Raw genomic sequence first — 72,089 nt, 5'->3', positions numbered from 1 at the left:
CGAATTTTTTATCGGAAGCTCCCTCTCAAATAATTGTGGGTAAGTGACATCGTCTTCCCGAAAATTAGTTTGTTTTTAATAAATAGTGATATTTCCATCTAGGATCTTTATTTTATCAGTTTTATGTGTAAGTGACATCGTCTTCCTAAAAAATAGTCTATTTTTAATAAATAGTGATATTTCTATCTAGAATCTTTATTTTATCAGTTTTATGTGTAAGTGACCTCATTGTCTCGAAAAATAATCCATTCTTTTTAAAAATAAAATGAAATAATTATTTCTGCTTATTAGCATGAATTTTAGGCGCGATAAATAATAACAGTACTGTAAATTCTTGGGGTGTGACAATTATGTTTTGTCTGTCACATCTCAAAAATAACAGTACTGTAAATTCTTGGGGTGTGGCAGTTAACAAAAACATTTCGTAGGTGTCTACTGATTCTCGACAATCTCAGTTGCTTTCAAATCTTTATGCTCATTAACAGGCATACCTCTGGCATGTTATTATCACTAACTGCGAGATTGTAAACCTCTGTGTATGGAATCAAATGTGACGTTATTGGCCTCATTTAATATTGACAAGACCTGTCCATGAACAATCAACAAATCAAGGTCAGCAGTAAAAAATGTAAAATACATTTTGCGTTTAAAGAACAACCTTTACTGCTGCAGCTACATCCCCTGACATTCCTCCCTGTGTACTCAACAAATGCTTCCTACAAGGGAACAAAAACCAACGCCTTAAATCAATATGTCCCAAAAGGATTCAAAATAACAATCTCATAAAGGAAATTACCAGATATTAGGGTACCTCAGGTCAGTAGGTTACGTGCTAGAGATATATTTCCGCACGCCACGAGCAAGTCGTCCACCAAGAACTCCTTTTGGGTAAGTTTTAAATCACTGGACCATTGTCTGCACCAAGTGTCAATTGAAGGTTGAGTGCTCTTGTATTGATTAATCTATTCGGATCTGATTCCCATCAAAGTAATTCAATTTCATTAATTTTATTTTACTTGGTTTTTAGAATGTTTATTTGAATTTTTATTAATCTTATGATATTTTAATTTTGTCATTTGGATTTATAAATCAAGCGAAATTCATTTTTAAAGTTTTAAATAAACTAAGAAGTTTTAAAAAATCTAAAAATCAATTTTTATTGTTTCTAAAATGTGTGGGACCCTCCATAAATCACATGGGACAATTGGGTGGGGCCAATGAGTAGCCACCAAAGGGTGGCATACCCCACTTATAGGGGATTGCCTTTTCTTACTAAATATTGTGAGAGGCATCTCATGCTAGTTGACTTTCCATTTTGGAGAGAAGCCTACTTGCATTAAGGAATGACAATATTGATTTATAGAATATCTTGTTAATCTAAAAGGTTTGATTTGAAAAATAAGGAATGAATATTTATTAATAAAGAAAGTAAAGAGATAATTTCTTTATTTAACTTATTTGATGGGAATAGGTTTAGAAAGGGGAGGATAAGGTTCTAATATCTTCCTTAGCATCTTGATGGTGGATTTAGAGAATGGATGACTCATTTTTCACCCCACAAGTCTCCTTAAATCGGTGGTCAAGATTTACTCCTATGATTTTATGGTTTATCATTATCATCCCTTTCCTCTACATCTCTTACTCTCTCTTCTCTCTCTAAAAAGAATCTCTCTCTAGCCTCTCTAAGGGGCACGCCCCACATAAGTTACTCTCTCTCTCCAATAAACTTAAGGGGCCACGCCCCACTTTAGCCTACCTCTCTCTCTCACTCACTCACTCACTCTCTCTCTCTCTCTCTCTCTCTCTCTCTCTCTCTCTCTCTCTCTCTCTCTCAAACTATCCTAAGGGAGGCATGCCCAAGCTAGGCAAGGTTAAACTTGAATCTCTCTATTGGGTTCTAAATCAAGCTAGGTTTTGGTTATGTGATTTTGTGGGCAACAAACGGATCATCCCTAACCTGTAGTTTTCTCCCTCATTTTTTGATTTCTCTCTCACATAAGCATCAAGCTAAGGGTCTTGAATTAGACCTAAATATTGAGACTTTAGGTGGGTGGTTCTAAATTGGGATCCATGTGCATTGTTTGGGTTTTGCCATAAGAATTAGAAATCAAGAGACCGATCAAAGATCTTAAGCATCATCGGAAGAATGAGACTCGACGTGGGATGTACGAAGCTCTCTGACACCCTCTTTTGTTTCTTCCATATTTATTTATTGTGTATTTTATTCCCAAGCATAGGTTGTGTCTTTTCTTTATTATTGAAATAAGGGTTTTGAATGGATTCAAGTTCTTGGGATTCTATCGTATTCTTTTATTTTATTTTATTTGAAGTTATTACATTATAAAACGACTACTTGTAAGTGATCTAGAACGTGAAGAAAAGAAAAATAATTGAAAAAGAAAGAAAAATTTTTATTATATACTCCAGCTAGATCGCACGAGTTCTTTATTTACAAATAAATCTAAAAAGACATGCCTTTTCATGGATGCAATAAGCCTTTGGACCTATATCCTCTCCTTATATCTCTTTCTCTCTCTAACTCCACTCTAAACTGTCAGTATCTTCTCTCTACAACTCCCCCTTGTCCTACTCTCTCTCTCTCTTTGTTTTTTGCAATTGAAAAAGCTTTGGGCATGATGCCTCGCGGTGGACTTTCACCCGAGCCCATCATCACTATCCTCATTGTCACCATCACTGATGGATTATACTGCTCTTTTCTCTCTATCTTTCTCTTTCTCTCTCTATTGTTGGTTAGCGTTAACTCATCTCCGCTAGCCTGCTGTCTACATTGAAATCATATTTGTCCTTCTATCTCTCTCTCTGTAAGCAAACATCTCTTTCTCGCTTCTTACCATTCCCAATCACCATTTCCCTTTCATCTACAGCAACCTAACTATGTTTCTCTCTCTCTATCTCAAGATAATCTCTATCTATGATGAGATTATAACCTCAACAACCCGAGAGAATTGTGCATGAGATCTCCCAATTAGCTTATCTAAAAAATGGGCAATAATGGAAGCCGTAGGCATCGTCACGCCCACCAACACCATGCTCAAACCCCAAACTGTTCTACCCCTAGTATTTCATCCCAAGAACCACATTGACAGCAACAACAACAACATATAAACCGCTATGTCTTCGAGGCTGTGATCCCTTGCGTGTGTTGAATAACCTTTAGAGACATGGCTAAAAACCTCATCGTTATATCATCACGTGGCATATACATAGATGGTCATATTGAGATTTACCAATGAAGGTGAAGCGTGTACATATGCAAGAGATTACCCCTATGCATCATAGAGTCATGGTTGCATCATGGTCTGGAGGACTATGATTTTTATTCTCTAGAAGAGAACATGAATTCCATAAACTGTGATTGTATCCCTTAGTCTATTGGCCGACTTTTATGGTCTAATCATGAGCTCTTGTAGTAGACTATGGGTCATGGGAACTGCTGGATCAGTTTGAGAAAGCTAGTGTGGATCATGGTCCACAGTTGACAGTGGAGTGCTTCTATGCATTGATTAAATCCTAGACCTATTCGGATCTACTTCACATCAAAATAATTTCATTTAATTAATTTTATGTTATTTGATTCTAAGAATATTTATTTGAATTTTTGTGAATCTTCTGATATCTTTTTCATTTGGATTTATAATTTAAAATAAATAAATTTTCGATGTTTTAAATAAAACATAAGATTTCAAAATTCTAAATATAAAATAAATTATTTTTTAAAATTATATGGGACCCTTCATAAATATGGGGGCCCACTTTAGAACATGTGGGATCGGGTGGGGCCCACAAGTAGCCTCTAAAGGGTGGCACACCCCACTTATATGGACTAACTTGTTCTTCAAGATTGGGTGATAATTATCCCATTATTTGTTGGCTTATCTTTTGGGTATAATCAACTTACGTGATAAGACTGAATATTTGAAATATTTGGTAAATCTTTGAATCAAGATTGTTTGTTCTAAGAAATAAAGATTGAATATACTAAAATTGAAAGAAAAATATATATTTTCTTTATTTAAATATTTGATGGGAATAGATCTAGAAAAGAGAGGATAAGGCTCTAGCTCATCTATTTGAATCTTGATGGTGGATCAAAGAGATGGATGACTCAAATATCTTACCCCACAAGTCTTTTTAGATCGACGGTCAAGATCATGCGAATTGAGGCTCTCCCACCTCATAAAATCTCTACATCTATTTTCTCTTCTCTCTCTAAAGGTTTATCTCTCTCTAGATGGCACGCCCTATATAGGGCTTCAAGATCTCTCCCAAGTTTTTCTAAAGGGGCATGCTCCAATCAAAATCCCTCTCAAGCCAAGTGGGCGTGACCAAATCATCTCTCTCTCTCAAAGATCTCTCTATAGGTGGCACGCCCCCACCTAGGGTTTCAAGATCTCTCCCAAGTTTTTTTAAAAGGAGCATGCTCCAACCAAAATCTCTTTCAAGCCAAGGGAGGCAAGCCTAAGTAATCTCTCTCAAGCCAACGGGACGTGCCCAAGTCATCTATCTCAAGCCAAGGGGGGCATGCCCAAGTCATCTATCTCTATCGTTTCTAAGTGATACGCCCAAGTTAAGGTTAGCTTGTGGTGATTTGATTTTTGGATAGTAAAGCGAATGATTCCCTCGCTAGTAGATATCTCTCTCTCTTTGATATATCTCTCATCTCTCCAATGATCAATCTAAAGGGGTTGAGCAAGACTAGGGTATTGAAGCTTTAGATAGTTGGTTCTAAATTGAGATCTATATGTCATTGAGACAGTTTTGTCATATATAAGAGAATCAAGAAACCGATCATAAATCTTGAGCATCATTGGGTGTACCAAGCCCAGCTGAGGTAATCTGCATCAATTTTACTTCTTTAAATATTCATTTGTAATTTGATATTTTCTTCCTATAAAGCAATGTGTTAAGGTTTTGAGTTAAGAAATTGTATTCAATAGTTGTAGCAAGTGAGAATCATGTTTATTTTCTTTTATTTATTTGTTTTAATAGTTATTTGTTTCTAATTGGATATTGTGAGTAGTCTTGTATGTGTAAGAATAAGAAAATAAGAAATTTTTTAATTTATATACGCCGTGCTTGATCACATAGTCTAACTCTCAATAGGCCTCCTACCCGTTTTATTAAAAGATATAAAAATATGTTGTAAAGACAATCATTTCATAACCCTCGGGAAGGGAACATAGGAAATATCAGAGAAAAGAAAAGGCATTAAAAAATCTAGGGGTTGAGCATGCCACACTAATGCTTCCTCTTTAAAAACTACATAGTTGGCCAAGAGATCGCAGCCATATGAGCTTCTTTGTAAGTGTGTAGAATCCGCCATTGATGGGCTACAAAAGATGTGAGCTTAAATTTGCAGTTTGCCTAGATAGTATGTAGTCTCTACAAATGCCTACAACGTTGATTTAGGGAATGAACCAAAAGCTTGGGATCACTTTCAATCAATGGTTTAAAAAACAGATCGATACCCCGGATCGGGCACCCCAAAAACCCATCCGGATCGGTGAATTTGTGATCCGGATAGATAATCGGCCGAATCAATCGGATTAAACTTTAAAAAAATCCAAAAAAATTATTAAAATTCATTATAAATATTCTTTTTTAGGAATCTAATAAGAAATGGGGGTACCACATTATTCATTTTTATTTTTTTCATCAATATGCGAATATTGAGATATTTTTTCTTTATATGAACTTATGTTAACAATTAAAATTACATCACATAAAAGAAAAATCATAGAATTATCATGGATGAAGTATATAATCATACATAGACTACAATAAAGAATGGATTAAATCGATAAAAAAAAATGACCATCAAAATCTTTTATTTTTTGTCAAGGTAACTTTTATAAAAAATTGATGACCAAAATCTTTCGCCAATGTAACTTTTATTTTTTTGTCAATATAACTTTTACTTTTTTGTTATAACTTTTATTTTTTTGTCAATGTAAGGTTTATTTTTTTTGTTATAACTTTTATGTTTTTGTCAATGTAACTTTTTTTGTCAAAATAACTTTTATTTTTTGTCAAGATAACTTTTCTTTTTTTGATAAAAAACATTTTTTTGATAAAAAATATTTTTTTGTTAGAGTAATTTTTATTTATTTTTCATAACTTTTATTTTTTTCAATATAAATTTTTTTTATCATACTTTTTATTTTTTGTCAAGATACCTTTTTTTATATTTCTATAACTTCTTCCTTTTTTTTAACTTTTTTTTATTTTAATTTTTTATTTTGGAAAAAAAGTGGAATGCCGCCTGGAGGATTTGAACTCATAACCTTTAACGAGTGAAACAAAAGTCATATCGACTTAACCACAATACACTACTTGTCTTGTTTTATATAATATATATATATATATATATATATATATATATATATATATATATATATATATATATATATATATATATATATATATATATATATATATATATATATATATATATATATATATATATATATATATATATATATATAATCGTACGTTCTCAAGACTACTAGCTCAATATCCCACATCGAACATTTTGAGAAAGATTAACAACTATAAATTAGTTACGAATAATTACAAATATCGCGATCGTGAAAAGTTCATGCTTCAAGCTTAAGCGCGCTCATGCGCACGAGTGCATGACACACGCGATGACACACGCGTATGTCCGACTCACTTGATTCTGTCGTGTTTGTGACGTCAAAAACCAAGTCTGTAACGTCAAAATCGTCAGACTTGCCCGGTTCTTTCTAGACACGGGCGATTCTCCGTGTTTTGCTGGAACTGGCATGGGGGTGTCAATTCCCGTATCAAACCGGGCGATTCTTGCCCGGTTCTTTCTAGACATGGGCGATTCTCCGTATTTTGTTTGAACCAGTATGGGGGTGCCGATTCTCGTATCGAACCGAGCGAGTCTGGTTCAATTCGATGACTTTTCAAACATTGCTTTTAATAGAGGTATGCAGTGCAACTCCTTTGCCAAATTGATCCCCTTATCCAATGCATGGAGCTCAACAATATTGTTTTAATTGTTCCCTAAAGGGGTTGCAAGTGCTACAATAGGGTTGCAAGTGCTACAATGAAACCACCGGTATCATTCCTGATGAAACACAGTAGTCAAATGTGGAAATATTGTCCAACATTGGCATGGGCAAAATAAAAATTAAGGCATTATGTCTTATCTTGCGCCATTAAGCTCATATCCCAAATGGATCCACTCAAGCACCTACTTGAAAAGCCAGCTCTTAATAAGCAACTAGCCAAGTGGATGATGCTCTTAGTGAGTTTATATCGAATACATAACTCAAAATCTATTAAGGGGCAAGCACTTGCCAATCACTTTGCCGAGCATGCCTTACCTGATCGTATACCTACCAACATTGATCTCCTTGATGAGGATCTCTTTGCTGTTGAAGATCCTACATGGGAACTATACTTTGACAGGGCTAGGAATAAATATGGCACTGGTGACAGAGTAATTCTATGCTCCCCAAAGAGAGTGATCCTTCCAACTGCTATAAGACACAACTTTCTCTGTACAAATAATATTGCAAGTATGAAGCCTTGATAGTTGGTTTTGAGAATGCCTATGAACTCCAAATTGATCAATTACGGTCATTGGCGATTCTCTCCTTGTGATAAATCAAACGAATGGAGATTGGAAGGTCAGATATAAAAAGCTCCGACCTTACCAAGAAAAGGTCGAAAGGTTAATAAAATGCTTCCAACAATAACAATCCAGCACGTGACTAGGGAAAACAACCAGGTTGGCGATACCCTAGCCACCCTTGCATCCATGGTGGACATTCTCTTAGAAATGAGTGTCCAACTATCCTACATAAGGTATCAGAGCGATCCTTCTCCTCCTAAAATGGAATTAGAAGAAGAAAACCAATAAGAAGAACGGAGGAAAAAGCATTAAAGCCCTCGAGCCCAACCAAATAGTCATGGTACGTCAGGATGTATTAGTCCTACAAAAAGATGGAATGGTTGTCGATGGTATGTCAAAAAGAGATGGGGACATAGTAAGAAGATTTTCAATCAACTTCCTACTAAAAGATGACCTCCTCTACAAGAAGTCCTTGGAAGGAATTCACCTAAAGTGCATTAATCAACCACATGTTGATGTCATTCTCAAAGAACTACATGACAAAGGAGGCCATGCAGCGGCAGCACTCCAAGTGCAGAAGACAAGAAGAGAGGGATATTACTGAACCACCATGGCTGAAGATTGTTGGAAGTACGTGAAGAGATGCCCTAAATGTCAAATTTATAAGGATCTAATATATGCTTCATCGATGCCATTTAATTCAACACCTCCAGTTTCGCCTTCTCCGTGTGGGCCTTAGATGTAATTGGAATGATTACTCCAAGGGCCTCCAATGGGCAAAGCTATTTGCTCATTGCTACCGAATATTTGGGTCGAGGTCTCTTTATTCACAAAAATAGAAGGATAAAATGTGGCCTGATTCATCACCAACAATATCATTTACAAACTTGGAGTCCTCAAAATAATAGTAACTGATAATGGGACAAATTTAAAAAATGAAAAGGTAGCAAAATTGTGCAAAAGGTTCGGGATAAAGCAGGAATTCTCTTCACCATACTATCATTAAGGAAATGGTCAAGCTGAGGCAACTTACAAAGCACTCTTGAAAATCATTGACCGAACTATAGAAAGTGGCAAGGATTGACATGAAAAGTTGCAAGCTGCACTTTGGGCCTATAAAACCACTAAGAAAATAGCTTCATGGATGACTCCTTACTCATTGGTCCATGCCATGAAGGTGGCTCTCCTATTAAAAGTAGAAATACTTTATCTTAGGATTCTCGCTCACAAAGAATCAGATTACAAACAACAAGCTGATGCTCGATTAGCTGCTCTCTAAACCTTGGATGAGAGGTGGCTATGAGCACATGAAAAAATGATTACTTACCATCATAGAATTGAGCGAGCATGCTGAAAGAAGGTAGTTTTCCAAGAATCCAAGAGCGAGCATGCTGAAAGAATGTATAGTTCTCCGAGAATTCAAAGTAGGGGAGTTGGTCATAAAGAAGATTTTTCACTTGGCAATGAGCCCTTACCCATTCGGAAAATTCAAACATAATTGGGAAGGGCCATATGTCGTAGTCCAAACACACCTAGGCAACACTTACAAACTCAAAAATCTAGAAGGAAAATAATTAAATGACCCCATCAATACCATGTACCTCAATATATTTTACTCTTAAAAGGAAAAAATTATGAAATAAATAGGTCCCAAGTTTGCTTAGGGACCCAAAAAATAAAATAAATAAATATAAAATTTGGGATTAGCCCACTAGCTCATATGAACATATGAACCCAACGGGCCAGATTGAATCTGGGCCGATTTGACGATCACGGATGTTCAGTAATGTTTGAATTTTATTTATTTTTTACAAATCCAAATCATTTGAAATTTTAGGCCTATATTTATAAAAAATAAGTGAATCTTTGAAAAATATCAAAAAAATATTTTACATAAAATAAATGAAATTCTCCCAAAATGTTTCGAGGGATTTTGGTCATTTTACTTTACGAATAATTTTTTTTTATACTTTTATTAGGCGGGCCTTGATAAGAAAAACACACACCTAAAATTTTAAGTTATTTGGGTTTGTAGAAAAAAACAATAAAATTCAAACACTACTAGACATCCGTGATCGTCAGATCGACCCATATTCAATCTGGACCGTTGAACTCATATATTCATATGAGCTAGTGGGTTAATCTTAGCTTTTTCTTATATATATATATATATATATATATATATATATATATATATATATATATATATATATATATATATATATATATATATATATATATATATATATATATATATATATATATATATGAGTGTGGATTGTATAGAGCCGATGCTCTAAACAACCAAAGTAAAGCACACCTTCAAATAGTGTCGAGAAATATGCTCTTAATATAGGAAATCTTTGTGATAGTATTAAAATATAGTTTCATCTTTAATTATAAAATTTAAAGCATAAAAAATAGTATAGATTGAGCAACTAAATGAAAACTTGAAAATCTTAAAAATTAACAGTCTAAAAATGCATTACATAATGTACCATTTCCAAAACTTGAAATCCATTTTTTTCTCATGTTCATACATCTTGATGTCGAGATGATTAATTTGAGGATATTTGGCCATCAAAACAACATCTTATAGTGAAATTTTTGAGGTAGGCTCTAATTTGATTGTTTAGAGTCTAGGCTCTATATAAACTTTTTCTTATATATATATATATATATATATATATATATATATATATATATATATATATATCAAAGAGAAAAATAGAATTGGTCCCAACTCTGCTTAGGGACTTAAAAAAGCAAAAGGAAAGAAAATTGGTCTCAATTGAACAAAAAAAATGTAAATTGAGCATGACAAAATGACATTATTGTGGGGAAGTTTAGATTTGAGATAATTTCTCTTTAAAAGTTTTGCGATAGTTTCTTTGTCTAAAATTTTTTATGTGTTTTCTCTCTCTAAAATTTGATATAGTTACTCTCTTAAATTTTAAAGTGCGTTCTCTATCTAAAACTTCAAGGTTGAGATAGTTTCTCTCTCTAAAATTTTGAAATAGTTTCTTTCTTTAAAATTTGATGTAGTGTCTCTCTAAACTTTGATATCCTTTCTCTCTCGAAAGTTTAAAATTTGAGATACTTTCTCCCTCTAAAACTTAAATTTTGAGATAGTTTCTCTCTATAAATTTTTTTGAGATAGTTTTACTCTCTAAAAATTTCATGTACTCTCTATTTAAAAATTGATATAGTTTGTCTCTCGAAAATTTTAATATACTTTTTCTCTCTAAAACATAAATTTCGCGATAGTTTCTCTCTAAAATTTAATATACTATTTTTCTCTAAAACATTAATTTTGTGATGGTTTCTCTCTCAAAAAAATTTGAGATAGTTTCTCTCTAAAACTCAAAATTCAAGATAGTTTCTCTCTTAAAAGCAAGATATTTCTCTTTCTAAATTTTTCTTTTTGGCCATTTCACTTTCTAAAATTTATAATAGTTTTTCTCTAAAATTTTAAGAATACTTTTTCTCTTTACAATTTAAGAATACTTTCTCTCTCTAAAACTTACGATTTGATATAGTTTCTCTCTCTAAATTTTTTTGAAACAGTTTCTATTCTAAAACTTTTTAGGCACTCTCTCTAAAATTTGATATAGTTTCTCTCTCTAAAAATTAAAATATCAGATTGTTTCTCTCTCTGAATTTTTTGAAATAGTTTCTCTCTAAAAAAATGAGATATCTTCTATCTCTAAAACTTTGCATGTACTTTCTCTCTCTAAAATATGATAGTTTCTCTCTAAAACTTAAAATTTGCGATAGTTTCTCTCTCTAAAATTTTGATATAGTTTATCTCTTTAAAAAATTTTGGTACTCTCTCTCCAAAAGTTTAACATACTTTCTCTGTTTGAAAGTTAAAATTTGAGATAGTTTTTCTCTCTAAAATTTTGAGATAGTTCATCTCTTTAAAAAAATTTGGTTCTTTTTCTCTCTAAAATTTTAACATACTTTCCCTCTCTAAAATTTTAATCGACTTTCTCTTTCTGAAAGTTAAAATTTGGGATAGTTTTTCTCTTCAAAATTTTTGAAATAGTTTCTCTCTTTAAAAAATTTAGGTACTTTCTCTCTCTAAATTTTCATTCCTACCAAATGCTCCCTATGTTTCGAGTTAAGGGAGCCAATGAGTGAAATCCATGGGCTTTGGAAATGTAGAAAAACAGGTTTTGGTGTGGAAATGAAATCATAGAAAAGTAGGTCTTATTTCTATGATTTTGATTTTCCTGATTTTAAGTATCCCCTTCATTAAACAATCCAAACGGTTGATTTTGATAATATTCAACATATTAGGAATCAATGCCTTAAAATCCATGTACCCAAACAGGTCTTGAGTGTGGCTGAAGTAATGAACATCTGCATAAATGCTATTATCAGTGACTCCTACTATAGCTTGAGACCAGTGTTAGAAAATGCGACTCAAGCCAAGCCGAGTACAATAGCAACCAAAAAGAGGTTAAAAAATTGTAAAATATATAAAAAAAGGAAATATATATTTAAAGTAAGATCAAGTAAAACACTTCAAAATAATGTTAAAAAAGTAGTAATAAAATAGATTTTAAAAAATCAATTTGTGACTGGTGGTATTTTTGAAATAATAAAAAAAAATGAAAAATGTAAAAATAAATAGTTATAGCTCAAATACTTTCTAATCTTTATCAAAATGATAAAAAAACATAAACAAATATATCCAAGTAATATTTTTAATTTTTTATTATCTTTTTTAATATCCCAGAGTTAGACACCCAACTCGGGAGCACTCGGAGTAGGCAAAGGCTTGACCCAAGTAACTCAACCGAGTAGAAACTACTCGGCCAATTTTTCAATTACTGATTGAGACTTATTTTCACCTTAAATTATGAAATTTGAACTTTCATAAAGAAGTTATCAAATCTACAAGCAATTGAAAATGAATAGCCCAAATAATGTCTTATTAAATATATTAATTTAAGAACTAAAATCCACTTTTTTTTTACTATATTAAAGTCAAGATGATCGGATTTTCCAGCACGAAATTTGCATTTTCGATCAAAGTTTTGAATGGGATGCTTTTTTTTTTATGGATGAAGTTTCTATAAGGCCTAGGCTTTATGAAAGCAAAATAAAGTCCACCTCAAACCTCGTCCAGAAAGCACTTTCCGTGACAAAAATCTCCACGATGGATCTAAAATCAATTTCCAACACTAACAATAGAATTTGAAACTCGAAAAATGGTACGGATCTTGTGGAACTATGAAAACTTATTTTTAAGGTGTAATTGATGGTTTTGATAATTTGTTCCAATATACACTCTTTTAGATTTAAAATCTTAACTTTTTTACAATCATAACGTTCAGGGTAAGCTTTCTATGCATCCTCTACAACATAAAACTTATATACTTCCCCTTATCCAATCATCCATTCTGAATGGAAGGCTAATATTGCCCCAATCACAATGTCACGTCTCTACACTATTTTATTTTTAATTTTTTTCTATAAACTATTTTGATACTAAAATTTGGACGTCATTTCTCTTTTAAACTTGCACTAGCGAAAATATTAAAAAAATAGTTTCAATAAAATAAAATAACCAAAATACCCTTGAAAGTTTCAAAGGGTATTTTGATCATTATATTTTATCAAAAAATTATGTTTAATATTTTCTATAGGTGCGCCCCAATGAGAAGATGGCCCGTACCAAATTTCATATTCATATAATTTTTATAAAAAAAATAAAAAAATACAATGCTTTGAGACGCTGGATTTAAGATCAAATGGTGAGTGGCTCTCTTGATCAAAATTAGATGGCTGGATGGCAAGGGAAGGATAGACCTTCTATATTGTAAGGGAAGTATAGAAACCTTTCCCTAATATTCAAGCAGAGGTATGTAAAGGTTTTCCTTGAATAGCAGTTTTCAATGACCTATGAGGTGAGGCTTCACTTGTGTTATCAAATTATTTCCTTGTTTTTGTCATAAATCCTAGTAACATATGAGGTGAGGCTTCACTTGTGTTATCAAATTATTTCCTTGTTTTTGTCATAAATCCTAGTAACAGTCTATAATTTAAATTGATAAAATCGCCAAATTTGGACATTTTCTAAACCAAACAAATGGGCCGACGAAGGATAGAACAGTATTTCAAAACCCTGATTGGTGGGACAGATTGATCACCCACAATTCTGTGTTAAATTGTTATGTAGGCGATCTGAAACAGTTTGATCTAGGAAAATGTTGCAAAACAAAACAAATAAAATGAAAATCAAAATATGACTTTATAGGGTTGGAATATAGGGAGAACCTCAAAAACATTAAATAAGGTTAATATATATATATATATATATATATATATATATATATATATATATATATATATATATATATATATATATATATATATATTAGGGGGAATCGGGCTGGGACCTAGTGGCAATGAGTCAGGTCGGATCCGGCTTGATTGAACCCAAACCTAAAATATATTATAGGACAAGACCCAAACCCATCCGGGTCCAAAGCCCCCGGATCCAGATCTAGATTCAAATCGATCATGGGGAATCGGGCCCAACCCAATCCCAACCAGAAAATCAATTTTCACATTTAAAAAAATATATATTTCAAGTTCAACCCGACCCGTTAGGTCCAACCCCCATACCCATACCAAAACTCAGAGTCGGGTCTACCTTCAAGTCTCGGTCCATGGGTCCCAATTGCCACTCCTACTCGGACCCATCAATCTAGGAATCTGCTCGATCATAACCATAGTTAGCAAGTCGGGGAGTAATAAGATATCGACGTATCAAAACATTGGTAACAAATCGATTCTATTCCAAAAAGTTGGATAAAAAATACGAATCGCCAAAAAATAAGATAAGCTATAGGACCGTGAATATTTCAGATTTGGTTAAAAAAAACATACATTAAACAATAATTTTATAGCCTTAATAGTGTCATTAGAATAATACTTAACTATTTGTTGTTGGAACTTTCAATAATTCAACAGCAATACTTACTCTGTTTTCACATCACAAAATATATTGTAGATTTATTGGGAACACAAAATGAAATAGCAACAATACTAAACACAATAGTTAATTTGCAAATAACAAGAATTATGAATCAAGGTATATGATTATTTTTTAAAGAAAAAAACAAAAAACACCCTCAATGTAGAATTACAATTAATCAAAAGAAAACGCAGAGACCCAAATATATAATATAATGGTCCATCCAAAATGCTATGTTGTATATACCAATAACTTACAAAAATAAAAAATGGAATAAATCAAACTATTCTATGCATAAAAAAAACAACAAAATGCTTAAGAAAATTTGAATCTCGCACTGAATTCCTAATGACTAAAATCTTTAGTATTATTGAATCTCTCTCTTGCTCTTTACAAGGACACAATGGGTTTAAAGAAAAAAAATAGATTTTTCATTAGGTTACTTTTCTTCTAATTCTGCTTATTATTTTAAAATATACAATTGTTTAAATTACTTTTGTTGAGGAATATATTGCTTGTAGTTTTTCGAATACGTTTTCTAAAGGAACTCACTAGTCAACTTTTTTATGGAATTTTTTGTTAAATCAAGATTCTTAATTTACTCCTATTGTTAATGTATCTTTAAATGAAAATTCAATAATGTCAAGTTAATGAAGAAATAAAGCTATTAGGGAAGAAGTTTTTTTGAAAAGTTTTTATAAAAAAATAAATTATGAATTTATATACATTAAGAAAAGGGATGGTATACAATGAGACCATACCTTTGATACAAGGTGATCACAATTCCTTACAACCATTTGATGTGAAATTTGATAGTTTGGATGTCACAAAGTTCGAAAAAATTTCTTTTGAAATTTGAGTTTGGTCAATAAAATAATTGCAGCCACCCAATTTCACATCCAATGGTCAAGATTAATGTGACCACCTTGTATAAAAAGTAAGTGGTCGCATTCTATATTTTCCCTTCTTTTTTTTTTAAATATCTTTTGAAAAATTCAAAGTTCATCCAATAAAAAAAATTTGGATTTTTAAACACCGGAAGGAAGCATAGACACTCCCGTGGGCTTAATTGAATATATAGATGGTGCAGTTGGCATATGGATGCATCCGTAGGTGTAGAGGTAAATGTTGGAAATATGGCCTATCAAGGCATAAATTTCAGTAGTATCTCGTTCAGTAGGAGCGATTGAGATATTAAAATCTTGGTGTCTTGCGAAATGGAGCCCAGATTCTTTTACCCCTAGTATGCTTTAGACATTGAGAGTTCATGTATTGAGAAAGCAATTTCTCAATGAGGTGTGAGGGTCACCTCCTAGTCAGGATTTTATAAGTTAGCTTCATGTTTAGCTGCAATCGGTCAGAACTTGGAGAATCCAAATGAGAAAAATAAAACCTTAGTATTTATTGAGTATTCGCCCGATATGGAATGGTCAAGACTTAAGGGTTATAAGTCCGTATCTTGGCACAAGACCATTGCATGACATGTGCATTTTCATTTCGTACGGGAAGTCACTCTTCCAAATGCATTATCCGAGTTTGGAAGAGCCAGTGCGCATGTGCTTTGAGAGGACTTATATAATTGAGTTGAATCATGTCCTACAGGGGGTACACCTGTAATCCATTGAGAGCCGAATCATTGGAAGTTCTGGCTCAGCGGCTTTGATAAACCAATTATGTGTTCCTGCTTTATATTGCGGAACATAGGTCTATTGAGTCGATCTAAGACTCGACGGAACATCATTCGGGACTAGCCCAATGGAGTACTCTGATTCTTATAGTTATTAGACTGAGATCTCATTATAACTTTTGTCTGATTTTATAATGATGAGAAAACCTAATAATTGTTAAAAAAATACTTTAAATATTTATGGTAAATTTTAGAAAATTTTTTAGAATTTTATTTGCTAAAAGAATGAGGGTTTTCATATTGTTTGACTCAAATTCCACTTTAGTCCTAACTTGGTATTACCATGTGGCGTTCAAATTGCCATAGGGCTGCCACATGGCACCCCACACCTCACTCTAGGATCACCGCCCTGCTTGGCACTGATCCCTAAGCGGAGGACTAGATTGGCATTTGGTTGCTTGTTTTATAAGGGGTTGTCTTATGGTGTCTTGTTATATATTGTTATATTTTGTTATATAATGTTAGAAATTAAGACCCCCTTTTTAGCACATATCTTAATTGACTCACACATAGGTCATGCATGGCATATGTGAAGTTTAATTAATTAATTTATTTGATATTAAAGAGAAAATATATTTTCAAATTTGAATTGAAAAATATATTCACATACATGTGTGAATGAGACATTATCTTTAAATTTATTGGTTTGAAATTTTAGGTCTACAAAGTGATTGGCTTTGATAAAGAAGAATATCTCCATATGTATGAGTTTTACCAATTACTTTTTTGCCCTTTAGCATTTGTGGTTATCTACTCTAATACATTATTAAAAAAAAAACTAAAGGGATTTTTGTAAGGCCGTATTGGATACAATTGGAACAAAAACATGAGTCAATGACAAAATGGTAAAGTGGCACAACTTAGGGTTAGGGTGAGTGATAATGGTGTGAAATATCATCCTTTCATCCTAGTGGTTGGATAGGGATGGGTGGCTAAGTACATTAGCCTCTCATGTGCCTTTGGATTAGTGCATCAAGGGTATTGATTGAATCCGAAATTACACCCATGTTATAAAAGCACATGATGAGATTTCAAACCCCAACTATCTCAACTCTTGAACCATTTTGAAAAATTGTTGCTCCCCTTTTTTTTCTAAGGTTTTGTGAGAGAAAATTGAAGAGAGAGAGATTTTAGAGCTCCATTAATGGTGATCTTGATGGTGGTCCTCCTTTCTTATGCTTAAGTCCATAGTGTGCATTTATCAAGGTAAACTCCATTGGATTTTATTTTCTCATAAGATCATATCCTTGACATCTATAGTTGCTGGAGTTTTGAATTTAGAAAAGTTCTATTGATCTTAGAATCCCCATTTGATCATCTTTTTCATCATGTTTATTCATAGTGTAGCCCTTAATGAGTTATAATCTATATGCATGAGAATCCATGATTATGCATAATATCCATTAATTAGTTTGCTTCAAACCTATCAAATAATTTAGTCTAAGAGTGTCACTCCATTTTTAAAACCTTTTCATCAGGTTTTTACCTATGGAGGTTCATAATCTTTCCATACAAGACTGTTTTGGTGGTCCGAGGGACCATCGTGTGTAATTTGGCCATAACTCTCTTGTTCTTTATCCGATTCGATTCAAACCTTTTACATTATGTTTTCGATGATAATGCCAGTATGTTGAGATCTTAAGAAATGATTTTAAGGTGAGTAATTTCTTCCCATTTGGATTAGACACTCTTGTGAGTGAACCACTTTTTTACAATCCGAAGGGACAAAATTAAGTCCTTATAGGGCCTGATTGCATGGCCCCGGTACAAAGGGATCGAAACATGATTTCCCTATTTTAATTTGGCATTCTAATTCCCTGTTTAGTTGATTTTATTCTTTAAAACGTTTAGATTAGTTGCATGATGTATTTAAGCTTTGGGACATAGTTTATATAATTTGTGCTATGAAAGCGTAATTCATAAGCTAGTCTTGCTTTATATATAATTGCCCCATATGGGGTTGGTATTTGAGTTTATTTACAGTGATTATGCAAGGCTAGAATGGTTGTAAAAGGATTGTAACTTATTCATATATCTTGGTTTTTAGCAAGTAGCTTGTTGAAGGTGTCCATTTTGCCTTGTTTTTTAGCTTGGAAATTTGCTCTAGTCTTTATATCCACTTTTTTCAAAGTGCACCTTCAAAATTTATCATGGTATATAATTTTGATGTAAAATGTTCTTAAGATCATCTCAAAACCTATTTTTATATCTAAGAGTGCGGTTTCTATAAGGTTGCAACCTTAAACAATCCAATTAAGGCGCATCTTAAAATTTTATCATAACATGTAATTTTGTTATAAAAAATTCTTAGTATTATCTTAAAAACTATTTTCATACTTAATTAAAAAATTTTAAATTCCAAAAATGGTTAAAATCAAGTAGATCTATAAATATATGAAAATCTTGAAAATGAACGGTCTAGATAATGTGTTGCAAAATTCATTATATCCGAGACTCATAAACGTTTTTGTTTTTTTTTTTTGCATATTCATACATCTGAATGTCGAGAAGATTGATTAGAGGGTTTTTTCAATATTAAAACAACATTTCCGATAGATTTTTGAAGTTCTACATTTTAAGGTTGCAACCTTATATAAACTTTTCCCTATATCTACTTATAAAATTTTACATTTCAAAAAGGAAAAAGTTTATATAAGGTTGCAACCTTGAAATGTATAACTATAGATGCATCTAAAAAATCCATCGAAAAGGCTTGTTTTAATGTTGTAAAACCCTGTGTTTGATTATCTCGACATCGAGATGTATGATTATGAAAAATAAAAATATTTTGAATATAAAAAATAGTGCATCTTACAATATATTATCTACACCGTCCATTTTCATACATTTATAGATCTACTAAATTTTAACCATTTTTGAAATTTAAAATTTTATAATTAGATATAAAAATAGATTTGGAGATAATCATAATGACATTTTTTATCAAAATTATATATTATGATAAAATTTGAAGGTGCACCTTAGTTGGATTGTTTAAGGTTGCAACCTTATGGAAACCACCTCGTTTCAAAGAATGGTTAAAATCAAATAGATCTATAAACATATGAAAATCTTGAAAATGGATAATGTAGATAATATGTTGTAAATGTACTATTTTTTAGACTTAAAATCTTCGTATTTTTCATGGACATACATCTCGATGTCAAGATGATCAATCAAAGGGCTTTTCAACATTAAAACTACTTTTTCCTATGGATTTTTTCTACATGGTTGCATCCTTATATAACCCTTTTCCATATATATATATATATATATATATATATATATACAAGTTTATATACACAAGATGAATTCTCTCCCTCACCTTGTATACACAACCCCTAGCCAAATCGACGGCAAGGAGCCAATCCCCATTCTCTGTCTACCCAAGACCTTTACCGATCTTTATGTTTCATAAATTTTTTTTTTTTACAGTGGGATTTCTTAAGGCGTAGAGCCCCACAAGATCTCTGCGACAATGGTGGCCGCCTCTGCCTCGGATTCCACAACTTCTCTCACTCTCTCTAACATCTCCCCCTTAAGACTCCTCCTCTCTCTCTGCCTCAACCCTTGACCCACCTCCATTTGTATAGCAAACCTCGCTACACAGCCCCTAAACGCTTTCTCTCTCTTCGCAAACTCCATTTCCATTGCCTTCAATTCTTCATCATCTGCTGATTTTTGCAACTCCACTAATCGCTTCACCACTCCTCCCTTTAACAAGGCTTCGATGGCTTCTTTTCGCCCATAGTAGGCGATTTCCATCGCACACTCCATCGCCGAAACCCTAATTTCTTTGTTCGGATCACCAAGAAATCCTAGTATCCTCTGTATTCCACCCTGGTAATGTATCTCGTCGACGAATGGACTCTTGATCGCCATTATCAAGCTGGAAAGAACTTTAATTGCCTTGACAGAAGTCATGGAAACAAGAGCCTGGACAACGTAGCCGCCTGCCATAACTTCTCCCACAAAAACGTCCTTATTGAATTGAACCAGAGCAGCCATGGCAGAGGCGGCCTGATCCCTCACCCTAATATCGAGCTTTGGGTTGCAGAGCAGCGATTCCAGAACCCTAAAGACACCTGATCTCAGAATCGAGTCCTGTAGCTCTCCATCGAACCCCTGAGAAAGCCTAGATTCAAAGGCCTCTAGGAGCTTGATCTGCTGATACAGGGTTTGAAGTTGCAGAGTTTTAGTGAGCTTATCTAGGTTTTTTCGATCAATCCAGGCTTGTATCACCAACTCGATCGAAGCAGCCAAGCGCGAGATTTCTCTATATTTTAGGTAAGAGCGCAGCCCTCTCGACTCTCGGAGCTCGTGGACCAGAGATTTGAGGTTGCAGAGATGGTCGGTTAGGGAAAGTAGCTTGTGGTCCTTGAACATGGAGGCGATGTCCTCATTCTGCAACTGAAGGAGAGCTTTAATGGCGGAATCTTTATCACAGAAGGGGTTTTTTTGCACAGCGTGTGAGGCTTCTTTCAGGGCATTGAGCACTTGAGTTTGCCGGTCTTCGTCCATGACCGAAAGCTTTTCTTGATGGGGTATGCATAAGAGAGAGAAAAATAGTTTTTAGGTTAATTTTCCAGTGGCGCGAACAAGAAATCAAGAAGCCATTACCTACCCGTCTAAATGCCTAAGGATACATGGGACTTAAAAAGAGTTTCGACAGAAAAGCAGGTGGACCGTATTCTTCAATTAAGAAAGTAGAGAGAGAAGGTATATTCGGATCTCTCTCTCTCTCTCTCTAAATTTTGGGGTCGTTTTATTACTTCACTTATTCCTTGATGCCCGGAGAAAAGTATGCCAACTAGAAAATGAAAGGAAAATCAACATTTTCATTATTAAAACAACATTTCTCGATACTATTTGAATGTGGGTTCTACTTTGATTGTCTAGAGCCACATCTCTATACAAATTGTACCTTCAAAAAAGTTTATATAGAGCAGAGACCGGACTCTAAACAATCAAATTAGTGACCGTCTCAAGAATTTCATTAATAAAAAGTTGTTTTGATGCTTAAATATCTTCAAATTGGTCATCTCTTAAAAAATGTTATTTTGATACTTAAATATCCTCAAAATGATCATCTGGACATAAGATGCATGGACATAAAAAATAGGTTTTAAATTTTGGAAATAGTTGTCTTGTGATGCATTTTTGAACTATCAATTTACAAGATTTTCATAGATCGGCTTGACGTACTCTGTTTTTGAAGCTTTAAATTTCATAATTAGATATAAAAATATATTTTAAGGCTATCACAAAGATTTCCTATATTGAAACCACTTTTCTCGACACTACTTTTAGGTGGGCTCTACTTTGATTGTTTAGAGCCTCGACTTTATACAAACCGCACCCTTATCATATTGGCCATCCTTTATATATATATATATATATATATATATATATATATATATATATATATATATATATATATATATATATATATATATATATATATATATATATATATATATATATATACATGCGGCTATAATGAATAGTAATATAAGTGGAATTTCAGTCGTCAGATTTTCATCATGTGGTTCAGAATACATATCACTATATAAATTTTAACATTTTTTTTAGAAATCAATCATAATGAAATTTTAGATTGTGTACTGAAAAATAGGGCGTACATTAAAAACTATTTAAAAAATATTTCTAAAAATATAAAACGATCAGAATACCCCTGAAAAATGACAAGGGTAATTTGGCCATTTAAAATTACTGAAAATAATGTTTTTATATTTTTAGATAGTGCGCAATAGTATTAGGTATATACACTCAAAATTTCATCTTAATCAGATTTATAGAAAAAAAAAAATTAGAATTCATATAAAATTAAAAAAAAAAACTAAATTTATCCTTAATTAATTTATCTGTTAAAATAATTTTTTAAACAAAAAAATAACCCTTTCTATCGTTAACCTTTGTATTTTCAATGGTTATTAACCCTACACAAACCTATACATATAAGGCATTATTTTTTCATAAAAGTTTACCCTTTAATTTTTTCATAAAAGTTTACCCTTTAATTTCTAAAATTTCTAGCTTAGTGGTAGACAATATCGATTCGAACCACAGACATTTGAAGCCTGTCTCGAATATGAATCACATACGTGATAAGTCTGTCTCGAATATGAACCAAACACGTTCACCTATCACCTTTTAACTTTGTGGTGGGTACTCAAAAAGAACATGCTTTAAAAGACCGTTTTTTGGATTGGAGCCAAAAATAAACAAGGTTTAAAAACATTGAAAATGCAAACCCATACGTTCGCCCGTTATTGTGCTGAGAAATAATTGAATCGGTATCTCAAAATCCAAAACGGTGTGCTAGGTCGTTCACTCACAGATCCTAAATAGATCGCTACGTCAGTAATTTGGGTCTGTCTAAATCGATAACCTAAAAAATATTAAAAAACAAATAAAATAAAATAAATAGAAACAAAAATAGGGGTTTATGTGGTGGGATCTAAGGAGACCTAAAAACATATTAGTGAGGTTTAAAAAAAGGGAAACAAATATAAAAATAAGGGGTTTTATGTGGAATCTTGTTGAGACCCATATCATTCTAGAACGGGTTCAATTCCGACTGGTTCCAATAGGGTTCATGGTAACCCTTGTGCGTTTATAATATTGTATTTCCTTTTTCATTTGATATCATAAAGGCTATTATGCAAGTTGTGATATGTCTTTTCTTTTCTTGTATGTTTTCCTTCTTCTTTGTATGATTATACAGGCTGTGTAACTTGTCAAATATTATATAAATAGGGGTTTTTTCCCATGATCATATACTGAAATATACAAAAAAATTTCTCTCACAATCCCTAGCTTGCGGTGTTGGGAATCCCAAATACCGTGATCCCACCTAAGATCGTGTACATGATTGGCTAAATACGAAGTAGATGAATACAATTATAAATCGAGTGCAAAAAATAAAGCGAACATGAAAAAGCATACCACAACAACACAAGATTTATGTGGCTCACCTCGTAGGGCTACATCTACGGCATTGACAAGTACAAATATACTATTACAATAAAGATTACAGTTTTGAGTTACAATAAATATAACTCTTTTTAAACATAGGTAAAAAGCTATTCACCGTTCTTCTCTTCTAAACTTGCTCGGGTTTTTTACCGATCTTTTCTTCTAAATCCGCTCTCCCGATCGAGCAACATTGTCGATCAATATCTTCTTTTCCACTGCAATAACGTTGCCGCCATTTCGAGAGTAACCGAGAGACTCTCTCTCTATAGAAGTGAAAATTAAATCAACCCAAAACCCTCTATCTACGAGGTCATATCTCTCTTTTGAAGATCTATCTCTTATTTGGAGATCTACTCCTATAACCCCCAAAAGGGTGACTTTCAAAATGATAGAATATTATGTCTTCATTGAGTCTTTTTTATAGATATCACTTTTTTGTTTTCCAAAAAAATCTATTTTCTTTTTTTTATAATAATATCTTTAATATTTTAAAAAAAAACATGAGTATAATGACTTGGCTGTCACCGAACCCAACAGTTCCCATCCCAATCGTAAATCTGGTTCGAGAATCCCCATGTTTAAGACAAAAGGCTGAATTATATGCACCAATTTAATTCCTAACTAGAAAGGTGAGGAAATCAAGTCACACCACCTCAAACCAGACAGGTGGGGAAATCAAGTTAACGGACGCAAGCAACGTAGGGTTGGGTGAAGCTCGACTTTGACAAGAGTTCACCGGTAAATGAGCGTGGTGGTCTCCTTCATGATACCATAAATGTGGCCGAATTACATGGACTTTAAAAGTGGAGTTTCATGCTGGTTGTCGATAAAAAATAGGTTAATTGTTGAGCCGCATTTAGCCAACAAGATTTCCCAGTGTAGGAGAGATCATAAAACTCTATGGTCATGGGCATCGATTTTAGTCGAAATGGAACAGGCCCTGGATAACAAAGAAGTAATATTTTTGCAATGTATAGGAAATGAGGCCAAGTTACAGGCACCCAACAGCAGAGCTTTGTGCTTGCTGTCAATCCACATATGACAATAAGGTACGTAAATCTATATAATGTGACCATTATAATTTGATACAAGGAGGTTACAATTATTATTGAACGTTAGATTTGAAATCTGGTGGTTGAGGATGTGTCATTATTTAGGCACAAAGTTCAAAATAAATTTTTTTGAATATTATACCACATTTTCATCTATTGAATTGAAATTCAATGGATAAAAATAATTGTGACCTCTTTGTATCAAAATAAATGATATCATAGCATACAAATTCATAAAGTAATTGTCGAGGGGATTCAACCAACAGGATTTCTTGCTGGGGGAAATCATAGAATTCCATGGGCATTGTACAATTTTAGTTGAAATAAAGCAGGCTTTGAGTAACAAAGAAATAATTACTTTAGCATACAACTAGGGAGAGAAAGAATGAGGCTGATTGATTGATGAACTCAGCTTCTTTAACAACTTTTGGTATGACCCTCTCGCCCTCTTTGTTGTTGTTTGTGCTCATGGATTGCGATGGTGTTGGAGTATCTTAACTTGAGGGGTTTGCTTGGAAGAGAGATGAGCTAAACGTTTTGTCCGTATTCCTACATATTCTGCATACGGGGTTAATTGGGTGACTGCTTTGATTAAAATGATAGGTCCCCCTGTATATAAATATATTGAGTCACAATTAATGGTGTTGATGTTAGGATTTGAGAACTCTTATAGATGTGGAAATAGAAATCCCAAAAGTTGGATCCCACCAAGATCGTGTAATTATCCTGCTAGAAACAGAGAAGAGCACGAGCCATAATACGAGAAATAAATCATGAAACACATGCTCTACAAGAATACAAAATTTACGTATTTTACCTCAAGAGGGTCACATCCATGGGCACGGTAAAATGAAATTCATTATACCAATGAAAGTTACATTATAGATTTTAGGATATAGAGTTATCTCTATAACCCTCAACAATAGGGCATAGAGTTACCTCTATAACTCTCGACAAAACCCAGTCGAGTAAACTTTTTTAGACCTGCTCTCTCAATTGGCACGACTAACCGATCTCTCATATCTATTCTACAGCTAAACCACTGCCCATGAAGAGACTTATCTTCCACCGCCAAACCACTATTCAAGAGGACAACATTGAGAGCAAGTGAGACTTTCTCTCTCTGAAAGGAGAAACCACCCAAAATTTTCATGGGAACCGCTTATCTATAATAAACCAACTTTTCAATTACATGTTAAGATAAAATTTTCTAATTAGGTATGAAAATAGATTTTAAGATAATACTAAGAATTCTTTAAAACAAAATTACATGTTATGATAAAATTTTAAGGTGCACCTTAATTGGATTGTTTAAAGGTTGCAACCTTATAGAAACCGTACCTATATATATATATATGTTAGGAATCCACACTAAATAGGAAACTTGTTATAGATGTTGTATATCTCAAAAGATATATCCCAGAGTCCTAATTTTTTTTTATTTCTATTTTCTTTAAGAAAGTTATCATTATTAATCTCAATCCCATATAATATCGGATTTCTTTATGTGGGTGATTTTGAATAATCACCATATCCAACAGTTGACACATGTCATTCAGACACCAGTGAGAGAGAGAGACTTTAGAGTAGAGAACCTACCAAGGGGGTTCCTACAAAATGGGAGTTTGGGGCATCTACCTCTTGATCAAATTCAATCTCAACCTCTTCTAATAATAAAGCCTTACAAGTAATTTAGGTAGAAATATATCATCATCATCACAGGTTTTTTTCAATTAATTGGGGTCGGCTAGGCGAATCATGGTCATCCATTATGCTCTATTAAGAGCCATACCCCTAGTGAGGCCATACGTTCCCATATCTTTTCAGACTACTTTCAACTACGTCTTTTTGTACTTCTCCTTGCTCTTTTCGAACCTTTCACTTGAACTAACTCATACATCCTAACAAGTGTTGTACGAGACCTGTACCACCAAATGGAAATAGAAACTCCTAATTTAATAATATTATTGAATAAATGTAGGATGTATGTTGACACAAATTGAGATTATTTGCTAATGCGTAAGCTTCAAATTCTAGGAAATTTGTAATTTAAAAAATTATACATTTTTATCCTCTTAAGGTTGTAACCAAAACAATTAATAAAAACATTCATCGACGTCGTTCAAGCTAGGGCCGACAATAGGCCAGGCGGCTCAAATCAGGTTCGGTCGACCTAGCCTGGCCCGATCAGGCTTGCAAAAAGTGTAGGGCATGGGCCACAAATTGTGGCTTGAGGGACAGAGCTAGTTAGGTTCAGGCCTCTTTCTTTTTTTGTTTTCTTTTTTTCCGTGGTTTTCTTTATTTGTTTTTAGGCTCGCCCAACCCTATGAGAATAAGGGCCATGGCTAGTCTGGCCCAAGGCTAACCTATTGCCACCCTTAGACCAAGGTAGTGAGCTCTGGTTTTCCCGTATGCACATTAGATAATAAGCATGGATGAAGTTTCTGTAGGGCCTGAGCTTTATGAAAACAAAATAAAGCCTCACCTCAAATCTTCATCCAAAAAACACTTTGGGCATCGAAAATCTTTATAATGGTTCTAAAATCAAATTTCATTATCGACAATAAAGTTTTGAAACCATCATAAAGATTTTTGATGATTTATGAGAATAGGCTTTAGTTAAAATATGGTTTGAGAGGGCTGAAGCCCTGTCAAAATAAGTAAAGCATATTTTCATAACTTATCAAAAGTGGTACAATCTTGTAGATCTGTCAACATTTTAAGGTGAAATTGATATTCTTGATGATTTGTTGTAATATATACTATTTTCAAAAGTTAAAATTGTAATTTGTTTTTTACAATCATAAGGTTCAAGGTGAGATAATCAATTTAAAAATTTTTCAACACTTAGCAATTTTTGATAAATCATGAAAATAGGCTTTACTTATTTTGACAGGGCTTTAGCCCTATCAAACCATTTTCCAATAAGCATGCCTGCCGAATCATGAGATTTATAGTTGGTGTATGTCATGTGCACTTCCATGGGCTACGTTGCTATGGTCCCACTCCTTATTTATTACTTATTTTTCTATCCGCGGGGATGCTTCCGATTGGTCTACTTCTCTCTTCCTCAATGAGTGACTCGAAATGGAGATACAGATCGGGAATTCATGGGAATTTACCCGTTTTCTTGTCAGGAGTGGAAATCATTGACCTGAATCCCGGTTAGAATTGGGAATCAGACCAGTTCCGGCAAAATTGTCCGGTTCCCTCATAGAATTTGTAGATTTTATTATTGAACTTGACACTCCCTATAGCCTGGCTCTTGCAATTTATATTTTTTTTTCTCCTTTTTGTATATTTTAATTTTCTTGTTTCTTGATGACAAATTCACATCGAGTTGGTCAGATCACATCAAGTCGGTCAGATCGCTGATCTGAATTGACAATTTGCCATTCTAGGCCTTTTTCCTCATGACCAGTTCATCAAGTCAATATAGGTATCTCCATAAAAGAGAATGCCTGTAGCTATAGATGGATACACATATTTTAAGAGATTGTATACTACGAGATTATTTACTTTTGATATAGGGAAGTCGCAATTACTTACAACCATTTAATAAGAAATTTGATAACTTGAGTATGTCACAAAGTACAAGAAAATTTCTTTTGAACTTTGAGTTTGGTCAATGAAATAAATGCAGCCACCTAATTTTCCATCTGATGGTCAAGATTACTTGTGACCACCATGTACCAAAAGTAAATGATCTCCCTATTTCTAATACTTAATTTATAATATGGAGAAAAGCAATAAAAACGGTTTGTATTATTCATGGATTATTATCCATTAGAAAAAGTTCATATAAAGTTGCGAGTTTATTTTTAGAAAAAAAAAGTTTATATAAAGTTGCGAGTTTATTTTTAGAAATAAAGTTCTGTTAATCTATAATGTTTATTTTATTTGAACAACGTAGATTGCACATTCTTTGTTTTTATCTCCATGGGTATTTGTGTTTTCTTTGAAAAACTAGTTTGTGTGCCCCGCCTTCTACAATAGCATCCCCTGATGCATTAGACATCCATCTTGTAGATGGATGTTACAAAATGGTGGTACCATGAAATTTTAAAATCAACGGGTCAAAATTATATAAAAGAAAATCATTTTTTATTTAAAGAACTTCTTTTTTCTGTTATTCTACCCATCATAGTTGGAAGGTTGCAATTTCTATAAGGCCTAGGGCTTTATTTATTTATTTATTATTATTATTTATTTATTATCGTTTCTATAAGTCCTGAGCTTTATGAAAACAAAGTAAAACTCTGCCTTGAATCCTCATCCGGAAAGCACTTTGGGTATCGAAAATCTTCATGTGACTCTAAAATAAATTTTTTTTTGAGAGAACTCTAAAATAAATGTCTAACACCAACTACGAAATTTGAAAACCTAAGTATGATACAAATCTTGTGGCTTCTTGAACACTTATTTTTAGATTGAAATAGACAGTCTAGATACTGTGCATATACACTATTTTTAGGCTTTGAATCGTCATCCGAAAAGTACTTCGGGTATCGGAAATCTCCATACTACTCTAAAATAAATTTCTAGCCCCAACTATGAAATTTTAATACTTATTTTTAGACCGAAATAAATGGTCTAGATAATGTGTATATACAATATTTTTAGAGCTTGAAATCTTTATTTTTTTCATAACTATAATACTCAAGTTCGAGATGATCAATTTTAAGGTTTTCCGATGCCAAAATTGTAGCTTTTTTTGGTAAGTTTACGATGAGTCTTTTTACTTATTTTTGATAGGGATTAGCCATATCAAAACATTTCTAATTTTAAATCCAAAATCTATATCTAAGATATAGATTTACGGTCCATTGTTTGGGTAACACATTCAAACGTAGATAATTGAATCCCGGAGAGTGGCCAATCCATGTTTTTGGCCAAAAACGTGGAGAATGCTATTCCCCCAAATTAAGTGGAATAGGGGCTATCCACGGTTTTTTGGATTGGCCAATCCCCGTCATACTTGAAATTTTACAATTCATTCAAGTTAATTTGGAACATTGTGGTCCCCGATTCACAAAGACATCTTACTTAAATATTTTATTATATATTGTAATATATATATATATTATAATATATATATATATATTGTAATATATATATATATTGTAATATATATATATATTGTAATATATATATATATATATATATATATATAATATAATTTATATTATTATCTATTTATATCAGTGTTTGAAAAGTCACCGAGTCGGCACGGACTCGGCTGATTCGAACTAGGAATCGGCCATCCCGTTTCGATTCTTTTGTAAAACGTCCTATTCTAGAGAAGAATCCTCCTATTCTAGGGAAGAATCGGTGATTCTATGCAGTAAATCCTAGAACCGACGATTTTGTACAGTAAATCGCCAGCGACTCCTAGAACCCACGATTTTGTACAGTAAATCGCCAGTGACATCATGAATCAACCGGTGCGATTCTGTACAGTAAATCACCAGGTGATGTACAGAATCGCACCGGTCGAGTCATGACGTTAGATTTTGTACGGTATATCGTCGAGTGACGTATAGAATCACACCGCTGTACCGATCGATTCATGAACGAGTGACTTCATGAATTGACCATTAAATTGCCGACCGGTTCACCGGGTTCTGTACACGAGTGACGTCATGAATCGACCATTAAATCGCCAGGGGACGTCATGAATCGACCGGTTCTGTACACGGGTGATGTCATGAATCGACCGGTTCGCTCGGTTCTGTACACGCATGACGTCATGAATCGTAGGGGGCACTTTTGTAATTTTTTAGAAAATTAGCATTTACTGTTAAATGGCACGTGTCTCTCGTCACAGGTCCTATTCTACTGCATGCATTTTGCACATGAATGTTAATGTTAGTAGAATAATATTTATTCTCGTGAGATTTGTTCTGTGGGTTTGATGTGGGATAATTGTGGTAAGGTAATAGCTGAGAAAAAGATATAATATAAAATTAAGTGACCTACTAGTATCACAAATGAACATTTGATGTGGTGGTTAGCGCGTTGTTTACTGTTTTGGACGTTGTGGGATCAAAACTTAGTTAGGTTCCATCATTCCCTCACAAACAAATAAAATTTTCCTTCACAAAATATTTTTTTTATACAAAAAAATAAAAAGTTTTTTGTAAAAATAAATATGGTTCTTATAAAAAAGAAACAAGAAGTGATACAATAATATTTTTTTTTTGTCAAAATAAAAGATTATTGTCATAAAAAATAAAATGTTTTGGCCAAAAAAAGATCAAAGGTAAATACATTAAGTATTTATTGTGAAAAAAATAAAAGGTTGGATTTGTTATTATTTTAATAATAAAATAATTATAAATGTAAGCCAATAATTTTAATTTCAGTATATAATGTTTTCCATTCGAGATTTTGGTGGCCATTTTTCATCGATTTAAGCCATTATTTATTGTAGTCCATATATGATTATATATTTCATTCATGATAATTCTATGATTTTTCTTTTGTGTGATGTAAATTTAATGGTTAAAATAAGTTCATACAGGAAATAAACATCTCAATATTATATATTGATGAAAAAAATGAAAATTAATAATGTAGTACCTCGATTTCTTATTGGATTCCTAAAAATCAACATTTATAATGAATTTCAATAATTTTTTTGTACTTTTTTTAAAGCTTAATCAGACCGATTCGGTCGATTCCCGATCCGGATCACCGATTCACCAATCCGAATGGGTTCTTAGGATGCCCGATCCTGGGCACCGATATGTTTTTTAACTATTGATTTATGTACTTCATATTTTATTATTATTAATTATATACTTATATAATATGTATAATATATTTATGTATTATGCTATAATATTATATATTTGCTCTACGTATATTATATATAACATAACCCATATATATATTAAAAATAATACAATTTCATTAATAAAATAAATATAAATATATAAAAAATATAATCTAATACAAATTATATTATATATAATTATACTATTATATATTTATATTATATTTTATTATTATACTATATTGTATACATTATATAATATTATATATGTATATATTTATAGAATATGTATAATATTATATATTTTCTCTAATGTTATATACTACAGTATACTATAAAATAATATATTATTTTATATTATATGTTAATTAGTATTGCAATATAATTTATATATGAAGTATATAATTTATATGAAAATAAAATATTATAATAATATATAAAAAATTGTTTCATGCGGGTCGGGACCGCATTTCCACATCTGCAGTCCAGAAGTGTAAAGCATCCGTCTTAAAAATGCATGCAAGTAGGTGGTCCATCTAAAAATAATGGAAACTAACAGTCCAAATGTTTTCTTAATAAAATTATTATTTGTAGTTTTTAATTTTTATTTATTTATTTTCATATTCATGATCTCCATGTTAGAGATTACATGTCCTTAAAAATTAAGTCCAAGAATCCATCTCGAAAATAGATTTTTAAGCGATGCCGCATTTCTACATGTGCGGACTTGGCCCGCATGCTAAACATGTCCATAATATATTATATTGTAAATAGTGAATAGTAAATAGTGGGTCCACCTCAATAGGTGTGGTTTTATTTTACAATGAATTAGACCATTTCATGGTAAAAACTTTTACCATGGTATTTTATTTGCATATGCATTTGCACGAACCAAACATATGAAATACGATTTATGTGTGTAAATATTTTTTGAGGAATATTTTATGCATGAACCAAATGTACCCTAATAAAAATAAGGATTTCATCTTAGTTAAGAAATAATATTGAGGTTTGGAAGCAATGGAATAAATGTAGGGTAATAATTTAAAAAAACTGCATCTCAATATTTATGGATTCACATCTTCCAGGCAATCTAAACAATAGATATACATATTCCACAGACAACCTAAATAATGGATATGTATATTCCATGTTTTTTATCAAGTGCTATTCAAATAGCAGACACCCATATCCCAAGGACAGATGAGTAACCCATTTCTAAAAGAAACCTAATACCAGAACACGCTTCTCCAGTTATCCAAATGGGGCCTTTGAGGGAGAGGACTCACAAGCCGACAAAACGTCCACTTTTGTTATTTCGACTTTTTCGGGAAAGTGGTAGAAGTTCCTGGCACTTGCTAGAAGGAAAAAGACGAGAAGGGCAACGGACATAGCGGTCGTTTACAATCCGACACCTGGTCCACAACAACAAAATATTGATGCCTTTTCATTGTTGCTTTTTTGTAAATTTTTCGCCATATAAATCAAACAACATTTTTGTATTTTTCGAGCTTTTTATTCGTTTCTAGCTTACTATGACACATGTCTCCTCTTTAAAATTCATCTTAAAGGTAAACTTTTTTTATCCGAGGGATTCATGATTTAGGTCAAGTTAATCATGAATATAAAAAAATAAAATCCTAAAATTTAAAATATACCTTTTATCGGGATTTTTAGCACCGTATTTTTGCCTATGAAACTTTTCACGATATCTTTTATTCATAGGCTAGTGGCCTCCTGCGTCTTCTGGCTCATATAAAACTTCTCCTTTCTTAAAAGGAAAAAGTTTATAAAAATATGCAACTTTATATATTGAAACATTGCACACTTAAAATATTTTGTTTTTCCCATAGTTGTTAGACTTACCTTTCCATGAGCATATTTGTTCACTCAGATTTTCCTGTATCTTTGTGCATAGTTAAAATATGTTGTTGCTATATTTTCAAGCAGTTGGCCTCTTCCTTATGATCAGGATATTCTAGCAAATATTTTGTTATATAAGATGTATTAAAACGAGAAGGCTATTTCTATTACCCTACTGTATATACATTTGATGCGCACCTCGAATGCACATGGTTGCTTAACTGAGTTTGTTAGAGTTTAACATGATTAAACATGCTTGATCTGTTTAGAAAAATAGAAATAGGATTTCTATTTTTCAATAGAGTTGAAACCCCTTATGAATTGTTATTAGAAGTTTTTCATTTTGTATAGCCAAGCCCATTAAGATATGTTATAAAACAGGGTTTAGAGGATTTTTATTCACTGTTTTTTATTTATTTTTTGGGTTGAGATTGTTAGGTATAGAACTTGACTTTGTTTATTAATAACTTGATTTTTATTTTTTTGAGTTGAGATTGTTATATGTTCTTTGTTGTATCCGTTCTTTTTGAGCTCAAAGTTTCTTTTTTTTATTATGACATTGGAATCTAATATGTTTCAAGTGGTCATCTGATTTCGTTATACAGTCTCATATATTTATGATCCATTACGCTATACAATCTAATATTATCTATGTTTCAATTTTAACATTCTGCATCTCGCCTATTACTTCTACAACTAATCTAACACAAATACCCAGAACGTCCTAGTCTTTCAGCATGTTATCAAACACACATATTTAGAACTTAACATTTCATAAGGTTTTTAAATACCAAAACCCACAACTTTTTTAACATTTCAGTGTATTATCAAATGTAAAAATCCAAAATGTTTTACAACAACTTTCTTTTTTCATTAAAACAAAAATTTCAATTTACAATTCATATTTTAACTCCCAATTATCAAATAGACCCAGAGTAGATTACAAAGGAAGATAATTAATTGGGGGTGAGTCAACATTGGCATAATTATTCCTCACGCAACAACTTCCCTTTCACTGCGATCCACATACACTCAGCAACGATTACACGTAACCCACAAAGAACGTAACACGTGGATATTATAACAGGGTGGTGCACACGTGGTAAAGTACATTAAAGTCGAAATCATCCTTGATTCCACAGATGGCCTATTCATGAGCTTGTGTGTATAGGATTTTTACTTTCTTTTTCTCGAGAATGAGATAACGGATTGCTCATCCAATTAAGGGAGATATTTTTATACCTAGTGGTTGAGGATGATTGCGATTTCATGTGTCACAAAACAAATTATTATACTTTTGAAAAGAAAAACCTTATCTAAGGTTGACACTTTAAATTATTGAATTAAGGTGCACCTCAAAAATCTAGCAAAAAATAAAAAGATAATGAAAAACCTTCTAATTCATCATCTCGACATTGAGATGTATTAATATATACATAAAAAAAAAAAGATTTCAAGTCTCAAAAAATAGAACATCTTGCATCATATTATTTGGACAGTTCATCTCCAAGATTTCATATGTTTATAGATCTACTTGATTTGAATTAATTTTTTAGTTTAAAATCTTATAATTAGAGATGAAAATAGATTTTCAGGTCATCTTAAAAATTTTAAAAACCAAAATTGTATGTTATGAGATACGACTTAGTTTTATTATTTAATGTTGCAACATTATGCAAACCTTAGTGATCCCAATCAAACTTAGATCAGGTTTAATATGTGAGTTACCTGAGTCGGTGACTCCAAAATCTCCTAATTCTCACTAATTTTTACTTTCTTATTTTTATTTTCCCTCTATTTCTACATATCCAAATCGGATCTATGATAAGCACATATGCACTAGAATTAGGAAGGTTGTATTATTTAGTATCAATGTTCTAAAAAATGTCGATCTGAATTGGAACCGACCGATTTAAAATAGAATAGTCGAAGGCAAACCATGTCATGTAAAACATCAAAAACCCACTAGTTCACCTCGTGACATAGCCGGTTTTGTCATAGACCTGACTCGTACCATCTAGTTCCTCTTTTTTAAACTTTGGACATGGTTTCTATGTGTCCACGTAGAAATATGTCATCTCTTAAAAATTTATTTTTGAGATGGATATGTGGACAATTTTAGATGGACTGCCTATTTGAAAAAATAAGTAAATTTTGAAAACTAAAAATAATAATTTTATTAAAAAAACATTTGGACAATTAGTTTCAATTACTTTTAGATGGACTTTCTATTTGCATCTACCTTTAAGACAGATGCTTTATATGTCGGGAACTATAAATGAAAAAATGTGATCCACACGGCATGAAACAATTCTCCTTAAAACTTTTCCTCTATTCTACTTTCTTACTCGAAAACTTTCTATAATAAGATGGTCCACCTTCGTTAATGCTTGATGTCATAAGACTTGTGTCTAAAGACTCTAAACTACGCTGCCCCAACCCTCCAAGTCCTTTTTATACATGCTAACCCTTAGCAGCAAAAAGAAAAGGGAAACTATCTCCATATCCCTTATTTTTAGGTTTTATTTATTGATAAATTCAAGGTTTCAAAAGATATTTTCTAACCCCCTAGCCTCTTTAAATCTATTTTTTAACTTAAACAAATGTAATAAAGACATGCTTTTTCTAAACCCATTCATTTTGCTCTCTTCACTTATATACCACAAACTTCTTTCTTTCTCTCTCTTCTTGAGTCTCTCTCACTCTCTCTCTTCTTGTATTTCTCCAAACACCTCTCTCTATCCTCCCGGTAACCTCTCACGTCCGTGATATCCAACTCAATCCTTTCTCTCATTTCACATATATACCCCAAACTTCTCTTTTTCTCTCTTTTGTGCTTCTCTCACTCTCTCTCCTCACGTATTTCCCTGGACTCTCTCTCTCCTCCCGATAACCTTTCACTTCCGTGAAATCTATGAAAGTCCTCTGCATAACACCAATTCAAAATATCTCTATAATTCCTCTTTACACAAATCAAGGTCAAAATAGTCCAAATCCCCAATAAAATACTCTCCCTCTTTTATAAATCGTCTATCCAAACCTCTTTGTCAACAAACACCATCAAGAGCCCCATTCTTTCTCCAGCAAAATAATGGTAAAAATGGCAAAAAAAGACAAAAATGGGTCAAAACTAAGCAATGGAGTATGAAGATTTGCTTCCTATCATGGCCGAAAAGCTCAAAGCCGATGCTTTCAAGCCGGAGCTCAATAGATTCATGCTTTTGGCCAACCCATCGAAGGGTATGATAACATTTGAGAGCTTGAGGAAAATTCTGCTCTTTTGGGTTTAGATTATCTCAATGAGATTAAGCATAGATCTCATGAGAGAGGGTCAAGGTTTGCTTGAAGAAGCTCTGATCCATAAGATTCAGGGAGTCATGGAGAGCTGATCAGGTTTATGCGGGAGTAGTTTTTTTTGTGCTCTCTTGTTTCTCTCTCTATTTGATGTTCTCTTTCTCTCTCTGTATACTGTGTATTTGGGAGGAGAGAGAGTGAGGGGAAAGAGATAGAAAATAGGAAGAGAGAGTGGGAGGAGAGAGAATGAGAGGAGAGAGATGGAAAAGATGGAAAGAGAGAGAGAGAGAAAGAGAAGTTTGGGAGGATGGCTTTTAGAAAAATCATGTTTTTTTAGATTTGTTTGGTCTAAAAAAATAGGTTTAAATAAATTAAGGGGGTTTGAAGAAATAAAATCTACAATTTTTATGCCCCAAGATATCTTTTAAAACCTTGGGTCTATTGTGAAATGAAACCTAATCATAGGGGATATGGAGATATTTTCTCAAAAAATAAGAAGCTTTGGATACTAAGGCACGTTTAGTTTGCATGAAATTATTTTCCAGAAAATATTTTCATATGAAAAAATTGTCTCATGTGGTTAAGTGTGGGAATTATTTTTACATCAAATTAGTTGCCTATAGGTGTGTTAATATGAAAATATTTATACATTTACCATATGAGAGAATTGTTTTATGTGAAAATGTTTTCTAGAAAACAATTTCACACAAACCAAACGTGCCTTAGATGTGGGACTAAAGTTTCGCAAACGACGAATGAATTTGGTGATGTGTGAAATAATTAGTAAAGGCTTTGAACTTGTAATAGCTTATTCAGTGAAACTTTTCTAACAAAGAGAATTGAGGCAACGTTTGTTTTGTTTTTTTTTATTTTTCCCTTTTTTTTTTCATTCGAATTTTTAATAAATTAACCTCCTGCATAACATTATATAACATCCTCAAATTTTGTAAATTTGTTTCACTGTATGAGAATCTAATGATCATTTCCCCATTGTACTCGAAAAACTTAATGCAAGTAAAATTAAATAAAAATAGATATAATAGAAAACATGATATTGAATTAAATTTTTTTCATTAGGTCTCTTTCTTGGATTGGGATTTTCTTTTTTTACACTCACACACGTGCAAGTGCTAATGGAGATTACAAAAATATCAAAAAAAAGAAAAAAGAGTTAGAGATGTCCAATTTATTACAATAGGTCACATTTTAAACTTCATTTTGAATATGAAATAGATGTCATGGTCAACAAATATTCACACATGAAACAGATTCTCAATATTTACATATTTTCGATGAAATAATGAAAATGTATAATGCCATACCCTAATTAATTTGGAAACATAAGAAATTGGTAGATTGTTAAAATATTTGAGTTATTTGAAATATTTATAAAGCCGGATCCGGCTGATCTGGTCGATTCTATCATCTGGCCATGGGTGTCAGAGGGCTCTTTTGTAAATTGAGGGCCAATTTAGGCAACCACACTAGGCTTTTGATCATCCCCTGTTAAATTGGCCCAAGTTTTGTAGGGTATACTTGGGGTATCTTAGCTTAAAGTTCAAGACCCTCATTTTACTTTTTTGAGTAGGTTTGACCAAGGTTTGATTGTGCTATCTTTTGTGCGTGCGATTATCAGCGTGGGCATGCCACTGGCTCGGATCTTCCTTGTTTTTTTGGCCAAGGCTAACTTCCCATCATCACAAAAGGGATTTGCAAATTTTGGGTCCGATCTGAGGTTGTCTCACTTAATGTGGGCAGTTCTAATGATCCTTCAAGTATTCCGGCGATTATCATGCCAGATGTTCATTCGGCTAATCAGCCAAATCGATCTCACCTTGTGAACCACTGTTTTGACTTACTTTTTTATTTCTTCTATTTGGCCCAATAAAACGGCTATGAAAGGTAAGAATTCGGGGTTTCACCTCTCAGGACTGTAGTCTGATACTGTGCTCCACAGCAACAACTATCTGGAAGAAAGATAGCCCATTCTTCATATAAAAAAATGAAGATATGCACACATAGCACAATAATCATCAAGATCGAACTGGACTGGCCGGTCCAACTGATGCCTCATCCTACCAGTTTTCACTGGTTAGACAACAAATGTGGGCAATTTTATTTGTAGTATAGTTCATATTTTCAAACTATTGGGTATATCTTTTGTTGCGCCGTTAAAACTGAGGGTCAAACCATTTGATTGGACTAGATTCCTCACTAATCCAAAACCAATTCCATCCTAATAAAATTTCACAGCACCACATTATGGAGACCTTCTCCGTCCATATCCACACACCATAAAACATAGACCCGCTAGGCCTAATAGAGATCCAAAGATTTACAATCAAATGTGGATACATAAAGTAGCAAAAATTTTAGTCGTGGACCAATGTATGACTAAAGAAAACATGATATCTTTGTCACAGAAGTCTAACAAAATACCATGGCATGTTCACACTGGAAAATGTCCTATACCTTCTCTTCCTGGACTCCTATAACTCCCTCAAACAAACGTCTCTTGCCGCTACCTTAAACTCCATCCGGAGGCCAACTTAGATTCGAAACCCTTTAAGGGAGGGCACGTTTCGTCTGTCTAGAGGTGGCAATGCAATCGGTGGCCCGGACCGGTCCAGTTGGTCAAGCCCTAAAAACCTAGGGCTTGGGCCACAAAATATAGCGCGAGGGCCGGGCTACCATGGTGCAAGAGTTGGGCTGGATGAGGGCCAGCCCCGTGCCCACCCCCCACCCTTTTTCTTTATTCCTTTCTTTTTTGCTTTGATTGCATTTAGCCCAGCAGGGCCATAATAGGGCCAGGACCTCCTAGGCATGGTCCAGGCTAGGCCGGGCTCAGGGTGGCCCCATAAGGACCAGGACCAAGGCTGGCTTGGCCTAGGCCTTGCCCTTTGCCAGTGCTAGCTCTAAAATAATTGTCCTCGTATTCTCAAACTCAAATTTGATGGCTAAACCAGTAAGTATCTCGGCCAACATATCCCTAGAGTTGCATTTATAATGGTCTATTCATGAGCCTATTTTGGGAATATAATGGTCTTCAGCATGACCACATTCAATTTGGTGAGTTTCACCGTCACAATAGACACGAATTTGACTAATGACTAAAAATATATATATCAAATTTAGGGTTTTAGATGGTTGTGATGTATGTAAATAGTGATTTACGTATGGATCTATTTTTTTTTCTAAAATGCAAAAAGCAAGGTCGGTCGCTGCGTTTTTTCTATTTTTTTAAAAATTGCTCCTCGGTCCGAAGATTCCATCCTTAGACCATATTTTATTTTATTTATTTGTTAGTAGAGAAACTAAAACTAAAATTAAAACTAACAAAAAAACTAAAAAAAAATCTAAAATTCGGTCAGAGGATCGAGAGGAAATTTTGGAAAAATTAAATAAAAGTGGGTTCACCGACCTTCTTTGTAATTTTCAACTATAAACGGAGCATTTCATATTTTAGAAAATTTTTTAAGGTCCATACACAAATCACTCAATGCTAAATTGCCCCTCGTTCCTTGTGCTGAGTTGCTGAGATACTCAATGTTAAACGGAAGGAAATTTTATACTGTAAGATTATCCCAAATTGGTGGGAGGTCACAAATTTGCAGTCATTGGGAGTCCTTTGATGTAAAATCCAGCAAGATGCGAAGTCCACTAACTTGAAATGAGAATAACTTGAAATGAATCATAAAATACAAAATATTATTTTAGACTTTGTGGCACATCTAACTCTAACCTCCTTATACCAATGGCAAATGATAATGTGATTTTTTTTTGTTTCCTTGAACAACACCCTGCACTTTTATGATGGCTGAAAAAATTTATTTGAGTGGCAACCATGAAAGATTTTATTTTTTGTTTGGGTAAGGGATCTGTGCTTTTCCTCAATTTCATGCCATGAAAAGCCGACATTCAGTGTCTTTTGGTTTTTGGGCCCAAGAAGACCGGTTCACAAAGCAAAGGTGAGAATCTCCCTCCAACAAAAACTAAACTTGACCTCCACAAGTTTGTCACAGGTTTGAGAGAGAGGAAAAAAGTTGCCTTTTTCTTGAATAGGAACTAGAGAACATACACATATTGAAGTAAAGAATGGTTTGGGTACATATTAGAAAGATCAGAATAAAGTAGACAGAAAATGCATTTCAAACAAGGTTTATATCCTTTCAAGAAAAGGCACCAATTATAAACTCTTTTCCTTGTATCCTAATAAAAGCACCCTCTCAACCAATTTTCAGCCAAAACCACATTAGCCCCAAACCCCCTTCCCCCCCCCCCCCCCCCCCCCCAAAAAAAAATAAAAATAAAAAAAAAATAAAAAAATAAAAAAATAAATGATGAAACTAGGGCATTCGCAAGTTAAGCCTCCTAAGCCACAACGAGTGCATCACCATGTGAAACACATCCAACCTCTGGGCTGGCTGGTTTAGAACAAAATGCCTCCTCACCCTCCCCAAATTCTCTCTCAGCCTCTGGTATTCCCCTTCTGGAATCCCCTCGAGAATCTCTTTAACCCTCGGTATCTCGGACAGTGATAGGCTAACTGTGAAGGCCTCCCATCGCAACACATCGCTAAATGGTAGGACGTAGCTGTTTGAAATGAGCACTGGCACACAACCACTATGTATGGCCTCTACAACTCTGGGACTCGCGACCTCGTAACCGCTAGGACACAAACAATACTTGGATTTGCTCATTAAATCATAATAATTTAGCCCTTTTGGTAAATACTGGTACACTTTGATGTCGGGGTCTTTGGATTGCCATTGTTGTAGGAGGAGTGGACGAATTGGCCCATGCAGCCCTCCTGCAAAGAATGCCAAGATGGGTCTGGGATGACGCGGGTCGGCAGGGGTGAGTAGTTGGGCAGGGAGCTCTCCGGTGCGGAGGTTGATCTCCGGTAGGCTTATATCCTTGGATGGGTTGAAGCCCTCGGAGGTGTTTGCATTGCAGAGGACCCTGATAGAGGTGTTATAGAGATTGTGGTTGGATCGTGATACGTGCGGCGCCTGCAAAATTTTGTTAAGCTAACAAAACACGTAATGTTTAGGATTTTGGAGTAGATGGCGGCTTAATTAATGGTTTTTGTGTATTTTTGGTGAAAAAAAGGCTGAAATTCTCTTCATTGAAAATTTTTAAGAGATTGAAAGTTTAGGAATTCTATTCATATGGAAGAAAGATGAACTCCTCGGCGATTTGTCATGATCAGAATTGTAGGGACGTAGGAAGTTGCCTCGAGTACTTAACCATTCACATCAAGCAATGCTACATCTCAAGTTCAATTCCTACCACTGAACTACCCCAAAAATAATATTAATAATTGCGGGGACTCTATGTTCCCAAGTGTAGCTACAATTCTTGGCAAATTCTTCTCAATATAAGCTAAGAAAACCTACATTATGGCTTGAAATTGTGGGCATACATATACCTAAAATACCCTAATTTTAAATCAATCAAATAGCACATGAAGGGTGATTAATTTTTATGAGGGACCGTAGGATAACTTTGCTACTCCTAAGCAAGCGTTATTAAAACATTTAAAGCACATTAGGAGCACCCACATCTTAAATGATAGGCTTAATTCACTGAAACACAAATAGTAAGAAACTAAAAGAAATATTTATTCAAAACTTAAGAATCTCTAATTTGAAAACCTCTAAAAAAATGTGAAGTTGCTTGTTGTACCCAATTTTAACCACAAGATTATATCTTCCAACCCCGATAACCTAATCCCCAAACCAAATAAACATAAGAAGAAAAAAAAGTCAACCAAAAAGGCACAATTGGTTTGAGGGAAGGAATTATATGAGAAAGTTCTAATCCACTAGACTACCACTTTCCCATATCTGTTTCATGGGAAAGCAAGAGGCATTATAGCAGCTGGGAAGTTTGTTCCCAACCTTTCCCAGCATTCCATGTATGTAAGCCGCTTATGGAAACGCTTTCCTAAGCGACAGAAAGCTCTTTTTTGGAATAGACTCTCCCTAAGCCCTTAGAAATCCTTTATGATGAAAACAACGTGCCCCAAAAGAAACAAGTGTGCTAGGCTTTGTAAACCCAACAATTCATGGTACCAAAAAAAAAAAAAAAAAAGAAAAAAAGGAAACACGAAGAAATAAAGAAGGAAACCCACCCAGTCATGGCAAGACAGAAAGAAGTGGTCAGCTCCAAGGCTAGCATTCCAAAAGGGGTGTCTAGAGGAAATGAGGCTCACATAATCTGATACAAAGCGTTTGAGAGGTGTTAGGTCATAGGAGAGGGGCTTGTAAAGGTAAGTCACCATTTGTGTGACACTCAAAGGTAAGAAGTAGAGGTGGGCTTGCTCTGGTTTCTTTGTTAGGAAGCTACTTGTGCCCAGTTCAAGCTCATGGATGAACCTCCCCTCAATTGTGTAGATGTTCTTGCATGGGCCATCATGGACCAGAGGTGGCTCACCTTCCTTGTATACAAAAATCTTAAGCCTATTCTCCATCTCCAAGTAACTCCTGAATAAAAGAGCCATGGATGTTAGTGAATAGTCATGTGTGCCTTAAGGGCATAATGGAAATATAACCATTGCATCATGGGTGAATTCATACGTATAGAGGAACCTTATGTTGCATTGCAAGATGTAAGTCCTCAGCATGCAGTACCAACACATCTATGATACATCTTAAAAAAATAAAGTTTTTAAAATAGAGTCCTATGTAATGTGGACACGTATTTTTATAGTTTTTTTTCCTGCAAATGTTGATGCTAGATACACAGAGGACTCGACATATGTTTCTGACAGTTTAGAAACTTAGATTTTTTTTTTCTTATGAAATTTTACTAGAAAACTATCTAATGTTGTGGCCAAAAACTCAACCATAAAATTGATATTTCTAAGACTCGTATCTAAGTCGAATAATAAAATGTGTCTATGTATGGGATAACATATATCACGATATCTATATAAGTTTCACCAATAGCAAGTCCCCTTAACCAAGTTGTTTGGTTTGAGTTAAAAGAGGGAACGAATCGTTTAAACGTGAAGAGTTGCCAAATGTTGAAATGATTAAACCTTTTTTTTTTTGGAATAAATCATTGGGGATTTGGGCCTTACCCCTTTTTCAATTAATAGGGAAATGTTTAAACTAATCAGATTGTTTATGATGAGACCAATGGTTTAAAAATCGGATCGGTGACCCGGATCGGGCTTTTCAAAAATCGATCCGGATCGGTGAATAGTAGATCCGGATCGGCGAATTGGCGATCCGGATCGGAATCGAGTGAATCGGTCAGAATAAAGCTTCAAAAAAATCCGAAAAAATTATTAAAATTCATTATAAATATTGTTTTTTAGGAATTCAATAAAAAATGAGGGTACTCCATTAAGAATTTTCATGTTTTTGAATGAATATGCGAATATTGATATGTTCTTCCCCTGCATGAACCGCCATTCAACATTTAATTTACATCACACAAAAGGATAAACATAGAATTATCATGGAATAAGTATATCAACATACATGGACTACAATAAAGCATAAAATTAGTAACATACGATCTAAATTAAGATGTAAAAAGTTTAAATTAACCTGACAGTTCAAAAAGAAAAATAATCACCATATGTAGTGATAATATGTTGCGGTAGTTCATGTAGTCATATTCGTTGTTATTTGTTATTGCAAAAGGACAATAATATTTTCGTACATATCAATTACAAACATTTAGAATAATACAAAATGCAAGCTCCAAACATGGCTACAACTCAATTATCAAGAACATACATTTTTTGCATTAAAAAATTAATAATAAAAACAATTCTTCAAAGAGCCGGCTAACATCAGTCATTCCAAATTTCCAACTAAAAAATCCTTGAACATCAGATAAAAAAAATACAGTTTTGTATTGAAAATATAATAACATACATTTTTTTGCATAAATAATCCATCAACATACAATTTTTTCAACAAAAACTTTAACAATAAAAATTTAAAATATGGTTTAATACCTCATGATAATTAAAACCTTGTCACGATTTTCACATCTTTTCGGAAAATCATCAATTTTCAAAAAATTTGATCTTGAAAAAAAAAAAAAAAAAATTACAGCAAACTCAAACAATAAAAATTAAAAATTGGGTTTAAATGTTTAATACATCATGATAATCAAAACTTTATCACGATTTTCACATCTTTTCGAAAAATCATCATTTTTCAAAAAATTCGATCATGGATACAAAGAAATAAAAAAAAAAAGTACAGCAAATTTTCAAAAAATTCGATCATAGATTAAAAAAAAAATTAACAAATTTTCAAAAAGTTCGATCATGGATTAAAAAAAAAAAATCATAAATTTTCTAAAAATTCGATCATGGATTACAAAAAATTCGATCATGGATTACAAAAAATTCGCTCATGGATTACATAAAATTCGATCATGGATTACATAAAATTCGATCATGGATTACAAAAAAAAAAAAAAACATAAAAAAATAAAAAATTCGATCGTGGATTACAAGAACAGAAAAAAACAATTCGATCATGGATTACAAAAAATTCAATCATGGGTTACAAAAAAAAAAAAAACACAAAAAATTCGATCATGGATTACAAGTAAAAAAAACAAACATTTCGATCATGGATTACAAAAAAGTCGATCATGGATTACAGAAAATTCTATCATGGATTACAAAAAATTCGATCATGGATTACATAAAATTCGATCATGGATTACAAAAAAGTCGATCATGGATTACAGAAAATTCTATCATGGATTACAAAAAATTCGTTCATGGATTACATAAAATTCGATCATGCATTACAAAAAAAAAAAACAAAAAAAAACAAAAAATTCGATCGTGGATTACAAAAAAAGAAAAAAACAATTACATCATGGATAACAAAAAATTCAATCATAGATTACAAAAAACTCTATCATGGGTTACATAAAAAACAAAAAACAAAAAATTCGATCATGGATTACAAAAAAAAACAAACATTTCGATCATGGATTACAAAACATTCGATCATGGATTACAAAAAATTCTATCATGGGTTTCAAAAATAAAAAATAAAAAATAAAATTCGATCATGGATTACAAGAAAAAAAAACAAACATTTTGATCATGGATTACAAAAAATTCGATCATAGATTACAAAAAATTCTATCATGGGCTACACTAAAAAAAAAAAAAAAAAAAAAAAAATTGTTCTTCACAGAGTCGTTTTACATAAGCGATTTTAACTCAAAAATTCACCTCCAAGTGAATAAATTACATCCAATTGACTATATTTTCTGATAAACAACAATATAAGGAATCAAAAACCTAAATTTTTAACACATTATTTCAAATATATCATGAAAACAAAATCAAAAGGCGGAAAAAAAAAAAAAAAACAGCGGAATTTGGTTCCGCAGACATCTCACTGTTCATATCAAATTTCTTGCTGTAATTGATCAGATTACGTAAAATTGAAAATTTTAAATCATACTAGACACAATAAAGATTAAAAACCCTAATTATTGAACTCGTTTTGTTCAAAATATGCCGTGAAATAAATCAAATGGCGGAAAAAAAAAAAAAACCCAAAGTTCTTACCTGTTTTTGTGAACCAAAGCCTTCAATCTCCAAAAAACTCTGTTTTTCTCAACGATTATCACAAATTAGTAACAAAAGCTTTTGATTCACAGCTTTAAGATCAATATGCCTACAAATTTTGAAAGATTCATGCCCCATTTGGCATGAAAGTTCAGAAATGGCGGAAACCCTAAACCCCGAATTTTTCTTGATCAAAAAACAACCAATTTTTCCACCATTTAATCCTTGAAAAAGCTGAATAAAGCTGTTTACAGCCTGCAAAACAGATCACATGCAGAAAAAAACAAAAAAAATGATAAAAAAATGACAAATTTGAAAAAATCCGTGAAGAACACTGTGCAACCCGTGTTCTTCACGGACTCGCCGATTCCGCACAGTGAATCGGCGAGTCACTGTGCGGAATCGTCCGGTTCTCTCTAGAACCGGACGATTCCCGGTTTTTGAACCGATCCGGTACCTTTTTCGTGAATTTCGAGTCGAACCGGGCGAGTCCGGTTCGACTCAACGATTTTTTAAACGCTGGATGAGACCATTTACTTTTGATACAAGAATGTTACAATTATCTATAATCATCCGATATGAAATCTGCTAGCTTGGGTATGTCATAAAGTTCGAAAAAATTTCTTTTGAAGTATGTGTATAGTCAATAGAATAAATACAACCATCCAATTTTACATCCAATGGTCAAGATTAATTGTGACCACCTTACACCAAAAATAGATCGTCTCATTGTATGCTTTACCTAAAAGCTAAATTATAGAAATTAACAAAAATTTTGAAGTGAGAGAGAATCCAATTGAAAGAAATGCAAGCGTGGATGCAATAAACATGGGAAATGAATGAGAGCTACATTCCCATATAAAAAGGAATATCTAAAACCTTCGACCCACCATCTATAATCTAACAGTATTTCTCTTAATTTTTCACTGCCTTCATACTATAGGCATGTGCCTCTCTCTCTCTCCACACGCAAATAAGCATATGAATCATCATATTCTTCCATGTTTATTCTGATATATATTCAAAATCTGCCATTCTCATTGTTCAAGATGCCATTCAATCCATTAATGAAGATTCAAAAGATGTTTGCAGGAAAAAGAAGAGTGTAGCATCTGCCTGCACTGGTTGAAGTTGGTGCGATAAAAAGCAAACTCCAAAAGTTGGAGATCTCAAAAATTAAGAGAAAGAAACTCAGCAAACGTGTTTTCTATTTACCGATGAAATGCTGCAGGGTTTCGGAAGATTTGTGGATCCGGCGAGAAAAGGGGGTCATTGATGAGAGAAGAATTGGGGTTGGAAGCCGCATCTTTTATTGCCTTTCGAGCTCTGGCAAGGCCTGCTTCTATCACCTGCGCATGGCTCCTCACAACAGGTTTCTGCAATTCCACAGTCCAAATAAAAAGAAAAAGAGTTCCATCAAACCATTTAATGTAGCCAGAGAGAGAGGGAGCATTGGACCCTGGTTGGGACATGCAAGCAGTGTAGGAAAGCACGACTAGGCCCCGGAACGCGGCCGGGGCCTGGATGAATCCGAGCAACTTGGCCCGAGTTGAGCTGGTCTTGGCCAGGTCAAAAAGCATTAAAAAATAAAAATCCCAAAAATATGGAAAATGTCTGAAGTAAAATACAACGCATCTAAATGATGAAAGTAGTAAAAAATAAATTTTGAAAAAAATCAATTTGTTATGAGGGTGGGTATTTCGGATTGAAAAAAGTTTATACAGAAGAGAAAAAGATTTCGAGTCCTAAAATAATGTTATCTTGCAACATATTATCTAGACCGTCCATTTTCAAGTGTTTATAGATTTACTTGATTTGAACCATTTTTGGAATTTAAAATTTTATTAAGAGAGATGAAAATAGATATAAGAATTTTTTAAACCAAAATTAAATAGGGTAAAATTTGGAAATGCGCCTTAATTTGATTGTTTAAGAAATAATCCAAAAAGAAAGAAAAACTGTCAAAATAACTATTTATAGATGAAACACTTCCAAATCTTTGCCAAAATGAAAGAAAACAAAAATATCAAAACAACTATTTGTGGATGAAACACTTCCCAATCTTTGTTAAAATAATAGAGAACAAGGAAAAACATATTACAAATAAATTTCTTATTTCTTTTGGATTTTTTAGAAATTTTTGAAAATCTTTTTAAGATCTCGAGCTTGACCCACCAAAACTCGAGATACTCTAGCGAGCCGTGGTTACTTGAGCAAGTCCGGAATGGCTCGCCCCGAGTAATCGAACAGTACTTGCAAGACATATGAAGGGACTTCCGTTAATGTGTGGCATAGACATGCAGATGCTCTCATTAGAGTGAGATCACAAACATGGAAATGCTCATATGAGAAAGAGAGATCATACAATTGGTTTAGGCGTTTGGGGTGGATTCAAGGTGGGTTTCAAGGTGGGTTTCTCATAGCGCAGGGCAGCAACCTGATGCAAGGTCAGGGCCCTTCTGTTGAACTTCCATGAGGAGAGGGTTTGTGGTGGCACAGAGAGAAGGGCCCATGTAACATAGGCGAATAGCAAGAAAAGAGGAAGACCAAGAGAGAGCTTGCACAGGCTTTCCATTCTCTCTCTCTCTCTAACTCACGCTTCCATGCAAGCGTATGAAGAGGGGGCAACATATTCCTTTCTTCTTCTTAGTTACAAGTTTGGTGGATGCTTGGTGAGGGGGAGGTACTATTATTCTTTTCTTCCATGGAGATTCACTGAGTTTTAGAGAGAGATTGTCTCTCTCCAAAGGGAGTACACCTAAACCCCCATAAAAAAAGTTATACACAATTCTTGCCTGCCTAGAAAGGAAATGTGAATCCCTTATGCAAATAATATTAGAGTTATTTTAATTTTTTATTATTTTTTTGTTTATCTCTTCAAGAATAAGGCAGGGATAATTAGTTGAGCATAAATTTATCGAATTAATCTCGTGTATATTGATCAATTAGATTGCATTAGTTTAGGAGTGTAAATAGATAAAGTTAAATTAGGGGAGCTGGTTTAAGAACGTAAAAGGATAAGGTTAAATAAAAAGTAGTTTTTAAGCTTTGGGTAAAATGGGATGCTACGTGAGGTTAAGGCAAGAGAGAGAAATAGGGAAGAAAAGATAAAATAAGAAACATATAGAGATAGTTTTTTTTGTTAATGTTTATCTTATTTTTAGTCTATTTAAATGGAGGTTTCCTTTCGTTGTTAAAGAGGTAGATGAGTTAATAAAATTTGGTCTCGTAAAAAGATTTTTGAGGTGGATTTCTTTACCGTGAAAAGGGTACATTCTCTCTCTCAACCTTATTTTGGGGTGACCCTCTCTCAACCTTGGGGTAAATTCTCTTATAAAAAATGGGAGACGGTATATTTTTTCAATATTTTCCTTTTATTTTAATACTGTTTTATTTCTTTGCTTTCTTTACATCAATCTGCGTCAATCACCAGCTGACTTACAACCTCCACCCTAAAGTCTATTACTCATAAAAAAGATCCTAAAAAGTTTTTTTTTTTTAATTTTAAAAGTTTATTTTTCTTTCCATATTTATGATCATTTTGGTCTAGATGATGAATCTACAAAATAAAATTTTAAAAAATATCACCTGAAATGAATTTTTGTAGGGGCATCATATTCTTTCTTTCTTTTTTTTTTTCTTTCAATAATTAAGTAGAAATGATGAACCCTTGTCTGTTTTTTAAAATCATTAATAGTTTTTTAATACTTTTAAGTGAGAATAAGCTTTGACTTTAGAATGCTTAAAACCCATTCACCTAAAATACCCCCCTCATCTACGAGGGAAAAGTACAACATGCCCTCCGCTTACACAGCTGAAGGTACATATTTTGCGTTCTGGTATGTGATTTCTCTTGGCAATCCGTTCAAAAAAGAAAAATGTGATTTCTCTTGGCGAGAACCAAGGCCATCTGGATTATTAGGAGGAAGAGCTATGTACGGATAAAAAGCAAATTTTTAATACCAAAAGCGCCATATTAAAATTACGTGGAGGGTCTCGTGGCTTTTTTTAAATTTTCCCATTTTGCCTCCCTTGTCAATATCATATTGGTTTTATTTATTTCTCCAAATTTCTCGGATGTAGGGTAGTGCGTTTAGGGAGGGTTGTGTCTTGCATTTAGGACATTTCGAAACCGGTCCGATGTCCCAATTACTAAGTAATTATAATTTAAATGGGTCCGATGTTTGTGACATCGAACCCCTTCTTTATGCAAAAAGACATCGGACTCCTCAACCTTTTATATTCACCAAAAAAACACAGGTTTATTTTCTTTCATCGAAGATTTCTTCTTTCTTTCAGCCCCCAAGTGCCAAATCCTCCTCCCACGATTTCTGGCAATCAACGATTTGATTCCGGCGACGTACTTCTCACCACCATGTCGGTTATAAATACAGCTGAGGCTCTAAATAATCAAATTAGATCCTACCTCAAAACTTTCACTAGAAGAGGTTGTTTTGATGCCCAAATATCATCACATTTATCATCTCGACATCAAGATGCATGGACATTAGAAAAAAATAGAGTTCAAGTTTTGAAAATAATGTATTTTGTAAAGCATTTTTGGACTGTCAATTTTCAAGATTTTCAAGTTTTCGTAGATCTGCCAATCTACACTATTTTTAAAGTTTTAAACTTTATAAATAAAGATAAAAATATATGTTATGGCTTTCACTAAGATTTTTAGAATTAAAATCATATTCCTCCGCACTATTTGAAGGTAAGCTTTAATTTAATTGTTTAGAGCCTAAGCTATATATATATATATATATATATATATATATATATATATATATATATAGGAAAAAATGAATAGTGATTACACCTATTCTCATCACCATCCAAAGTTCATCGCATGGTCACGATTGTCCAATAGTGTTTCATTTTTTTATTTTTTTTATATAAATCGTAATGATCTAAAATTTGGAGCGTATGTACATCTTAGTGAGACGCACATAATAAAAATATAAAAAAAATAATTCGGGGAAAAATTTTGATCAAAATACCCTCAAAACGTTTTGGGGGTATTTTGATAAATTTTTTCCTGTAAAATATTTTTTAAAATATTTTTCATGGATTCGCTTATTTTTTATGAACACACACTCCAAATTTCAGGTCATTTTGATTTTAAAAAAAAGAAAATAAAAATAAAACATTACCAGACAATCGTGATCGTGCGATGAACTTTTGACGGTGATGAGGGTAGGCGAAATCACTATTTATTTTTGTCTATAGGAGTTTTTCTAGTATATATATATATATATATATATATATATATATATATATATATATAAGTGAATCTACAAAAAATATATAAAAAACATTTTACGTGAAAAACATTGATCAAAATACGTCCGAAGAGTTTCAAAGGTATTTTGGTCAATTTGTTTCACAAATTATTTTTTTATATTTTTATTAGGTGTGCCTCACTAAGATGTACACACGCTCCAAATTTCAGGTCATTCCGATTTGTAAAACAAAAATGAAAAATGAAACACTATAGGACAATCGTGACCTCGCGATGAATTTTGGACGGTGATGAGGGCAGGCGAAATCACTGTTCATTTCGCCTATAGGCGTTGCTGCGTAGTGTCAACGCCTATAGGCAAAATAAACAGTGATACCGTTCAAAGTTTATCGCGAGATCATGATTGTCTGGTAGTGTTTCATTTTTCATTTTTTTTTTACAAATCGGAATGACCTAAAATTTGGAATGTGTATTTATAAAAAATAGGGAAATCTTCTAAAAGTATAAAAAAAATATTTTACATGAAAAACATTGATCAAAATACCCCCGAAACATTTCAGGGGTATTTTGGTCATTTATTTTTTTGCGGATAATTTTTTTTATATTTTTATTAGATGCGCCTCAGTAAGATGTACATAGCCTCTAAATTTCAGGTCATTTTGATTTATAAAAAAAAAACAAAAAAATAAAATACTACCTAACAATCGTAACCGCGCGATGAAACTTGGACGGTGATGGTAGAAAAAATCACTATTCATTTTCACCTATAGGTGTTAGGAAGACTTTTCCATATATATATATATATATATATATATATATATATAGAAGATACTACAAAATGACTATAGGCGAAAATAAACATTGATTTTTCCTAGCCTTATCACCATCCAAAGTGCATCGTAATGTCATGATTGTCCGATAGTGTTTAAATTTTAATATCTTTTTATTAATCCGAATGATTTGAAATTTGGAATGTATGTACATATTAGTGACGCGCACATAATAAAAATATGAAAAAATAATTTACAAGAAATAAATTGATTAAAATACCCCTGAAAATTTATAGGGGTATTTTGATCAATTTATATTTTGCGAAATATAGTTTTCACATTTTTATTAGGTGTGCCTCACTAATATCTACACACGTTCCAAATTTCACACAATTTGGATTTGTAGAAAAAAAACTGAAAAATAAAATACTATCAGACAACTGTGACCGGGCGATGAAGTTTGGATTGTGATGAGAGTAAGCGAAATCACTATTCATTTTGACTATGGGTTAAAGTATTTCCTACGCAATGCCTATAGACGAAAATGACAGTCCACAAGTCTGTAATTTCAAATTTAAGAGAAGTAATTTAAGAAAAGAGATTGTATACGATTATATCATTTACCTTTGATACAAGATGAAATTCGCTACAGTGTCAGCAATGCCTATAAGCGAAAATTTTGACCAAGCTTGGTCACGTTAATCTTGACCAAGTTTAAACTTCAAAAGAAAATTTCTCGAACTTCATGATACATCCAAGCTATCAAATTTCATATCGGATGGTTGTGAATAATTGTGACCACCTAGTATCAAAGGTAAATGATTTAATTGTATACAATTTCTTTTCTTAAATTTGAAATATTGCCCTTTTTTTTTTATGGGCAATGATTTCATGCAACAACTGTATCATAGATGATGCGATACAATTCTAGAAAGTCATGTTTGTATTTGTATGACCCAAAACTTTGCGCACACACTCTCTTCATCTCAATAATCAATCTAAAAAAAACTAATTTACACCCTATGGTCAAAATGAGTCCCTTCCAACAATGAATTTGAACCATCCATTAGATGAATTTAAAGATCTAGGTCTTTATGAATTCAAAATCATATATATTTTTTAATATTGTTAATCTAATGATAATAAAATTATCTAAAAAATTTAGAAAGAAAAAAACATCATTCTAAGGCCTAGATCTAAACATCTCACTAAAATAGCCCGTCTATATTAATTGGGCTAAAAAAATACTTTATAGGTTGCGTTTTCAAATTTTTATTTTTTGTGACTGTTCATTAGAATGAAAATATTGTATATTTAAAAATTTGGATCAAACAAATAGATCTAATATAATTTTTGAAAGTTATTGCATTATATTACCATACAACTGCTGCATGAAATCACTGCCCCAAAAAAATATTGGCCAAAGATGAAGATAGGCAGAGGTTTGAGAGAGAGAGGGAGATATTACGAGAAAGAAATAGAGAAAGAGAGAGACATGTATGTGATTTTAGGCATTAACATAGAGATTTTAACAAGAGAGAGAGCCACGTATTGAGAGAGAGATCTATATGATTTTAGCAGGAGAGAGATTTTAACAGGAGAGAGATTTTAACAAGAGAGACGTATTGAGAGAGAGATGCATTTCATTTTAACAATTAGCATAGAGATTTTAGCGAGAGAGACGTATCGAGAGAGAGATGTATTTGATTTTAGCGAGAGAGACGTATTGAGATCGATATATATTTGATTTTAGCAAAGGGCAAGCTTTTCCTACCACATAAAATTTATATATTTCCCCTTGTTCTATATATTTCCCCTTGTTCAACTGTTCATTTTGAATGGAGGCCCAATCACAATATCACGTCTCTAAATTATTTTATTTTTAAATTTTTTCTATAAACTATTTTGATATCAAATTTTGTTCGTTCAATCTTTTATTAAACTCTCACTAACAAAAATATTAAAAAAATACTTTCAATAAAATAAAATAGCTAAAATACTCCTTCAAGTTTCAAAGGGTATTTTTGTTATTATATTTTATCAAAAAATTATTTTTAATATTTTTTTTATAGGTGTACCCCAATGAGAATATGACAGGTACCAAATTTCATATTCATAAAATTTGTATAAAAAAACCTAAAAATAAAATACTTTGAGACATCAGATATAAGATCAAATGGTGAATAACTATCTTGATCAAAATTGGACGGCTGGATAATAGGGGAAGCATAGATTTTAAGGGAAGTATATAAACCCTTTATTTTAGGAGACAAAGATTGAGATAGAGATAGATTTTTTAGGGAGAGATATGAAGAGAATAGTAGGAGATAAGGAAAACAAAATTTGAAAGAGATAGAGAGTAAATTCCTAACAGAAAAAATATTTTTATGTAGATGATAGAAATAAAGATGGAGATAGGCAGAGATTTGAGAGAGATATTAGGAGAGAAAAAATTTAGCAAGAGAAACGGATTGAGAGAGAAATGTAAAGATGGAGATACTGCAGCACAGAGATTTAAGCAAGAGAGATATTTTAACAAGAAATAAGTATCTCTAGTATGCAATAGAGATAAATCTTTTCTAGAACAAGGTAAGTGTCGCATTAGAGGTTTTCTCTATTCTTTTCCGGATACAGGTATGTGGTTGATCTTTGCATGTCTTTATTGAGTTGTGCTCACTGTGGGTTCTTTGTATAAGTTCCAATGAATTAATCTTAGAATGAATTATCTACCTTTTTTTAGTGAAATTAATGGGTATAAAAGTATTTACGCAAGCTTAGGAATATTTTAAGTGCGAAAAATCATAGAGTGTAAGCTATTCGTTTTAGAAAAGAAAATAATGGCATTAGATCATGTTATTGAAAGAGTTGTGATTTGCTTTGCTCTATAGAGTAAATGTTTGTGATTTATGTGAGTTCTTTTTTCTTCCATTTGTACTTCAAACATTTATATTTTTCATATTTGAAAGCCAATGCACTTTAATACCCATGGAACATAATAAAATGTGTGAAATTGGTGAGCTCGAGATGAAACTAATAAACGATGCAGTTTGTATCTTTTAAAAACAAATAAAAGGCTCATCTCGAATCTTTGACCAGAAGGCAATTTAGGTATAAAAAATGTGTATGATGGCTCTAAAATCATTAAAAATTTGTATGATGACTCTAAAATCATTTTCCAACACCAATAATAAAAATTGAAGCTTAAAAGATATAGATATCGGTAAGTGAGTACTAGGGCAAAATCGACAGTCTCACTTATATGTTACAATTTATACTATTTTTAGGGGTTAAAATTTTAAATTTTATTTACAACCATAATGATCAAGGCTAAAATGATCAATTTGAATTTTTTTTACGCCAAAAGTTTTAAGAAACTCATCATCCCCACTGAATTACCCAAAAAAAACAAAATTAATAAAAATAGAACACAATAAAATGTGTGAACTTTTTGACAACTTGATAACAAATGTGTGGGCTTTTAGCTCAAGAGCAAAATAACCCCACTGAATTACTCAAAAAAAAATAAAATTAATAAAAATAGAACACAATAAAATGTGTGAACGCTTTTTGACAACAAACGTGTGGGGGCTTTTATAGCTCAAGAGCAAAATAAAAAAATGTGGCTGCTGGGATTCGAGCCCAGGTCTCTACGGCCACAACGTAGAATTCTTACCACTAAACTACAGCCACTTGACTTCTCTTAAGGTTTTCTTACCACTAAACTACAGCTACTTGACTTCTTTTAAAGTCACTACAGCCACTTGACTTCTCCTAAAGTCCCAGCAGATATATTTTGTTATTGATAAACTGCTTTTTCACGCACGACTCATTCAACTCCTACTAGAAGAGGAGATATGCTATTTATATTCTTTTTTCCTATTTGCATTCAAGATAGTTTCCGCTTAAGATTGTGATTTGGTTCACTCTCGATAGTCCATCACAATCCAATCTTGATTTTCAAGATGGTTTCCGTTTAGGATTGTGATTTGGTTCAATCTCCACAGTCCATAACAATCCAATTGTGATTTGGTTCAATCTCCACAGTCCATCACAATCCAATAACAGGATGCATGCATTTCCTTTTAAATTTTGAAAATGTTATTATATATTTATTTATTTTTCAAAATTTGAAAATGTTATTATATATTTATTTATTTTTTAAAATTTGAAAATGTTATTATACATTTATTTATTTTCCTAAATAGAGCTGGTTTGAATGGATGAGCACGTGATCAAAACTGAAACTTGGTGGCTATTTATTAGGAAAGTGGTTCCTATCTGTTCAAAAGATAAATACACCATACATATACAACATAGATAAAGATAACTCTCAAACCATAAATAAACAAGGTAGATACATATAACTCTCAAACTCATGATACCCATATATATACAAGATAAATACATGAGAACTCTTAGTGCCTGGGTAAATGGATTTTAGTGCCTGAGTACATGAATTTTAAGGTATAGATTCCTAACATATTGGATTTTGCTAAAATCCACCATTTGGATTGCTTAATGACTAGGATACTTAAAATCAAGAAAATTAAAATCATGAAAATAATACCTATTTTTTCATGATTTCATTTCCACACTAAGACTTCTTTTTTTGCATTTCCAAGGCCTATGGATTTCACTCACTTGCTCTCTCGACCCCAAGCATAGGGAACGCTTCGTAGGTAGGAAAATTTTAGATAGAGATAGTACCTAAATTTTTTAAAAGAAAAAATTATTTCAAAAGTTTTAGAGAGAGAAACTATCTCACATTTTAACTTTTAGAGAGAAAGTATGTTAAAATTTTGGAGAGAGAAAATATGTTAAAATTTTAGAGAGATAAAGTACCATTTTTTTAGAGAGATGAACTATCTCAAAATTTTAGAGAAAGAAACATCTCAAATTTTTACTTTTAGAGAGTGAAAGTATATTAAAATTATAGAGAGGGAAAGTACCAATTTTTTTTAGAGATATGAACTATATCAAAATTTTAGAGAGAGAAACTATTTCAAATTTTAATTTTTAGAGAGAGAAAGTACATGCAAATTTTTAAAGAGAGAAACTATCTCAAGTTTTTAGTGACAAACTATTTCAAAACTTTTAGAGAGAGATACAATATTAGAGAGAGAAACTATATCAAATATTAAGTTTTAGAGAGAGAAATTACTCTTAAAATTTTAGAGAGAGAAATTATTCTTAAACTTTTAGAGAGAAATTATTATAAATTCCAGAAAGAGAAACTACCAAAAAAATAAAAATAGAGAGAGAAATATCTCATTTTTTAGAGAGATAAACTATCTCGAATTTTGAGTTTTAGAGAGAAACTATCTCGAATTTGGATTTTAGAGAGAGAAAATATAATAAAAATTTAAAGATAAATATTATATCAAATTTTAGAGAGGGAAACTACTTTAAAAAATTTAGAGACAGAAACTCTTTCAAAATTTTTGTAGAGATAAACCATCGCAAAATTTATGTTTTAGATAAAGTATTTTAAAATTTTGGAGAGATAAATTATATCAAATTTTAGATACAGAAAGTACATGAAATTTTTAGAGAGAAACTATCTCAAAATTTATGTTTTAGAGAGAGAAAGTATCTTAAATTTTAAACTTTAGAGAGAGAACGTATATCAAATTTTAGAGAGACACCATATCAAATTTAAAATAGAGAAACTAGTTCAAAATTTTAGAGAGAGAAACTATTTCACACTTGAAGTTAGAGAGAAAATATCTTAAAATTTAAGAGAGTAACTATATCAAATTTTAGAGAGAGAAAGTACTTAAATTTTTTTAGAAAAAGAAACTATAGTAAAAATTTAGAGAGAAATTATCTCAAATTTTAGCTTTTAGAAAGAGAAAGTATCTTAAAAATTTGAGAAAACAACTATATCATATTTTAGATAGTGAAACTACTTAAAAATGCCTAGAAATAGAGAAACTATCTCAAAATTATTGAAGAAGGGAACTATCTCAGCTTTAACTTTGAGAGAGAGAGAGAGAGAGAGAGAGAGAGAGAGAGAGAGAGTATATTAAAATTTTAGAAAGAGAAACTATATTAAATTTTAGAGACAGTAAAGCACCTAAAAAATTTAGAGAGAAATTACCTCAAAATTTTTAGATAGACAATTTCAAATAGAAATTATATTAAATTTTTGAGAGAGAAACTATATCAAAGTTTAGAGAGAGAAACTATCTCAAATTTTTTTATAGATACACTATCCAAATTTTGAGTTTTAGAGAGAGAAAGCGTATAAAAATTATACAGAGAGAACTTGTATCAAGTTTTGTTACCAAACACTGTACATGGAAGTGATTGCAAGGAATTCATGAATTTTGTATAGCTTATCCAAACAAGAGATTTGAGGAATCCACGACAAAAATCCTTGATATTGAAAATCCATAGATTTCCTTAGGATTTCAAATATCTAAGATTCGTAATTTCCTCCTATCCAAATCCAAACGGGCAGTGAAATTGAATTAAAAAATCGTCAAGATAGTGACCACTTTCTTAATTTTATTTCCCCATTGACATAAAAAGTGGATATTGGAAGAGGAGTCTAGAGAGCTGGCCGTCTCAATGATTCTTCTATGGCAGTGTTTTAAAACTCAACGATCGAGAATTGTTGATCCGGATAGGGAATTAATAATCTTAAATTGTAGATTCGAATAGGAAATTTCTTGGGATGGAACTTGTTCTAAGAAGGATATCTGTACGTTGGTATTGTGAGATACAACTATTCACTATATTATGATTGATCAATAAGACTACAATACAATTGTGTACTTATAGAGAGGGTACAATCAGTACTTACTAAAACTATAGGATACAGTTGTTTTACATGTATATCATATAATTAGACACTGACATATCTCGATATCCAGTTGCCATATCTGTTCTGTTCACACTCCCCCTCAAACTTGAGATGATTTGAAAGGGATCATGAAGAGTTTGGAAACAAATTGTGAGAAAGAATGTGAGAAAGAATGTAGGGGATGAGACTTAGTGAAGAAATCGACGAGTTGTGCTGTGGTGGGCACATATAGTATGAAAATTGTCCCTGCGAAATATTATTGTCCGACATAGTGGTAATCGACTTCAATATGTTTCGTACGCTCGCGCTCATGGAATTCTGGATTTTTAGAAATATAAATAGCACTCTTGTTGTCACAATAAAGTGGAGTAGAAGTTGAGATAGTGACACGCATGTCTGCAAGCAGCCAACGTTGAGCAATGCATTTATATTTCTTGCTTTTCCAAGAGATAAGACAATCATTGAGAAAATGCCAAATTCTGTGGTAGATTTACGATCACTTAGATTTCCTGCAAAATCGGAATTCGTATATGCTTGGAGCTCAAGGGAGGTAAAAGAGGAGAAGAATAAGGCTTGGTGACGGCTATCCCTGATATAAGGAATGATTCGCAAAATGGCAGCGAGATGTACAAAACGTGGGGCACTTAAAAACGGACTAGCCATATGTGCTGCATAAGCAATATCGAAGCGTGGAATGGTCAGATATATAAGTTTCCCAACCAGTTGCTTATAAAATGTTGGATCAAGAAGAGCTTTTACATCTATAGCCCGAAATTTTACATTGACTTCAAGAGAGGTATCAACTTTCTTTGCATCATTCTGGAGTCGAGCTTGAGAGACAATCTTTGAAGCATATTTTAGCGGTGACAACAGATAGCCATACGGAGAATAGACAACTTCTAGTCCAATAAAATATCGCAAGAAACCTAAATCTTTCTTTTCAAGTGTGCTACTTAGCTTCTGTTTAATTTTATGAATTGTGTCCATATCATTACCGGAAATAATCATATCGTCCACGTATAGTAACAAAAGAATCCGTCCTTCAGAAGTCTCAGATACAAAGAGCGCTGGGTCATGATGACTTTGTCGAAAGCTTGCTCTTATATCATGTGAGTAGGTACAGATAAGGCAAAGACAAGATTTCAGAGAACCTTGCACTGATACTATGCTAGATATAACCTTTCACTGTATTACTATTGATCAATAAGACTATAATACAATTGTGTACTTAAAGAGAGGGTACAACCAATACTTACTAAAACTATAGGATACAGGTTCTATACCAATATATCATACAATTAGATACTGATAGATCTCAATATCCAGTAGCCATATCTCTAATGTTCACATGTATGACACTATCTCGGCTTAGATATTATCGAAATTTTGGGCTAACCCAAAAGCAAAAAAAAGAAAAAAGAAACAAATTCTAAGAGTCATGCCTTGCCGATACCAATACCAAGCCAAAACAAGGGCATGCTACCAACATTTATCTCTAGTTTATGCTTATTATTGCTACATTCTACCAACATTTCTCTTATTTTATGCTTATTATTGCTGATTCTTATCCTTGGTAAGTCATTTTTAGCAATACTACTATGAATTGATCTAGTTTTAGGCATTGATTTTTCCTCATCAATTGGGTAAGAAACATTGGTTTTACTCTTTAAAATTGTTTACTCATTGAATTGATTGTTCAATCATCAAATAGCTTGACGATTGGGATAGCTAAGCCGACCCCATTTACTTTGGAAAAATGATTATTGGGTCAACTAACCACATTAATTTACTATCTAAAATTATTTATCATCCATTAAATTGATCTCTCTCTTCATCCCTTTATCCACCATAAAGGCTACACTCTCCCTCAAGCCATAAGAAGAAAAAGTCAGGACAACCATCATAACAAGGAAGTTTAAGACTCATGAATAGCATGATTCTCTCTCTCTTTTCCTTTAGTTGTGTTTGGAATTTTTTCCTCTCACTAAATTGCTTCCTTGATAACTGAAACCAAACTTTGTGTATCTCAGTTATAAGGTTATTGAAGAACCAAGTTCTTGAGAGTTATGCTTACTTGATAACTAAAACCAAATTTTGTGTCCAAGTTCAGTTACGTTATTGAAGAACCTAGTTCTTGAGGGTTATTTCATTGGGTGAACCCATTCGGGTCTTTTCTCTCATCACCTGTCACACAAGAGCTGTAAATAGAACCCATTCGGGTCTTTTCTCTCATCACTTGTCACACAAGAGCTGTAAATAGAACCCATTCGGGTTTTTTCTCATGTTTGGTTTCCCTTTTATCTTGCTATCCCACAAAGTTCCTATAGAGTTCCTATACAACTAGGGTCCATAAATCTTGCTATCCCACAAAGTTCTTATAAAGTTCATATATAACTAGGATCCATAAGCACATCCTAAATAGATCCCATTCAGGTCTTTTCTCTCATCACGTGTCGCACAAGACTGTAAATACAACCCATTCGGGTCTTTTCTCTTCCTTTCCCTTTATCTTGCTATCCCACAAAGTTCAAAGCTCCTATACAATTTATCTTGCTATCCCACAAAGTTCAAAATTCCTATACAACTAGGATCTAGGATCCATAAGCACGTAAATAGAGGTTTAAGACGTTAAATAGAACCCATTCGGGTCTTTTCTCTCATCACCTGTCACAAGAGTTGTAAATAAGTTCCTATACAACTAGGATTCACCTGTCACACCAGAGCTGTAAATAAGTTCCTATACAACTAGGATCCATAAGCACGTAAATAGAGGTTTAAGACTGTAAATAGAACCCATTTGGGTCTTTTCTCTCATCACTTGTCACAAGAGTTGTAAATAAGTTCCTATACAACTAGAATCCATAACATTCATTAGCATGTAAATAGAGGTTTAAGAACGTAACTAAAGCCCTTTCGGGTCTTTTCTCTCATCACCTATCACACAAGATAAGTTCCTATACAACTAGGATCCATAAGCACACAAATAGAGGTTTAAGACTGTAAATCTATAAGCACATAAATACAGGTTTAAGACTGTAAATCCATAAGCACGTAAATAGAGGTTTAAGACTGTAAATAGAACCCATTCGGGTCTTTTCTCACATCACCTGTCACACAAGGTTAAGCGCGTAAATAGAGGTTTAAGACTGTAAATAGAACCCATTTGGGTCTTTTCTCTCATCACCTGTCACACAAGAGGTTAAGCACATAAATAGAGGTTTAAGACTGTAAATAGAACCCATTCGGGTCTTTTCTCTCATCACCTCTCACACAAGAGGTTTGCTTTCCCTTTATCTTGCTATCCCACAAAGTTCCTATACAAGCAACATATCCTAAATAGAACCCATTCGGGTAAGCACAGAGAGAGAGGGTCAATTGAATGGCTTGTTCACAATCTATAAAAATAGATGTTATGACAAAACAACACTCATTAATCTTTGCCAGAAAGATCCAAATCATATGAAAAAAAACTACATAACATCTTACAATTTTTAATTTTTAATATTTAAAGTTTTTCTTTTCTATATATACCCCGAGTTGGATACACAACTCGGTGTTACTTAGCCTTCCAAGTAGGATCAATTGAATGGCTTGTTCACAATCTAGAAAAATAGATGTTATGACAAAACACTCATTAATCTTTGCTAGAAACATCCACTCATTAATCTTTGCTAGAAACATCCAAATCACATGCAAAAAAACTACATAGCATCTTACAATTTTTAATTTTAAAAGTTTTTCTTTTCTATATATACCCTGAGTTGCACACACAATTCGGTGTTACTCGGCCTTCCAAGAATCAATTTTGGAAGATATTCATACCAGAACAACTTATTCACAGCCCTGTTAATGTCTGTGAATGTAAAACTCGCAAACCTAGCAAATCTCTGGGATGAAACTCCCTTCTAAATAAAGACTTCAATTTTTGGGTTATTCAGGGGCTACTTGATGCAACACTAGATAATAACAAATTTAACCACCTTCAAAACAAGAAACCGTTTCAAAAATCCTTTGAGTGATTCAAAAAGCACTAGAATCACAAACCCACCATTAAAATGAATCTAACCATGAAAAGAAGATGAAGTAAGAATGAGACCAATTGCAATAACAACTGTGCTCAATTCACATAATCTTGAAATCTTCATCTTGATCATAAAGCATCCTAGAGCAGATGTCATCGAGTGAGTCGTTACGAGGAAATCCAAATGAACCTCCTTCGACGAATTCGGCTTCCACAGAGCCATTTTCAAATAATTGTATCATGGGATTTAGGTCTCCACTGCTTCCTATCATGGGATTCTGGCTACTTAGGTCTCCACTGCTTCCTATCATGGGATTCTGGCTACTTAGGTCTCCACTGCTTTCTATCATGGGATTCTGGCTATAGAATAATCCCTTGTTTCCTTCCTCCACTCTAAGATCTTTTAGAGTGAAATGATTTCCATTGTTAATTGGAGATCATTCATTGTTAGCTATAGTCTGCTTGGTGGGCCCCATTGGTGTAGATTGTGTGGGCTGAATTGTCGCCATAGAACTTTCCCCTGCTTCCTATCATGGATATCCCATGTTTCCTTCCTCCATTTTGTGATAACTTTGCATAAAACCATTTTCATAGTTACTTGGCTCCCCACTGCAGCCTACTTGGTGGGCCCCACTAGTGTAGGCCGTGAGGGCTCCACTTTCATAGCTCATGTGGTCTAAACTGGCACGGTCCAGAAAACTTAAGTGGATCGTGCTTCCACCATAGGTGGCATGGCCCCCACTGCCAGGACGGGTTATGTGGTAACTGCTAGCATGGTTCGATTTTACCCTCTTGCCATAGCCTGAGTACGGATAAGAGTACCCGTGGGTACCATTTGTTGGGACTTCAAAGTTGGGGATAGCCAAAGTTGGAGGTGGAATGTGTAGGGTTGGTGGGACTTTAATGCCTCTAGGCAAAGTTGGTCATGTGATGGTTGGGGTTTCATAAATCATACTTGCATTAAACATGTTTTGAGAATAATTACTTCTTATCTCTCTGCCTAAGCCGTGCTGTACATGAATTGAAGATTATTGGTGGTTGGGTTTTCATGAATCATGCTTGCTGCATTAAACATGTTTTGATAATCATTACTTCTCATCTCTCTGCCCAAGCCTGCGTTGTGCACAAATTGAAGATAATTTGTTCTCATGTCTCTTCCCAAATTTACACTGGGATTCATGCAACCAGTTGTTTCAAGTTGGAATCTACTAGCAGCATCAAGTTGGAATCTAGTAGCAGCATCAACCTCACTGGCTTCCATGAGCACGATATTTTTGACTGCAGGAAAGTCCATAAAAATGAGGAGTTAATTGAGATATTTGCATAGACTGAATCGAAAAAAAAGTACACATAAATTTGGTTATGGTATGACGGTTCAGGAACGAGTTTTGGACAAAAATATCAAAATATCAAGTGGCTATCTTAGTCTCTCTCCAAGCGACTCATTGGATGTGAGGGTAAGACACTCACATCCCTAAGTTTCCCAGAAATCCATAAGCAGTATTCCATCCCTAATAATAAATCATTTCATGTTGTTCCCAATCTATGCCTTAAGCCTTTGTCCTTTAAGTGTATTCCATCAAGCATTCCATCCCTAATAATAAATCATATCATGTTGTTCCCATTCTCATAAACCCATAAGCGCAAGAATTATACAAAAAAAGAAATTAAGCACTAAGCGCTAAGGGCTTAAATATGCAAAAAACAAAATTAAGCACTAAGCGCTAAGAGCTTAAATGTGAAAAACCAATGAATTTGCACAGATGGTAAGAAGAAATTATGCACTAAGCGCTAAGGGCTTAAATGTGCAAATAATAAATCCCTAATAATAAATCATATCATGTTGTTCCCATTCTAATAAACCCATAAGCGCAGAAATTATGCAAAAAAGAAATTAAGCACTAAGCGCTAATGGCTTAAATATGCAAAAAACGAAATTAAGCACTAAGCGCAAAGAGCTTAAATGTGCAAAAACAATGAATTTGCACAGATGGTAAGAAGAAATTATGCACTAAGCACTAAGGGCTTAAATGTGCAAAAACAATGAATTTGCATAGATGGTAAGAAGGCATGCCCATGAAAGCTTAGCTTTTGAATGTGTTAGAGTGATAGAGTGAGCTTGACAGTAACTAATGTTTTAAAAGAGTGATAGAGTGTGTTAGAAGTGTGTTGTTTAAAAAGAGTGATAGAGTGAGCTTGCAGTAACCAATGTTTACCATCCACCTTGGGTCTAGGTGGGCGGGCGTCCAAAAATCCCCATGTTTTAAAAGACCCATCCACCTTGGGTCTAGGTGGGCAAGGCGGATTTTTGGCGGGAGGGCGTCCAAAAATCCGCCTGCGGACGCCAGGTGCCTAGACGGGCTAGGCGGATGTACCTGGACGGGCGTTCGGCGGGCTAGGATGCCAGGTGCCCAAGCGGGCTCGACGGATGTACCTGGACAGGCGCCCGGTGGGCTAGGCAGTTGTGGCACCCGGCATCTGGAAGTGGATTTTTTGACGGGCACTTGGCAGGTTAGGCCAATGTACCTGGACGGGCGCCCGGCGGGCTTGCGGATGTACCTGGACGGGCGCCCGGCGAGCTAAGCAGATGTGGCACTCGACGTTCGCAGGCGGATTTTTGGACACGCCCGACGGGCTAGGCGGATGTACCTAGACGGGCGCCCGGCGGGCTAGGCAAATGTACCTGGACAGGTGCCCGACGAGCTAGGCAAATGTACCTGGACGGGCGCCCGGCGGGCTAGGTGGATGTATTTGAACGGGCGCCCAGGCGGTACTTGGGTGGGCCAGGCGAATGTGCCTAAACAGGCGCCTAGGCGGTACCTGGGTGGGCCAGGCGGATGCACTTGGACGAGTGCCCAGGCGATACCTGGGTGGGCCAGGCAGATGTACCTGGACAGACGCCCAGGCGGTACCTAGGTGGGTCAGGCGGATGTACCTGGATGGGTGCCTAGACGGTACTTGGTTGGGCCAGGTGGATGTACCTGGATGGGCGCCCAGGCGGTACCTGGGTGGGCCAGGCGGATGTACCTGAACAGGCGCCCAGACGGTACCTGGGTGGGCCAGGTGGATGTACCTAGACGGGTGCCCAGGCAGTACCTGGGTGGGCTAGGTAGATGTACCTGGACGGGCACCTAGGTAGGCGGATGTACCTAGACGGGCGCTTAGGTAGGCGGATGTACCTGGACGGGAGCCCAGGCGGTACCTGGGTGGGCCAAGCGGATGTACCTCGACGGGCACCCAGGTGGTATCTGGTGGGCCAGGCAGATGTACGGGCGCTCAGGCGGTACCTGGACAGGGGCCCAGGCGGTACCTAGGTGGGCCAGGCAGATGTACCTGGAAGGGCACCCAGGCAGTACCTGGTTGGCCAGGTACCGCTTGGGCGCCTGAGCGGGGTTGATGTACCTAGATAGTCGGCGGTACCTGGGTGGGCCAGGGCGGATATTTTTTGTTTTTTTTTCAAATTACAGAGCCTTTTAAATCACGGGGCGCCCACCCAGCCAAGATGTACCTGGGCGGATATTTTTTGTTTTTTTTTAGGACTGATCTTTAACTTAACCTATTTCAAAGGAAAGTTGTTTTGTTACTTTGGATTTTGGATTTTGGATTTTGGATTCTAATGGTAATGGTGACCTCCTGTTAATTCAGGAAACATATTCTTAGAATCCCTGACTTCTAGCAGCACTATGCTAAGCTTTTACAACAAGGACAAAGCCTCCGTGATCTCAGGTTGAAAAGCTTTCCAAGTTCGGAGAATTTGTACTTTGGATCCTTCACATATGAAAGACTTCGGTATGGTGGCTTTGAGCCTGTATTTGCAGTTGAGTATGAATATGGATGTGGAGCAGAAAATATGTGTTACCCAACTCAGTTTACCGTTGGCCATCAAGTCATAAATCCAGTATTACTGCTGGAAGTTCAAAATATCGGATCAACTTCAAGTACCATGCTTTATCCAAAAACAAGTTCAAAATATAGAATCAACTTCAGGTACCATGCTTTATCGAAAAACAAGTTCAAAATATAGAATCAACTTCAGGTACCATGCTTGATCCAAAAACAAGTTCAAAATATAGAATCAACTTCAGGTAACGGTATCTACATTCTTGAGCTTGAGTCAGGAGACTCAATTAGGCCGTCTTGTCAGAGACTAAATCAAATCTTAAAAAACTTACTTCAAAAGTTACTGCTACTGCTAATATTTAAAAAAACGCTCTGGCGCAATCAAATCTTAAAAAAATTACTTCAAAAGGTACTGTTACTGTTAATATTTCAAAAAACGCTCCAGTGCCGCGCCTAGGGAATCCACAGGTTTAACCTAAGGAATCCACAGGTTTAAAAAAGGTTAGGAACGCTAGGCCAGCACCTAACCTCGGGCACTCCCTAATTTAAAAAAAACAAAAAATATCCGTAATTTAAAGAAAAGACACAATAATAGTGTTCATGATAACAAGATCACAATCACCCCTTAAGATCCAATGTGAAATCAGGGAGTTCAAGGTGTGCATTCACAAGGTTAGAGTCTCATAAAACTTTTGTTTGATTTTGTAAAATATGGCTAGCCATCCGATCTATCATCGGGTAGCCAGGGGAGAGAGAACGGATTGTGACCCCAAAGGTAGGTGGATACCTTGGCCCCCAAAATGGACACCTGGGATACGATATCCCACGGCTCGGTGGATACCTAGGATACCGCCCCCGAAGGTGGATATCTAGACCCACCTTCGGGGCCCTGGGATACGGTGTCCTAGATATCCACCGAGCCATGGGATACCGTATCCCAGGTGTCCATTTTGGGGGCCAAGGTATCCACCTACCTTTGAGGCCCCATGGGCTATGGGGCCATGGGATACCGTATCCCAGGTATCCATGGATACGATATCCATTTTGGGGGATTGACGACGGGGATACGGTATCCAGCGTTCGAGGGATATGGTATCTAGGTATCCACCTTTGGGAGGCATATGCTAGGTATCCATTTTGGGGATACAGTATCTGGTATCCACCTTTGGGAGGCCCTGAGATGCCCTGGGATATCGTATCCCAGGTATCCATTTTGGGGGCCAGGCGTCGGGGATACAATATCTAGCGTCTGGGGGGAGGCATATGATAGGTATCCATTTTGGGGATACCGTATCTAAGTATCCACCTTTGGGAGGCCCTGGGATATGGTATTCTAGGTATCCACCTACCTCCACCTGGGGATACGGTATCCTAGGTATCCACCTACCTCCACTTTGGGATACGGTGTCCTAGGTATCCCACCTACCTTTGGGACCTTTGGGGGATACAGTGTCCTATGTATCCCACCTACCTTTGAGACCTTTGGGGATACGGTATCTCACTTGGGGATACGGTATCTAGGTATCCACTTTTGGTAGGCCCTAGGATACGGTATCCTAGGTATCCACCTACCTCCCTGAGATACGGTATCCTAAGTATCCAGATACGGTATCTAGGTATCCACTTTTGGTAGGCCCTGGGATACGGTATCCTAGGTATCTACCTACCTCCCTGAGATACGGTATCCTAGGTATCCAGATACGGTATCCCAGGTATCCATTTTGGGCGTCCTAGGGATACCGTATCTAGGTATCCCAAATCCATCTTTGAGAGGCCCTGGGGCCACGGTATCCAAGGTGGGGCCTTGGGATTCGGGGGCCCTAAGGATTCGGGGGCCTTGGGATACAGTATCATAGCTATCCACCTTTGAGATCCATCTTTGGGGCTCTGAGATACGGTATCTAGGTATCCCAAATCCACCTTTGGAAGGCTCAGGGGATTCGGGGGCCTTGGGATACAGTATCCTAGCTATCCACCTTTGGGATCCATCTTTGGGGCCTTGGATACGATTAAGCATATGGATCAGAAGGATAAAGGAGACATTTTAAATGAAGATAAGATCTGTAAAGATCCTCATACAGCTGAGTTATTCAAACAGTCTCAACAAACTCAATCTTGTCTTTGCCTGGACTCCCTCTATTTAATGGAAAGCATTTCTCAAGCGAGAGAAAGATGTTGAGTCGCTTGACTTCTTTTCTATAAACTGTTATATTGTGGTCCTATTTCTTTTGAATAGATTCTTTAAAATCATAATCGCATTACTCTGTGTCCATATTCTTATAATCCTTACTCAAAGGAAAAAAAAAAGAGAGAGAGAAAAAAATAGAACGATATGTATTCGAAAGTTCAAATTTTAGTAATCAACAAATGTGCCTGGCACATTCAATGAAAGTACAGTACGTGTGCTGGTATGAAAGGCACATACCTTGATTGTTTTGGTTTATCAGATCTATGCTGCTTCTCAAATTGAGAATATCTAAGTGAATGATGTAAGTTGGTATATCCTCAAATATTTTCATGGAATTTGTGGAGTTTAAATCCAACACAAAGAATGATAAAGCTTGGTGAGAATTATGAGAATGCAAAATGTAATTGTTTTCCTTGGTCTATATATTAAAAAAAAATTATTTGATTAAAACTCTTAACACAAGTGGTTCAATGAAGATACCTGAACTGTTGATTTATGGGATTTATGGTAGTCATCAAAATGCCCTAGAGGGCTTATGCACAACGGTGAAATATATAATGAATTATTTTGATAATTATTTGTTTCCATGATAGAAGTGTTTGTATGCTATTTGGTTTTCTATAATATTGAAGATGCCTTGATCATTTGCTGCATGAAAATCATTGTGATATTTGCACCAACAAACTGGTTTTTCACTTTTCAGAGGATGGGGGAACTCGACACGGCTGACTTGCTTGAGCAATTACCATCTTTGCAGCAACTACTTTCTAGTCTTCTTGCTTGCCAGGTAATCTGTGATGGTGCTTCATGTTGGATAATCATGACTTCTACATCCCTTATATGCATTCTATGGATTCTATTGATCTAAACTCGTATTTTTCTGTCACTTAAAGTAAGAGGCCCAGAAGCCCTTGATATAGTTTCTTTGTCTTAGGTATGTGGCTTTATGTAGTTTCTACCAGGATATTGATGGCATCTGTTTGCACAGCCACAAGGAGCAGCTGGAAGTAATTGTATTATCCAATTGGCTCTTTCATTGGTAAGTATTAATTGCCTGATTTGATGTATACTATTTGGAGTTGCATTGATAGGATCAATTATAGATTACCGTGATTTCTTTTGCATGCTTGATATTGTTCTATTTTCCCAGGTTGCAGGGGAAAGTATTAGGATTTTCAATGCAATTAATGATGCCACTTTCAATTTAGTCGACAAGGTAGTAACAAAGTGCTGATGTGCTCATTAAGCCTTCCTTAAATCATTGTGAATACCAACTTGTTATTAGTTATCATATCAGTTCTTTGGAATGAAACAACATCATACTTTGAGGGCTCTTGAAATATACAGGAAGGCCAGACAGCAGGTTCTTCCTTTATTCCTTTTATAAGTTGGATTTACTCATACAAATTATTGTGTTGGATGAGGTTGCAAATTATTTTTTGGGACTTGTGTTTTTACTATTTCTTTTCATTGCTTTAGGCGTCAAATTTGTCTGAATTTTATGAAGTATGTAAGGGGCTTGATCCTCGGGGTGCTGAAAGCTTTGTCAAAATTGAACAGGTTAGAGCTTTTATTTCTTTGTATCTTGATGTGTTTTTATCATGCTGTGTAATATGAAGGTTCAATTCAATTGGTCTTCTCACCTATGGCTTGTAGTTATTTACTTTCTGACACATGGTGCAGTCACCTTCATTTTTTCTCACAGCCATGGAAGAGTTTGTGAAGGGTGCTCCACGAGCTTCAACTGATCGTCGAGAGATGGTATATGGATTCTCTAGAGACTAGCTCCTATCTGTACTTTTCTCTGGGAGACTTTTACAAATTAGCTTCATAAATAAATCTAATTTTTTGTTTCTCCTTAAAAAAAAAAGGAAAAAAATTGTCAATCATTGTCTTCCCTTCTTACATGACTCAAAATATCCTTTCCTATTTATGTTGTTATAAAAGTCCCTGTCCATGCACTTTTCACAATTACATTGTATTTAAGATGAATTCAGAAGGTATTATTTAGATTTATAGTGAATAACAATTTAGTGCTAGCCAAAACCTGATGCAGGAAAAAGAGAGGAATAGCTCAAAATCAGGTAGAAAACAACGGAACTTAACAGTAATTCAAAAACAATGGATTGAAGCTAACAAAGCCTAGCTTCAATGGCTTATATGGGGGTCCAAAGACACCCAAATGGGAACTAAGTTCCTGATTTTTTGAGATTTACATTAAAAACATTGATTTCCATCAGAGTAAGGTCTCCCCTGTTAATAGATTTGGCTTGGCTTCTAAGTCAGTGCTCTCGTAACTTTCTTAAGAATATTAAATGGACTCTACCCCTTCTCAAGTCATGCAAAATATACTTGCCCATGCCATGCACGATATCACTTCCCAAGCTATATTTCAAATTCAAATTCAGATATTTCCCTCCTCATTTTTCCCATGCCCAAAAATTTAAAAGAACTCCCTGACTTTTCTGTAAATCCCAGAAAAGACCATTACAGAGGAAATTTCCCAAAATAACCCTGCAAGAAAAAAGAAAAAGAAAATGCAGTTCAAAAAAAAGCAAATATTAATCAAAACTTTCTTTTATTTTCTTTATCAATCTCCCGGGGTTAAAGATAACTTGCCCTTGAGTTCGAAGTGGCAATGAACTCCCCAAGGGCTTTTAGATCAATCGTCATCATTTCTTCTTTACAAATCCACAAGATCTTTGCATCAGGCTGGGCCCTCCACTGTGCTAAAATACTAACCATAATTCCCTCCACGGGTAGAGATGATGCGGCTGTCCAAGATCCTTTCTACCTTGTCCCCTCTTGCTTAGGCAGATGTGTTTCCCAACTGGCACTACCTTCCACATCAACCTCCCCATGATTCTCATAGAGGAGAAATTTCATACCCATCAGGAAGCTCTATCTTGTTGGCATTTTGCCCCATCTTTTGAAGCACTTGACAAGGGCCAATTTTCTAATATTTAAGCTTATGATAACTCCCTCTTAGGAAGCTCTCATGCCTAAGGTACCCCATTACCAAAGTCTCCTATTTCAAAGGTTTGTTCATGTCTGTGCAAGTAGGCATCAGCTTTGTACATGTTAAAACACTTTGAAGTCTTTCCAAACTTGTCGATGGAGGTCTTGAATTTTCTTAGCCAAAGCTTCCACATCATTGCTAGCTTGAAGCTAACTAGGCTTGGGTACCCAGTCATTCTGTTCAGAATTCGTCCCAGAACGGGGGTTATGGAGAAGAATAGGAAGAAAGCTATTGAGGAAAGAAGTCCAATACTCACATATGGTGCTTCCAAGGGTTCTTTTTTCACTAATTTGAAGTTTTTTTCAGCAGCTAAAGTCCACTTAAACACCCCTTTCTTCA

The 72,089-nt window shown here is 34.2% G+C and overlaps 3 protein-coding genes and 1 non-coding gene across 11 annotated transcripts in view; 1 reads left to right on the top strand and 3 right to left on the bottom strand.

The window, feature by feature from the left end:
* Positions 1-18,769: 18,769 nt before the first annotated feature.
* LOC18446385 (uncharacterized) lies at positions 18,770-21,653 on the bottom strand. Its single transcript, XM_006856503.4, has one exon. It carries the CDS (start codon positions 20,824-20,826, stop codon positions 19,750-19,752), a length of 1,077 nt encoding a protein of 358 aa, XP_006856565.1. The 5' UTR covers positions 20,827-21,653; the 3' UTR covers positions 18,770-19,749.
* An 18,945-nt stretch (positions 21,654-40,598) lies between these two features.
* Positions 40,599-48,465, bottom strand: LOC18446384 (putative glycosyltransferase At5g25310). The gene is made up of 4 exons (XM_088855205.1): positions 48,225-48,465; positions 47,075-47,235; positions 42,428-42,779; positions 40,599-41,303 (listed from the first exon to the last, which is right to left on the bottom strand). The coding sequence occupies exons 1-4, from the start codon at positions 48,432-48,434 to the stop codon at positions 40,638-40,640; spliced, it is 1,389 nt and encodes a 462-aa protein (XP_088711331.1). The 5' UTR covers positions 48,435-48,465; the 3' UTR covers positions 40,599-40,637.
* Positions 48,466-55,492: 7,027 nt separating this feature from the next.
* Positions 55,493-55,564, bottom strand: TRNAH-GUG (transfer RNA histidin (anticodon GUG)). The gene has a single exon. It is a non-coding gene; the product is annotated as a tRNA-His (tRNA).
* A 13,804-nt stretch (positions 55,565-69,368) lies between these two features.
* The window catches only part of LOC18446377 (putative clathrin assembly protein At5g35200), a 10,608-nt gene continuing 7,887 nt past the window's right edge, over positions 69,369-72,089 (top strand). For 3 of the 8 annotated variants that reach the window (XR_016047106.1, XM_088855198.1, XM_088855204.1), the window contains exons 1-6: positions 69,369-69,518; positions 69,720-69,770; positions 69,882-69,947; positions 70,017-70,094; positions 70,211-70,291; positions 70,415-70,492. Coding sequence is in view for 6 of the 8 variants with exons in the window: in XM_088855198.1 (XP_088711324.1) it covers positions 69,384-69,518; positions 69,720-69,770; positions 69,882-69,947; positions 70,017-70,094; positions 70,211-70,291; positions 70,415-70,492 (489 nt within the window). In the remaining 2 variants the exon portion in view is untranslated. Of the gene's footprint in view, positions 69,519-69,665; positions 69,771-69,881; positions 69,948-70,016; positions 70,095-70,210; positions 70,292-70,414; positions 70,493-72,089 lie in introns of all 8 variants that reach the window. The other 5 variants (XR_016047107.1, XM_088855199.1, XM_088855201.1 and 2 more) reach the window with 4 other exon arrangements.

The sequence above is a fragment of the Amborella trichopoda genome, chromosome 13 (assembly GCF_054954075.1).
Source record: "Amborella trichopoda isolate Santa Cruz 75 chromosome 13, AtrichopodaSantaCruz75HAP2 v2.0, whole genome shotgun sequence".
NCBI lineage: Eukaryota > Viridiplantae > Streptophyta > Magnoliopsida > Amborellales > Amborellaceae > Amborella > Amborella trichopoda.
Note: the sequence above shows the minus strand (reverse complement) of the source record. Positions and strands in the feature narration are given on the sequence as shown.

Bases quoted from the DNA above. Each gene is read 5' to 3' on its own strand.
- LOC18446385 (XM_006856503.4), bottom strand. From the start codon at position 20,826: ATGGACGAAGACCGGCAAACTCAAGTGCTCAATGCCCTGAAAGAAGCC.
- LOC18446384 (XM_088855205.1), bottom strand. From the start codon at position 48,434: ATGGAAAGCCTGTGCAAGCTCTCTCTTGGTCTTCCTCTTTTCTTGCTA. The intron at 42,780-47,074 runs GTAAATAGAAAA...TCTTTTATTCAG, and splicing joins AACCCTGCAGCATTTCATCG to GAGTTACTTGGAGATGGAGA. The intron at 41,304-42,427 runs GTGGGTTTCCTT...AAAATTTTGCAG, and splicing joins TTCTGTCTTGCCATGACTGG to GCGCCGCACGTATCACGATC.